Here is a 70,730-nt window from a genome sequence, read left to right as displayed (position 1 = left end):
CTTGCATATATACTACAATTGTCATCAATAGGGTTTAATTTGTGTATCAAATTAATTTTCACATCACCAAGCATGATGAGTCGCTGAGAAGTGATTTTCTAAAGGACCTTTCAAATGCAAGGTTTGCATTCCACTCCTGTATCAGAGGACAAATACTGCAAGAGAAGATACCAAACCTGGATAGGGAAAATACCACTTCTAAGGGGAACAAATAAAGCAAGCGAAAATGATACATTGAAGCATGTAAAGACAAGCACAACAAAACACGAACTGATTCATCCCCGATAGAGCCAAAGATCACTTGTCATGTGGAGCTACTCATAGTTTCATTTCATTTAAGGACAAGTTCCAAGGATCTTGAAGAAATCACAAGTCCGATTCAAGATCAAGTGTCTACCACCCTTGAATCAAATTCCACTCCAGATAAAAGAAGTAAATTCAGACCTTTGGTGCAAGTCTAGCAGAAAGTCCTACAACCCAGTTCAAGAAAAAGCCTGTGGAAAGTTAACAACAAGTAAAGCATCTCATTCGGCAACTCTCCCCGTTAAGAGACTAAAGCAGAATGATCAATGATCAACCTAAAGAATTTGAAATTAGGGGGAGCATCCAAAACAGATCAAGATTGTAACAAGTCAATTGAAGACTCGTGGCCATCCAATGGGGAGTGTTATAATTCACAGGCCATTCATTGTGGATGTCCACCTATCCCACTACCAATCCACTGTTCATCCCACCATAACTTCGTCTAAAGCTTTGTCTATAAAATGGATGAGAAGAAGGAGAACAAATATACACATATAGACATACGACTAAAAAGAAAGAAAAGAAAGAAGGAAGAAGAAAAGAAGAAAAGAGAAGCCACAAGGCTCACAGCGGAGAGAAGAAGAAAAAAGGAGATAATAAAGAGAGTTATCTTTGTAATCATATTACTTTAGATTATAAATGAAAGCATCACTGCTGCTTCGAGGACGTACTCCAGTCACACTGACTGTAGAGGAACCTCGTAAATTTTGTGTCTTGTTTATTTATTCCACTGCACACACCGTCGATTTTACAACAATTTGGTTATATAACTATTATCATTATTATTGACAAAAAATCTGATAGCCATGTAAACAGCCTCTGAACTCCAACTTGCTAACCTTGGATTGAGATACTTTTTCTTGAAAGTTGTTCGTTCGCCCAGTACCCTATCACACATCAAAATTTCAGAAAATTACAACGGTGCAATCATTGCATATGTTTGAAACATCAACCCAGTTTCCAATTTCGCAGAAAACTGAATAGCCATCTTATGAGTACCCAAACTTTATTTTCGCTAGCTCAGATTGAAACTGTTTCTTCAGGAAAGTTGTTCGGTATACTCTTATCCATATCATACTAAAATTTGAGTTAAATCTAATGGTTTAATCTTTTCATAGGTTGCAGATACTACTCTTGAATCCAAAACTTATGGGAACCTTTTTGACTTTTTCGAAACTCACCGGAAAAGGAACACCAATTGGGACTTATTGTTACTATTACTTCCTAAGTAACTAAAATGACTTAGAACAGTGAAATGAAATTAAAATAAAAAGGATGAAACAAAAGAAAGTGGCAGACAAAGAAAAAGAAAAAAAAATGAGATGGAAACTTAATCATTGCCTTTTCTGTTTTGGCATATTTATGTGTATGGTGCTGGTTTAAAGCCCTATCACAAGTTCTATTTATTTAAAGCAATTTATTTACAGTGAGTGGAGTTATTATCCTTTGCTTTAAGATTTGATATTTATGTGAATGGTGCTTAATCAAAGCCTTTGTCACAAGCTTTATTTACTTAAAAGCAATTTATTTACCATGGCTGGAATAACCGCATATTGCTTTAATTTATTTAGTGTACTACATTTTATGATGAGTATATAAAAGGACCCGAAGTTCCTTGATCAGATTAGAACCTGAAGTTTCTTGATCCTTATCATATAAAATGATTGGACCTGAAGTTCCACCACTAAAAAAAGATCGGACCCAAAGTTCCTCGATCAAATCAAAACCTAAAGTTTTTTAATCAATTGAGAGAGCAGCAGTTCCTCAATTAAATTAAAATGACAGTCATAAGTGCCTCAGTCCACAAATTATTAAATGAAGGCCAAAAGTTCCTTGATTCATGTAAATGAGGACCATAAGTTCCTTAATCCATGTATAGATTAAGTACGGGTATGAATTCCAGAAATATGAACCTAAAGGTTCTAATTATGTTAATTTTGAGATTAAAGTTCGAGTACATATGAATAATGTTTTGACCTGAAGTTCAAAATATAAATAATGTTAAGAACTTGAAGTTCTAACATTTTGTGTAGACATATGTTATATGTGGTATGAGTTAATTATCGCAATTTCCATCATATTTGAATTTCTTCCTCTTGGGAATAAGAAAATGGTGACCTTAGTAAAACTCGATTATGTGACCATCGACATCTTACAAGTTTATGCAACTCTTTATTCTCGTGCTTGAACCCTCTAATTTCCTGTCTAAGACTTACCACCTCAGCCATTAATGTTTCGACTTGGCGAGTTCGAGCAAGTAGACATTGGCCTATGTTGGATACAGAACCCACACATTGAACACTAAAAACCAAAGTGTCTTGAACAACCAATTCATCAGACCTCTTTAAAAGTATTCTATTATCTCTGGTAGTGAGATGGTTCCTAACTACTACTGTAGCCATTATATCATCACTCATCACAGAATCTCCAACTGTAAGAGGGCCATTAGAAGATAAAAATGATGAGCGCCATATATTATCCTAACGCGGCTCATGTGCATCTCCCCCGAGACTCAAATCTAAACAAATGTTGGATAGGCAAGCCATTTTCTGAAATAATGAAAGAAAAGGGTTAGATAGAGTGAAATCTCATAAATACCACAAAGCCAATTTTCACAAGCGGGCAATCTTCAAAGCATGCATTTTGGATACCTCTATAAAAGGAGAGGTAACACAGCTGCTTGTCAAAATATCTCTGACAACTTAAAACGCGTAAAGTTCACTATTCCAACAACACCACTGTTACCAACAAGCGTGGGTGACAATGCCACATCCGCACCACTACCTGCTATAGGAAAATCCCTATATATGTCGACCTTCGTGGCAACGCATACCTCCAAAATGCCTAGCTCATCTTCCCCGTCGAGAATGCATCTGCAACCAAACTCATTTTCTCAGCAAGAAATATTTTTGATCGAGAAGCTTTACATCAACATCAAATCCTTCTACTGTCTTTCTTCAAGAGCAAAAGTATCTCATATCATCAGGGTCGAGAGCAAAAGTATCTCATATCATGCTATTTCCCTATATTTTCGTTTGCCCTTGCTCTTATCTACAAGGTAAAGAGAAAGAAAGCGATCAGTTGGAACCTGAAATCAAACTTCCGGTCAGGAACCGACTGCCTGGGACCTTTCCTGATTGCTTACCTTGCATTGCTATCGAGTAGTCATATTCCACTATTGTTGGAGCTGGATCTCAAGTCACCAACACCAGAGAATAATTGGTACATTATTGGCTCTTTACACTAAAGTTGCCAAGCATGGACGAGTCACCAAGAAGTGATAGACCAGCCAAGGGCAAAGGTTGCACACCACTTCTATTGGGCAAGAGACTGAAGCAAAATAATCAATGATGAGCCCATATAAGTCCAAAGGGAGAAAATTGGTGGCTGATTAAGTGAATGGAAAATGAAAAGTTCAATGATGGGAATCATATTCATAACCCCAACAAACACTACCAATTTATATAATTCACATGATGTACAAAACGATAATAAAAATTACTAGTTAATTACAAGTTACAGAGATGCCGCATGGATTGAAGTCTCAGTTAGACTATCCATAGACTTGACATTAATGAACTGTTGCATGCCCGAAGCATGATAGTCGCCACATGGATTCACGTTCCAAAAAGGATAATCCCTGGACATGGTAATTTTAATATATTTTATGCCTGAAGCATGATTGATGTGTAGGTTCCAATGATTCAACTCCCCAGAAGTGAAAATTAAAAATCCAAACTCTATAACGCTCTAAAGGAGGTTATGATCCAAATTCTCAAACAATTCATCTAATAAGAGATGAATGTCTTAGAAGAGACAATGTAAAGCCCCTGAAGAGGCAAGGATATCCAAAGTAATAAAATACTTATAAATATGCATACGCATGCACATGAGAATTATGGATCACGAATTGACGATTACCAATGTTAATTTTGGTTTTCAGTAGCTACTAAATTCATCAATGAGCTGTGTTGATATTGAATCATGTTCTTTTGTTCGTCGACAAAAAGAAAAATTATTGGCAAAAAATGGAGAAAGGCAATTCCATTACAAGTAGAAAAATGGACCTATAGTACAAATTGCCAAATGATGTTGAACCCAAAAGATTACATGTGGGCATTTGTAATACAGTGAAATACACTCACATGATATGATACAAGGTTTCCAATTGAAACCTAAAATTGTAATACACTCCTGGAAACATGATTTCTCATTGTGAAGCTTGTTCATTTCAGTGGAGAATTATACATGCCCGAAGCATATCTCCACAAGTAAATCCCTCAAGTATACATGGAAGCAAGTTGCTCTGTATAAATTCCAAAGGTGAATGTGTCATGAATTGTAGAAAATCCCTGAAGGATTCAAATTGCTTGAAGAAAACCCTAGAAGGGTAAAGCATAAATTATGTACTCAATACCAATAAATGGTATAAATTGTCTTAGTGAGTACTATCATTATGATATTGTTGCAACATACTAAATCTCTTGCAAGAGTTGATATTAAATTGGGACTCCTGAAGAGTCTAGAAATATTATAAAATGTTGAAGGGAATATTGTCTTGAGCTACAGATCGAATAATACGCCAGCACAAATCTTATCCAAAATGTTTATGGTATTAAAAACCATATGGATTGAAGATTATGATTTGAATACTCAAATGATTAACCAATAGATGCTAAGAAATTTCATTCATCCTCGTGAGGGAAATGATGAATTGGTATTTGGTCTAGGAGTACCATATCTTAGTGAGGTATTTGCCTTACTATATTTAGTACAATACACTAAGTCACATATTACATTTCATGTGAAACACAATGCCAACATATGGTATTAGAATGAAGTAAAGTTTATCTTTTGATAACTCCAGGAAATTATAGACATGTGCTCATTCTATTCCAAAGAACTCAATAATAACCATGGTCTTATTAGGCAAGAACAAATCTGAATATCTTTCTAGCCTGCATACAAATCGCTCTCAGAAATGATTTGTATTTACATATGGAAATAAATTGATCCTACAACGATCAAAGAAGCAACATTCATTGCAAAATCTTCATATCTTTCAGAAATACAGGAGTTTGGTTAAGCATGTGGTCATTAAAATTTAGAGCGCATGTGAAACACCTTCAGAAGCAAACACTCCAACTATCATGAATGGTATCAGATTACATTAACATAGTAGTCAGTCAGATTAAAGAATTCGAAATTAAGGGGAGATACTCATCAAGGGGAGCATCCAAAACAGATCAAAATTTTAACGAGGCAACCGAAATTGACATATGGCTATCCAAGGGGGAGTGTTGTTACTATTCATCCAAAGAAATATAAGATGGGTTATCATTCATATGAAGAAAGTTTGTAAAGCAAATAGTGTTGATGCAGTAATCTTTTGCCTATAAATTGAGAGCATGTGGACGAAGAAAGAAAGGGAGAAAGAAAAGAAGAGAGAGGAGAAGAAGAAGAGAAAAAAGAGAGATACAGAATAAAATACCAGTGAGCTGGGTTAGAGAGAAGAAAGAAAATAGTGAGAGTTATCTTTGTACTCCTATTATTTCACATAATAAAAGAAAGTACTATTGCTGCCCCGAGGACGTAAGCACACTTACCAAACCTTGTAAATATTATGTCTTATTTACCTTATGTTCCACTGCACACATACCGTCGATTTTACAACAAAAAAACCATTCTATTATATTGTGTTTTCAAAATTTTCTTTAATCCCCTCATTGACTCTTTTCAAAACTAATTATTATTACCAAAAAAAAAAAAAAAAAAAAAAAAAAAAAAAAAAAAGAACACTATGAAGAAATCTAGTGGAGAAATGATACGACACATTAATAGACATGACATTTTTGTGCACGAACTTTAACATTCATTTATGTAATTTTTTGTTGAAATTAAAGTTTGTTTGGTTTAGGAAGAATACATAAATGGATGTTAAAGTTGGTGCACAAAAATGTCATGTCTATTAATATCATGCAATAATAATTGAATGTATATAGAACCAAATTTAGTTTAGTTGGTTAGAGCAATAAACTCTTTTTTTGCATTTAGTTCAAATTTGTCTCTTTCTTAGTTTAAATTAGGGTTTGGCTTAATTGTAGCAATAGTTCTTGAACTTTATCATAGTTTAAGTTTAAGCTATGAACTCTCATATTAGTTTTTTTAGTCTTTGACTATAAGCATGTGTTGTGTAAGATCCCACATCGTCCAGGGTGAGGATCCTATAAGCCTTATATGCATATTCCCATCTCTACCTAGCACGAGGCCTTTTGGGAGCTCACTGGCTTCGGGTTCCTTCGGAACTCCGAAGTTAAGCGAGTTCGCGCGAGAGCAATCCCAAGATGGGTGACCCATTGGAAAGTTCTCGTGTGACTTTCCAGAAACAAAACCGTGAGGGTGTGGTCGAGGCCTAAAGCGGACAATATCGTGCTACGATGGAGTCAAGCCCGGGATGTGGTGGGGGCCCGGGCTGGGATGTGATAATTTGGAATCAGAGCCAATCCTTGGCCTAAAGTGTGCCGACGAAGACATCGGGCCTCTAAGGGGGGGTGGATTGTAAGATCCCACATCGCCCAGGGGTGTGGATCATGTAAGCCTTATATGTGTTCTCATCTCTACATAGCACAAGGCCTTTTAGGAGCTCACTGGTTTCGAGTTCCATCGAAACTCCAAAGTTAAGCGAGTTCGCACAAGAGGAATCCCAGGATGGGTGACCCACTGGGAAGTTCTCGTATGAGTTTCCAGAAACAAAACTATGAGGGCATGGTCGGGGCCCAAAGCGGACAATATCGTGCTACAGTGGAGTCGAGCCCTGGATGTGGTGGGGGCCCGGGCCGGGATGTGACATGTTTCACCATTGGTTCTTGAACTTTACCCATAGTTTAAGTTTAGTCTCTGAACTCTCATATTAGTTTCTTTGGTTCTCGAACTTAACAATTGTTGCACCAGAGGCCATTATCACTAACGTTATCTTTTTCTTTTTTTTTTATGTTAAATCTAGGAGTATATTAAGAACTTCAACTTAACACTTCAAAAAACAATAGAAGAAGCTAAAAAACAAATGAAATTATATAAATTAATATCTAAAACTTAAGTCAAAATGTATTTTGAATTATAAAAATACGAAATGAAAATGGTTGGACTCAAGGTTCTAAAAGACGCTAGGCGCTAATCAGGCGACGGGTTGGGGCCTAGCGCCTAGGCAGCTAAGCAAGGTTTAGGTGGGCGCCTAGGGAGACTAGGCGGATTTAATTAAAAATTATTATATTTTGTGTAAATAAGTATCTGTTTATACTTAAAATATATATGATTCCATCATAAACTACAAAATAAAAGATATATATATATATATATATAGAGAGAGAGAGAGAGAGAGAGAGAGAGAGAGAGAGAGAGAAAGGTAATGTAAGAATTTTAAGTACATAATTTGAATAAAAAAAAAAAGAAGAAGACAATAATATATAATATATTTGTTTAATAGTGAAGTTGGTAACTTTTTTTTAATATAATTAATAAGCTCAGGAAATCACAAGGCCTTGGAAATAGATAATAATATATAATATATTTGTTTAATAATGATGGAAATCTATCTGATAGAGGGGAGTCATTATTATCGTTTCTGGGAGTGGCTTTTGAAGCCTTGGAAATTGGCAAGGCCTTGGAAATAGATAATAATATATAATATATTTGTTTAATAATGGTGGAAGTCCATCTGACAGAGGGGAGTCATCATTTTCTTCCCCGTGAGTGGTTGAAGCCTTGGAAATTGACAAGGTCTTTATTTCGGGGTTTCTCGTTTCCTCTCCCTTCCATTCTTGTTCGATTGCTCCGCTTGATTTCCCATCTTCTCCGCCTAATTTCCATTTTCTTTCTTTGTATAATTTTCCAAAAAACTAATCATGAGTCTTGTCAAATTCCTCAAGCACAGCGAAGAAATCTTCTTCGGCGAAGAAATCTGAAGCTTCCAGGTCAAAGTTCTTGTTTTTTTCCTGCAATTGCACTGTTATTCTGATTCCTTCTACATATCTCTCTCACACTTACTCTTCCCTCACGCTCTCTTGGTTGCTCTTTTCAAATTTTATGTCATCACCTTCGCGGTGTAGTGAAACGGTGAAAGTATAATATTTTAATAGAACCACCGCGGAGGCTGCTTAGCTCGGCACCTAGGCCCCCTAGCCCGCCTAGTCTGCTGCCTAGCACCGCCTAATACCCTTGCTAATTTACTGAACGTTTTTGAAATAATCGCGGCGGCCGCCTAGACTATGTTTTAGAACACTAGTTGGACTTTAGTAACTTGTGAATATTAAGCAATGCGACTTCAAAGTTGGTAGGAAATCAAACTGTGGCTGGACTTAAACAACTAACCAAAAAAAAAAATCCTAAGTTTTCAATTTTCTTACACCAAAAAAAAAAAAAGATTTTTTAGGGGTTTTTTTTTTTCCTTCTCATTTCTATTTTAAATTCATTTTTAGTGATGTGAGATGAATTTCTAATATACCCCTAAATTTAATGAAAAAAATAGATTGCGTTATTGAGAATCAATAGTACAACACATTGTTAAATTCGAGGACTAAAGAAAGTAATACTAGAATTCAAGGACTAAATTAAACTAGAAATAATTCTCATGGATTATTGTTACAACTAAGCCTTAGGGTTTCTACCACGAATGATCCCTGAATTTGGACCTTCTAATCAAAATGGCTCTTGGAATACAAGTGGGTCTCATCTATCCAATCATATAATGACATGTGGATTAAATATATTTAAAAAACAAAAAAAAAAGAGCATCGTCATCTTTATTGAGAGAGGATCCTCTTTATAAGGATCCCTAGGATCTTCCAATCACATTTGTTTATTGTAATCGTACGACCAGTTTTCGTCAGGTACTATTTATATTCAATTTTAAATTAAAAAATTTACAATAATTTCTGACCGTACGATGTACGATGAATGTAACATCCCACATCGCCTAGGGGAGTGGATCCTGTAAGCCTTATATGTATATTCTCATCTCTACCTAGCACGAGGCCTTTTGGGAGCTCACCGGCTTCGGGTTCCATCGGAACTCCGAAGTTAAGCAAGTAGTGCGCGAGAGCAATCCCATGATGGGTGACCCACTGGGAAGTTCTCGTGTGAGTTCCCAGAAACAAAACCGTAAGGGCGTGGTCAGGGCCAAAAGCAGACAATATCGTGCTATGGTGGAGTCGAGCCTGGGATGTGGTGAAGCCCGGGCCGAGATGTGACAATTCGGTATCAGAGCCTAACCCTGGCCATGGTGTGCCAACGAGGACGTCAGGCCCCTAAGGGGGGTGGATTGTAACATCCCACATCGCCCAGGGGAGTGGATCATGTAAGCCTTATATGTATATTCCCATCTCTACCTAGCACGAGGCATTTTGGGAGCTCACTGGCTTCGGGTTCCATCAAAACTCCGAAGTTAAGCGAGTAGCGTGCGCTAGAGCAATCCCATGATGGATGACCCACTGAGAAATTCTCGTGTGAGTTCCTAGAAACAAAACCATGAGGGCATAGTCGGAGCCCAAAGCGGACAATATCGTGCTACAGTGAAGTCGAGCCCGGGATGAATTGTAACATCCCACATCGCCCAAGGGAGTGGATCATGTAAGCCTTATATGTATATTCTCATCTCTACCTAGCACAAGGCTTTCTGGGAGCTCGCTGGCTTCGGGTTCCATCAGAACTTCGAAGTTAAGCGAGTAGTGCGCGAGAGCAATCCCATGATGGGTGACCCACTGGGAAGTTCTCATGTGAGTTCCCAGAAACAAAACCGTGAGGGCGTGGTCGGGGCCCAAGCGGACAATATCGTGCTACGGTGGAGTCGAGCCCGAGCCGAGATGTGACAATGAACGGGTGTGATTTGAGCATCCGACGAGGATCCTCACTCTTGTATTATGCTTCTCTAGTTTTGAATGTATCCGTGAAGACGAAGACTAATGTGTGCGTTTTTGTCTTTTCTTTTGTAGTTATTTATTTATTTAACTTTGTCAGTTTTAGTTTTTATATCTTAAAAAAAAAAAAAAAAAAAAAAAGACTTTTTATAATTAATTTACGTGACGTTGTATAATTCGATATGTGGGAGTTACTTGTATGTCACATTAGCACTCTAACAGAAAATTTGACGAAAAGCTAACAGAATGATCAAATTGATTTGCAAGACCCATTTCAGGAACCAAATTGATTAATTTTCTATTTTAGAGACCATTTTTATTTTATTTTATTTTATTTTTTATCAAATAGAGGCCATTTTGATTGGAATGTCTAATTTCAGAAACCAACTATAATAAAAAGATAATACTTTGATACTCACTAGTGAGTTTTTTATGTACTCACTTTTTTATTTGGTCCAATATAAAAATATCACGTGTTTCTTGTTTTTAAAATCCAAGAAAAATTAAATAACATATATATATATTTTTTAAACAATAAACATGTGTTATAATATCATTGAACAAAATAAAAAAAAAATGTGTACTCAAGTATTACCCGTGATAGAAATCCTTTAAATTATATTAATAAAAATATCGCTCAAATAAAAATCAATCTTAGTTTCTTATAAAGAGTTTGACCTGTTATGTGGAAAATAAGAAAAGGCAATGCTATGCCAACTTTCATTTTGTCATCAACACTTCTTGTACATGTATTTTAAAATAGTAAAACTATTATATTTAGTGTACAATGATAAATTGCAAGTGTGAATTGAAATTACGAAAAAGAATATCTGAATAGATATCTCTAATTTCTTCCGTGAGACGAATGCAGTGCCATCAATTCATTCATCATACATGTATATTTGTCAGTGGTATACTCATGTTACTTTTATTAATAACACCATGTACGTTAGTAATCATTACGATTGTGAAATCACTTATTGTAATTTTTGAGAGAAACTCTCATCACTAATTCATTACGCGGCAAACCCATATTAAACGGGAGAGTGAACAAGCAGTGATTGGTCGAGTGTCGCCGCTAAAACTATGAATTAGCTTGCATGAATCTCTCCTAATTTTCATCTAAGGCGTCCTTGCTTTTTGGTGGGAATGATTGGACCTATAGTTTTTCCTCACATTTTAAATTGCCGCCACATATTTTGGGAATATTGGGCCGGACAGACAACACCCTTTTGTCTCTTTTTTCCATCTTTCAATTTCAAAAGCTCAACTTTTGCTGAAAGAAGCCGAAATCTATGATTGTTTTTCATTATTTGCCCCTCGGATACATAGAGAAGAAGAAACACACTGCGTACAGTACACTCTCCGGGATGAACACTTATGACCCGTTTACTAATCCGTAATCAGATTGAGAGGAATCGAATTGAGAATGAATTAGAATGAGGTTTTTTTTTTTTATAATCAAAGTCAGATTGTTGTTTAAGTTGTTTACTAAAATTTTCGACAAGTAAAACATTCATTCTAAATATGCAAAAATTAAAATTTCGGAGGTATATAACTAAAAATGAAGAGCCGTTCGACTTATAAAATAACCAAAATTGACTAACGATTCTACCTTTTAGAAACCTTTCGCTAGGGTAACACAATGCCAACACAAAATGAGGATAGGATGAATTTGCAAATCAATAACACAAACCACTTAGGCGATGAAGGACAAAACTAATCAACCTCCATACCAGAGATGGCTTCATCTAAAATCGCCTGAAGCTCCCTCGCTCTTTGTCTAGTCAGTGCAACACAGTCCTGCAACCACAGAGAGTATTCCTTGTAAGAATCTGGATTATGGCTTAACAGGTATTTCTGACAGGCCATCTCTTATTAAACTTAATCGTGGTTAATTATTACTCCGCTACACTAACATCTTTCTGCATATTCACAAACTGGTGCAAATATGTGAAGAAATAAATTATAATTCACCAAGATAGTTTTCAGGACAAGGAATCAAGTTTCAGAACTGCTAACATTTTGATTAAGTTGCAAACCATTTGAAAAGTAGAACCTTTTTCCCTCGAAGTTCCAGTTTTCAGAGGTTACAAAGTTTCACAATATTGGCTCAAACAGCAAAAAGGGTGAAATTTTGATGACAAAATCAGTTTAACAAACTTGGATGTAACATGAACATGACAATCCATTCACATATACTTTTTCTCTACTTTCAGCTATCACTGTTGAGCAGATAGAATGCAGTAACAGATTTTGAATTGTAATTGTAACCTCCTACAAAGTTTGAATTGTGGGGTAGCATCAAAATAATAACTTTAGGGTCAACACTAAGTAACTAACCTGGATAGCTGAGGTATAGGCAAGAACTGGTCCACCGGGCTTGTAAAGAGACACAAGTTGACCGGATGAATCCAAAACCACAGTTACAAGAGTTTCCATGATGGACTCTTCCTCTGCTGTAGGGTCAGCCAAGATGTATTTCTTATGAAGTATGCACGTCAATGAAAATGGAATACTGCTTAGTGTGAGTTTCCTCTTCCCGTTATTGACTGCCTCCTTCCCACCTTGCTCCTCAGACATAACTACTACTTTTCCTTCATCATTCATCGAAACTACCGGAATCTGCACTGCAAGGCATGGAAGTAATAAGACAAAGATGCTGCAGCACAACACAATTTCAGCGTTGAAATTATAATTCTAAGCACAACACCCACAGCAGAAATGACTGCACTCTAATCCTATGCTAAAATTTTATGCATTTGTATTTTGCTCAACTAAATGATTTTACGAAGACTGGAATCCCATCATTTCATCCCATCCCAATTGCATCACTCAGCAATGTCACCTCTTTGCTCATTTGTACTTCCATTTGAATAATTTCCTTTCCTAAAATCCCCCAAACTTAAACTTCTGTGTTGAGAATACCGAAAGGGTAGCCATCCTTTTGACAGCAGTATAAATGTCAAAATGAAATTGCATGGTAAGGAAAATCCAACCAAACTATGGGTACAGTTTCAAATAAAACTTGAATTAAATATAGGATACCACAAGATGTCTACAAGTTGGATTCATCTGCCCTACAAATCAATTGTAGTTTTATATATTAATGGAGAAACAACATAAGCTTCACCAGAATTTGGTTAATTTCCAGCTTTTTTAATATAAATCTTTTCCTTCTTTCTTCCATGCATACATTTTCATACATTTAGTCGGGTACAATAGTACACAATTTGAATAATATACTTGCTCTAGAGTGCATATCTGGAGTAGGTCGGGCAACTAAGTGATCCCATATGCTGTTTTCTGTAGCCAGCACATTACACGGATTGTACAGGATACCAAATGATGAGATGGTTGTAACACTTACAGTGAGAAAAGGCAGCAACTGCTGACAGCAAAGCTGCATCGAAAAGAGCACCATCAGCATCCAAACAATATATGTCCTGCATGAGACAAATCAGACATCACTTCATAATATATATATATATATATATATATATATATATATATATCCTACAATGACACTTAAAAAAAAAAAAAAAAAAAAAAAAAAGCCATAGTAATTGACGACTATGATTTTCCAGGTTTCAAAGCAAATACCAAGTAGGCCATCCAAGCAGCTTTTCCACTGATTAAGGATAGCTCCTTCAAATTAATCAAGCCAGAACTGCAACAAACGAAGACAACTGGTAAATTCCCAAACTGAAAATATCAAATGAAGCATCAGATATTTTAACTGTAAATAGGATACTGATACCAGCATAAAATGTTCTGAATTCAAGCACAAAAATCAATTCAACTAAAGCCAGTATAGACAAGTTGATTTCAACATCCAATATTCCTTTTTAAATTGTTATTTGGGATCCTCAACAGTAGAACTACTTTCGTAAGGTAACAATCGCTTAGTACTCTATAAGATTATGGCCTCAGGTGAATTCATTAAGTACTCAAGTAATGGACACTAAGAGATGAGACTTGGTTGAACTGATAAAATAGAAGCACTCCTACAAGCAATAGGAATTGACACACAAGTAAACCACCTCTTATATTAATATGAACAGACCATTCAAAAGAAAACTGATATCACTGAGAAGTTCAACTAAAGAAACTTTAGGTAGAACTGAGAAATGATAAACAACTAGACTGACCATTCACTTGCCTTAAAATAGTGTCAGATAGCTGCTTCGACACAACCGGTGCTGCATCAGCAGGCCTGCCAGGCCTAACAGTTGGAGAACAAATTGGAGGCATGTGGAAATCAATTGCTGAAAATAGAAAAGTTTTTAAGTGTGGACAATCTGTTAACTAGAAGAGAACAAAATCACATAAAGTTCAAAGAAGAGAAGAAATACAAATTAGCAAGTTGTGCACACTAACCTATGCAGCCTTCATCTGGTGACTCTGTTGGAGGGGTCATGACCTCCATTTTTATTGCAGCCAGCATTGTCTGAATCCAAAAATCCTCATCAGTCACATGACTGTATATTTCATTTAAATATCGAAAACAAACACACATAGTTAGATAGTGATAAGCAATTACAGTTGAACCAATCTTTACTAATGCTGACCCATCAGCGGATGCAACTGCACCTACATTAAAACGGGAAAGGGTTCAGTTTACATGGCTAAATAAACTTGAGGGTTGCATAAACCAAGTTAAAACAAAATATGAAATAGAGAATCCATGATATTGATTCTAATGCACGCTTTAGCTAACCAAGGGCTGAAGAAGTCTCTCTAGCTTCGGTTAGTGACCTGCCGTCAGGGCGTGTAGATTTAACAAAATGGCTCTCATAAAACTGAAGAGGAAATAGACGTCTGAAAGCATCCCCGTCCATTTCGGACAGCAAATCCCCAGAACCATCTGGAAGCCCCATTGTCTCTTCTTCGTCTAGTTTCCTAACTATGCTCCTTGCCTTACAAAAGCAAAAGATGCATACTTTCAGCATAAAACCAAAATAAGAATTCAACCACAAAGATAAAAAGAACAAACATTCATTGAGTTTTCGATACAAAGCTCCAACAGATTATCCATACAAACTTCTGTTTCCATATTCGAGAGACACCCATATTAACATTAACAAACACAGTAAAATCAAGAATGTTTATTAAAACAGTGAACTTTAGCAGTATTGAAGATTGGAAGGGGAAATGAAGAAACCCCGTTTTCGAATTTCACAAAAACGAACAAAACCCAGTAATGAAAAACCATTTGCAAGCTTCCTTCTCGAAAATAATACCTGACCCAGACACGAACAGGAAGCCCCTGCTTACTATGAATGCAGCACCAACATGGGTTGTTTCAAAATTCAAATAACACACACAGCCCCTTGTTGTTTGTACCTTTCCAGTTTCCAGTAGAAAGACTATATAAATAATATATATATATATATGAAAATTTGATTCCAGAAAATCCAGAATCCCAAAAGCGTTTCCTTTTCTAGCATCCCACGAAAAAATGAAACTAAAATCCCAAGAAAAACAACAGAAATAAAAGATTGAATGTGGTGCAATAGAGAGTTTGCATGTGTTTCTATGATCGAATTGAAGTGTTAGGCATTCAAGAGAGAGAGAGAGAGAGAGTGATCATACCTGGGTGAAGCTTCGTAGTTCAGAGAGAGAGGCTGTGGAGTGGACGGGTCAAATAAATGGGTTAGGTTTGGTGTAAGTCTACCCGTTTGAAGTTCGGTTACGGGCATACATAACCCGTACCCGCCACGACCCGCTACTTTTGTTGTTTTTAGGGTTTCAATGATGATTTTGGTGTAAATTACATTTTTGCATCTCTATAGTTTACAATATGTTACAATTTGGCCCAATTCTTTCAGTAAGTTTCAAATTGTTAAATGATTGCCCTTTCATCTGCCCAACTACCAAGTTAATTGTTATTTATTCATGTTACTCTATGAGCCTGTTTTTTTTTTTGCTTAATTCTCTTTCTATATCTAGATTATTAACCTATACAATTAAGGATTTAGGTTTTTTTTTTGTCAACCACTAAATTTTGTTAGATTAGTCACCGATAGAGTTTGAACTCACGTCAACATGTAATGGCTCAACATCTTTCCATTGTTGCGATAAAGGGCCACTTGCGGAAAAATGATATAGGTTAAGTTTACTAAAACTCTTAAGTTGTCATGTGCTTAGGTAATTGAAACAACAAAAAATCATAAGATCATATGACAATACCGAAAAAAGAGCAACCATTTACATGTAAGCAAAAATAATTACCACTTGATCATAATACTGGTGGCCATTAAAATCGTTTGTTTAACTTCTTTTTATGCACTTGCAATAGCCTTGAAACACTAATTTCTTTTCATTTCAGTGGGCTTTGGATAAGGATCTAGTTTCAAAAAGCTAATGTATTTATCCAACAGGATCCTCTCCGAATTTTTTTGGTGAGGATCCTGAGGATTCGTAAAGTTTATCCTATATTATGCGATCAATTTTTATTAGGTACTATTTGTATTTAAATTTAAATAAAAATATTTAAAATAATTTCTGACCGCATGATGTACAATGAACGAATATAATTCACATATTCCCAGAATACTCACAAAGAAAATCCAGATTCGTATTTTATTACCCCCAAAAAATTATTCATTTATCTCAATATCTATATATTTTTTTAAATTATCCCAAGATCTTATTCACTTACTCCTAGAATTGACCAAACGCAACAAAATTAAGGATGTAGAAGGAAAGTAAGCCTGTTTGGTACTTAAGCTCAATTTTTCTCACAATAAAACTTTTAGGGAGTGAGAAAAGAGCATGGAGTTAAATGTTAATCAAATTTGATTCTTTGAACGGTATAAAATGTAATTTACTTATTGTTATTTTCTTAAGCGATACCAAAGAGAGATAAGAGAAAATGCAGTTTATTTCAATTGTTATTTTCTTGAGCGATACTCGAATGAGCTTACATGATCACCTATACCTGAAACAAAATACATCTCTTTCTATATCTAGATTGTTAATAATTTTGCATTTATCAATTTATTGTTCATTGTTATGACTCCAGGCAAATAAAAATGAGACAAGTACGTGCGAATACGGGTGGGTAAAAAATCCTGAAAATTGAAAAAAAATCAAACCGAACACCGAATCGACATCCAAAAAAATAAAACCAAACTAAGGGGTGTATTCAATTGGGAATTTGAGAGATTTTAATAAATTTATAAATCCATGGATTTTATAGAGTTTAACTGATTTGTAGAAATTCTATGTAAAATTTTGATTTAATTCCCTCGACTCATAGGGAGAAGTGAGATTTGTGGATGCTTAAAATACACTACAAAATCTCTCAAATTCTCTCAAATTCCTTAACTTTTCCAAATTCTTTAAAATCTAATTCTAATTGAATACACCTAGAATGTTATAAACTTCTTTAAAATTCTAATTAAATACCTCCAGATTTATAAGGATTTTAGTAAACTATCTTTAAATTTTGATTGAATACACATTGAATTTTAGAGAATCACTTAAAATCCTGATTGAATACTCCTAGATTCATTAAAAAAAATTAAAATCTCCCAAAATCTCAATTGAATACACCCCTTAAGAAAGCCAAACCGAAATTAATTGGTTCAGTTTCGATTTTGATGATCCCGAAACCGATCAAAACCCAAACCAATCCAGTATATTATATATTAATTACGAAAACGAATGAACATGCTAAACCAAGCCGTGAACCTAGGAAATTAACTTGACACATATTCTTCCTTGGCCATTTTCTTTTAGTGTAGCCACTTCCAAATGGTGATGAATATTTATGTTCATTTGAGAAATCTCGTAATTTTATTCTTCTTTGTTAGTTATTCTTATTAGCCAAAGTGAATTTTATCCTCCAAAAACAATTGGAAATCTTCAAAACTTTGTTCGAGTCTAAACCATTTAAGCTCAAGCATGACTGTCCATTTCAAATTAAAACCTCCACATAAAGGGGTTGATTTTGCGTTGTCTACGACTAAAAAAAACCGAAACCGGACCTAAAAAACCAAATCAAAATTAAATCGAATTGAACAAAAACCAAAATATTTAAAACGAATCGAACCGAACTGAAAATTCGATTTGATTTCGGTTTTGGCAAAAAAAATCGACCCAATTGGAACTGAACACACCCCTACGTGCGAATGTAAGAAAAATAAAGTTAGGGTAAATTACATTTTCATACATCAGGTTTGGGATCTATTTCAATTTCTTACAACATCTTCAAAACATTTCACTTTCATACCTTAAGTACTATTTTATTTCAAAATAATACATCCGTTACATTTTCCATCCATTGATCCGTTAAGTGCTGACGTGGCTGTCACATATATGCCACGTGGTTGCTAAATGTCTGCCACGTGGCAAAAAAAAATTTAATTTAATTTTTTAAAAAAACCTGAATTTTCTCAACACACAAAAAAATAAAAGAAACCCATCCCATCTCCCCGCAACCACCTCCCACACCTCTAAACCTACAACAACAACAACAACAAGAAGGAAGGAAGGAAAAAAAAAAAAAAAAAAAACCTTGAAACCCATCCATCCTATCTCCCCGCAACCACCCTCCACATCCCTAAACCTGCAACAACAACAAGGAAGGAAAAACAAAAAAACAAAAAAAAAAGCAGCCCAAACCCAGTCGAAGAAAAAGAAGAAGTTGCTGGCGCTCGACCGACCTACCTTTCCCCCTCCCCTCGCAGCGACCCAGCTGCCTTCCTCCCCACCACACCCCCTCCCCTTGCAACGACCCAGCTGCCTTCCTCCCCACCACATCCCCCCCCCCCCCCCCCCGGCGCGACTGCAAACCAACCGCCTTCGCTCTGTTGGAGTTGAAATTGAAATCCATTTCTCACTCTCTTCTCTCTGTCTCACTCCCCCTTCTTTGTCTTTGGTGGGTTTTGGGTGGCATTCGAACAGAGATGAAGGGTGGGGGTTTCTTGGATGGACGAAAGAGGAGGAGGGATGAACTCGGTTTGGGCATTTTTTTTTTTTCCCTTCTCCTCCTCCTCCTCCTCCTACTTCTTCTTGTTGTTGTTGCAGGTTTAGGGATGTGGGGGGTGGTTGCGAGGAGATGGGATGGTTTCATTTTTTTTTTTTTTTTGTGTTGAGAAAATTTGGGTTTTTTAAAATAAATAAATAAAAAATTTTTTTTTTGCCACGTGGCATATATGTGGCAGCCACGTCAGCACTTAACGGATCAATAGATGGAAAATGTAATGGATGTATTATTTTGAAATAAAATAGTACTTAAGGTATGAAAGTGAAATATTTTGAAGATATTGTAAGGAATTGAAATAAACCCCAAACCTGATGTATGAAAATGTAATTTACTCATAAAGTTAATGTTACTTTACAGTTATACTGATAGAGGGACTTTTAGGGTAAGAATCCGTAACTTAAGGTACTAAACTGCCAATATATAAAATAGAGTGACAATTATGCTACTGAGTCTAAACTAGAGGGTCTCAAGTGTAATTAACTCTCCAAAATCTTTAAACCCTACTAAGCTCTCGAGCTCGGCTCAGGCAGAGAGAGAGAGAGAGTGAGTGAGAGAACATGGCGTGCAGTGCTTCAGGTTGCGAATCAAATTGCTACAAAACCCAACAAGAAGAAGATGAAGATGTCAAAGACAACAACAATTACAAATCAATTTCTACAAACACTAGAAACAACAACAGCAACAGTAATTTGTGCCTCAAGTGCAAGGCCAATCAACCCATCTCTTCCAACACCGACGGCGGCGGCGACGATGCGCGCTTCTGTGCCGATTGCTTCCGCGGCAATCTCTTCGGGAATTTCAGGTTCGCTGTCACCTCCAACGCCATGATTTCTCCTACTGACAATGTCCTCGTTGCCTTCTCCGGTGGCCCTTCTTCCAGGTCCTTCTCTTTCTCTATCTGGATCAATCTTAAACGTTCATCGATTCTGTTTTAATCGTATTTTTGCTTCGTGTAGTAAGAAAATCGACTAATTTGATCAATATAGGGATACCATTATGCGAAAGGAGTGGAATTTTATGTGCGTGTTATGAATTTTGTGCGTGAGATGATTTCGAAAAAATGAATCTTTTAAGAATTTGAAAGATATATTTTTCGTTACGGGTTTATTGAAATTTGGTATATTTTGGGTTCCAGGGTTGCTTTGCAGTTTGTACATGAGATGCATAATAAGGCACAGAAGAATTTCGATGCAAGTAGGGATAGATCGTTGCCAGTTTTTGGGGTTGGAGTTGCATTTGTTGATGAGAGTTCTGTTTATTCTGTTCCGTCTGGTGAAGTAGAAAACGCAATTGAAGATATTAGATTGATCGTGAAAGACCTAGCTCCACCAACAAAAGAACTGCATGTTGTACCAATTGAAAGTGTATACTCTTCAGATTCTGGTGATGGAAGGGGTAGATTAAATCAGTTGTTAGAAGCTGTTCCAGATGCTACTGGGAAAGAAGATCTTTTGCTTCACATGCGGATGTTGGCATTGCAAAAGGTTGTGAATTTTATATAAAATTCAGTTGAAAAATACAGTGAAGGGCATCATATTGAATTCATGCTGAATGTTTTGTTTTGTTTTGAAGGTTGCCTCTGAAAAGGGCTACAACAGACTTGTGCTCGGATCATGCATATCGAGGATCGCTTGCCATGTTATTACAGCCACTGTCAAGGTTTGCTTTTTATGCCTTAAGTTGGATGCGCATTTCCTCCGAAAATAAAATTTCCTATAGGAATTCATGATACTTATAATAAATCTTGTGGATTATATAATTTATATATGCATTGCCCTTCAACACATTTTATTTGAGAATTTGTTCTGTCCCCGTCAAAAATAACAATAACTGGTAATCCCGTTCATAGATCAATGAAATATACTGGTCAATGTAGTGCTTCATGCAATTGCTTTGCATATATTTTGATACGTTGAGAATATTTTTTCTGTTCTGGTGTTGAAGCTATAATTTTTAGCGTTCCAAATATATATTAATTTGCTATTTCTTATTCATTCAAACAATATTTATACAAGCCACCTGACCTGGTTATCCATTCGTTTAATTTTATTTAATTGGAAAAATATAGTTAATTTTAATACAGTTTTTAATTAAGCTGAAATGGTAATAAATTTTATTGCATTAAACAAAAAAAAAAAATTACAGATGAAGTGGGCAAGATGGCCACAACTAACCTAACAAGACATCGTCTCGGAGACTCGGATAATAGATTATGTTGTGTGACATTTAGTAAATTTATTCCTGTATGCAAACGGTGTTCATAGTTTAAACTTTTGTAATTCCATTTGACTCAGCTTTTTGTCTGACTAAAGTAGGAAGGTTGATGATTTTTGGAATGAAAGACCGTTTATATCAATGCTATATATTAGTTTTTGTTGAAGTGTTATGCCGAAACTTCGAAGGTATTTTGATCTTACTTATATTTTCTTTCAACAGGGCCAAGGATATTCTTTACCAGCTGATATACAATATGTTGATGCAAGGTGGGAGATCCCAGTGTTACTTCCTCTTCGTGATTGTCTTGCACGAGAGCTGACCATGCTTTGCCATCTTGATGGGTTTGTAATTTATGCAACTGTATAACTTATGTTAGAATTTTGTTATCCTTACTGAATTATGTGTCTGATCTCTCACCTTGGCAGGGCAGTCTAAAAACTGTGGAGTTGATGAGAAGTCCTAGTACTGGAATAAACGGCTTGGTCTCATCATTCGTGACACTTTTGCAGGTACAAATGGCACTGTTTTTCTCATCATTTATGTGTGATCAAAGATATTTATTAAAGAATGGCTTTGGCATGAAATTTTAGAAAGAACAACTTCACTGGTAGAGTTTAGCATGCACTTGTAGAGCAATTATTGTTTTTGTTCAACAATTTTGGGCGGGTACACAATTAAGCAAGGGTTAATCATTGTTTAGTAAGAAAGATTTGTAAACGGTATCTCCAGTTCCCCTGGAAAAGTTGATAAGGTTCGTTTTAAAGGCTAAATAGTGAAACATTTCTTTTTTCAGTTACTAAAGTGACACTTTTCAAAACATGTTTTTTGTAGAAATATCTTACTGCAAGACATACATACTCTTATTCCACAAGTAATCATCTTTGGTTCTGAACTAGCTGTTATACCTTGATGTTTGGTTCAAACATATCTTAATGGGCAAGTCTGATTGACTTTTGTTATCCAGGAAGAAAATCCTTCTCGAGAGTGCACAATTGTGAGAACTGCTGGAAAGCTTATCCCATTTCATTTTAACGGAATTCAAGAGATAAATGACTCTAAGGTTTCTTTGGAAACTCGAAGGCGTCTGAAGAGATATAACCTTAAACCTAATGAATCTTTTTCCTCAGAGTCATTCTGCTTTATCTGCAATAGCCCACTCAGCCGATCTGACTTGCTAAGTTTGAAGAATTTTGAGGACCATAAAACAAGTTGTGTCTGCTGTTTAAGCTGCCAGTTTCAGATACTTCCTGAAGACCCCTCATCAATAAATCAATTTTTTACTCTTTTTCCTCAGCAGCTGGCTGCTCGAGCAAAGCATGACAATCTTGACCATTACAGTGTCCTCAGGTGAGAATAGTATAATAAATCATTTGATGCTTTGCTGATGGCTTGAATCAATTTCCATTATTTCGTAGAAGCCATGACGATACTGGGTTTAATGCACATGCATGTAATGAGTTAAGTTCGAAAAGAAGAAAACTACTACAAAATGAACTTAAAATTAATCATTCTTTGTCATCTTATACCACAAATCTTCAAACAGAAATCTCAAGATTATCAGAAAACTTATGGGGTTGGCATTCTCAAGAGGGGGTAATCTAGACACTGTCTAGCGCTGAATGGCTGCATATTTCTGTGCTGCGATCATGTACAAAACATTTGATCAGCTTCAGTTGGTCTTTTATGGTGGCATGAGTTACCTTATACCGTTGTGTAGTTGAAGAGAAATACGTCGAAATGAAAGGGCTACTGTCATTTTTAATTCAGCCATTGCGTTTTCTTTCAGGGAACAAATACAAGATTGCTTGCTCTCAGAAGGTGAAGATGAGACTTGAGCCGACTCGCTCATGCCTGGGATCCATTTTTTTTAAAGGTGGTGAAAGATTTGGTTCGTCAGATTGTTTCTAAAGGATAGTGGACTTGTGATGCGAACAACAATCACAGAACTGCAGGTATCAATTGATGGTGTTTGGTTGACATCCGGGGCTGTTCTAACTGTCCAACAGGCCAATAATTTATGTTTGTCTTGATGGCGTGCATCATAGGTTTGAAATTCGAGCTTGGTTCAGTGAGATTGTATCGGGTTTGCGAAATCTTCAGTTGTTTTTTTATTGATAACTAAAAACTGGGAATGGCATAGGCCTGTTTCATCAACACTGTACGAGAAACACTCAATTCTCTGATATTTTGGCATTAGAAGATTGACTAAATTTTGTGCCATTCAACAGATTTTCCAAATTTATTTACACAATTTGAGATTTGAGACCCAAAAAGAAAAAGTAGATAAATCTACTAGTTTGTTACGATAATTGGGAGGAATTTTTGGTATGATCCCAAACCTAGCCCTAACTACGGCAATGGTTCTAGATGGGAGACAAGTAAAAGAGAAATCATTTGACTCTTTTTACTGGCCGTTAGATTAAATAAATCAAATAGTAAAAAGAGAGAGCATAAAGAGAAAATGACGGTATCATTTTCCAAGCGGAAAACAAGTTCCTCTTTGTGTTGGTATGAACAAAGCCTTGTTTTTATTGTCCTTATGACTTCATTCCCGAACCCAACACCCATGGTAGAAAAAATTCTAAGGTTGGTCATCCCGCACCTATGGTTGGAAAAATGATTAGGTTGGGATAATTAGGCAACGTGATTGATTCATCGATTGACATAAGACACATTACGTGGTGTCAGAGGGGTTGGGTGGGGCCAAAATACTGAGAGGTAAGAGTGGGAAGGGTGTTATGTTTCTGAAGCCGAACGCTTGATTTGATAAAACAATATTGGGTGGGGCCAAAATACTGAGAGGTAAGAGTGGGAAGGGTGTTATGTTTCTGAAGCCGAACGCGTGATTTGATAAAACAATATTCGTACAAAACTCAGTAAGGTTTTTAGTTAAAATGGTATGTGAGATTGACATAATTTATCATTTTAATCTTTGATATTGAAAATCGATAGATTGATCTCTGAGTTTGTCTACCGTAAATCAATTCCATATTTCCATTAAAATCTGTCAATATCCTCGTTAAGTGGGAAGGCAGATTCTCTGCCCTCCCACTTCCTGTGCTCTTTTATTTGTGTGGTCACGGTTAAGCCATGTAAATATTTTATATTACTATTCTTTTTTGTCTTATTATCTCTATAAAAAAATATAAAATGTTGACGTGACTTAACCGTGACCACACGAAATATTAGGGCACGGGAAATGAGAGGGCAGAGAATCTACCTTTGTTTAGTGGAGGGTTTTTTTTTTTTTTTTTTTTTTGACAAAAATACTTGGAATTGAATCCGCTCCGGAACTTAGCGTCCGGAGTCTAAGGATCAATCCTAATTGATGTGTAAAAAAAATTAGAATTGTTGATTTGTATATGGTAAATTAAAAAAATAAATTAATAAAAATCGTTAAATTCAATTTGTGCGGTTCAAATTAATTGACGTGTAAACTTAAACGCTAAGGTTTGGATCGAATCAAATTCCAAAATACTTTACCCACTAGGCTTTCTTTATAGTTGTTGACTTTATAAAAGCATATTAGAGTTAGATCTACCTTTTATCTGAGAACCGGAATCATCACAGAGAGTGAAGACTAGAAAAATCTGAATTATCTTCAGCTCACCTCATCAAGCAGAAGAAGATGGCTGAGCTTGGATTTCCGTTAGCAGCCATACTCATTGAAAAGCCTCGGCTCGTTTGATTCAGAGGAGATTTGCTTGATGTGGGGGGTTAAAGCGGATTTGCAAAAGCTTGGGTGCACCATGTCCGCTATTAGAGACTGCTCTTTTATGACGAAGAGAAGCAAGCCTGTGATAAGGAGCTACTCAGTTGGCTACGACAACTTCAAGATGTGCTTAGATGTGCTTAGGATTTGTTGGAGGAGTTAGAGTGCGAAGATTTACAAAGGCAATGTGGTTCGTGATAGTGGCGCAACTAGAAAGGTAAGCCGTTTCTTTTCCCGTTCTAATTCTGTTGCAATACAATTGTGTGGATCATGGAATCAAGCAGATAAGGGACAGATTATGTGAAAAAAAAAAAAAAAAAAAAAAATAGAAGAAGATAAGAACTTTGCTGATTTCTGTGTGTTCCAACGATGCCTACGACTGAAGAAACTGAAATATTTCGTGTTAGTCGCCAAAATCTGTTCCTACCTTGTTGCCCTCTGTCGACAAATTTGGTAACGCGCTCCATTTGATACGATCTGCATTCCACACAACAAGGACAAGCATAAATTTCATATCCTTTAAAGCATCTCGTAGTTGTTCTTGCATTTGATCCAGATACAACCCTTCAGTGATCTTTGTACCCAATGCAGAACAAATGATCTCTTTTGCCAATCTAGTAGTATCAAAAGTCCACTGACATATGCTGCCGCATCCTTAACTCAAAATTCCTTACGACTCTCTCATCGTTGACACCAAATTGGCAAGTGTGGTGTTCCCTAAACCTTCGAATCCCACTATTCGAATAACATATACATTCTCATTATCCCCACCTTGATGATCATCGCTTGGTACCATTTGAAGGTCAACTGTATTTTTCTGTTTCTCATCACCAAGATGACGGTGATGATGAACAGTGCAAAGATCAGCAAAGCTCACATAATCTCTCCTTGATTTCATGACCTACTCTCATGCGAAATGCAACTAGATTAGAACAGGAAAAGAAACGGCGTACCTTTCTGGTTGTGCTACTACCACGAACCATTTGCCTTTGTAAAGCTTCGCACTACCAACAAATCCTCAGCATTAAGAACCACATCTTGAAGTTGTCGTAGCCAACTGTGAAGCTCCTTGTTACGTGCTTGCTTCTCTTCGGCATCCAAGAGAACGTCTTTGATGGTGGACATGGTGCGCGCAAGCTTCGCAAAGCTTCTTCTGTTGCTGTGGAGTCCATAAAGATTTCATGATCTCGTTGCTTTAGCGCCAATCTCCCTTCAGAACAAAATATTGGAAAATGGATTTAACTCGAATGAGAGATGACTTGGGGAAAACCGAGGTAAGTTGTTCTCTAAAATACTGAAGGTATGTTTAATGAGATTGATGACAGGAAGATCACCAACATAGGAAGTGTGACTGATAAAGCATAAGCCTCCTCACTCGTCTTACTATTCTTTAGGTCCCTTAGATGAAGCCATATATTCCTCATCCAAAACCTCTGCTTCTTTGTTTTAGGATTGCCATGACTTGGAATAAAGAATATAAATCCGCGGAACTCCCATTGTTCCGTTTTTATCTGATCAAGTGAGTAACTCCAATCTAATTTGCTCTGCAGTGAACTCGGATAAGATTGATATGAAAATGAGCCCATATGTGAGTCAGAAAGTTTGTTCGAGCATATTTTTGAGAGAATCATTGTCAGATATGCTGGTGGTCAGTTGTTATAAGTTCCTGTTTATAAGGAAAGATAATAATTGTTCTGTTATAAATTCCGTTATGATCTAGTGCAGTCACTAAGAATTATTATCTCCTCTCTTACTCTGCCTTTTTAAGTAGCTAAACAGTTTTGCGCTGCAGGGCTGGTATTGAACTTGTAAAGCTATCTGTATGCACGTAAAAAAATTCACTGACAGAAGCTGCAGTATTTTTATATGTACCAGATGCATCTTGCATGAGGCGCTGCCACTTAATAGTTTCGTGGTTCAACCAACCAAGACGCAGGAAAATCAACAAGTGATTTTGCTGACAGTTTACATCGGACCAGCGAACTCACACATGAACAAACTCAGAACAATTAAGCAAGGGTTGATCATTGTTAAGTAAGAAAGATTTGTAAAAGGTATCTCCAATTCCCTTGGAAAAGTGGATAAGGTTGGTTTTAAAGGCTAAATCGTGAAACTTTTCTTTTTTTCGATTTCAAAATAATGACAATTTTCAAAACATGTTTTTTGTAGAAATATCTTACTGCAAGACATACTCTTATTTCGCATTCTCGCAAGGGGGTAATCTAGACAGAGTCTACCGCTGAATGGTTCCATATTTCTGTGCTGCGATCATGTACAAAACATTTGGTCGGCTTCGGCTTCGGCTTCTGTTGGTCTTTAATGGTGGCATGAGCTGCCTGTATCGTTGTGTAGCTGAAGATAAATAAAATCAAAACTAGAAGTCTACAGTCATGTTTAATTCAGCCATTATGTTTTCTTTCAGGGAACAAGTACAAGATTGCTTGCTCTCAGAAGTTGAAGATGAAACTTGAGCCGACTCGCCCATGCCTGGGATCTTTTCTTCTATAAAGGTGGTGAAAGATTTGGTTGGTCAGATTGTTTCTAAAGGATAGTGGACTTCTGATGCCAACAGCAATCACAGAACTGCAGGTATCAATTGAAGGTGTGTGGTTGACATCTGAGGCTGTTCTAACCGTCCAACAAGGCCTATACTCAATATTTATCTTGATGGCGTGTATCATAGGCTTGAAATTCGAGCTTGGTTCAGTGAGATTGTATCGGGATTGCGAATCATAGGCCTGTTTCATCAATACTGTACAAGAAACACTCAATACTCTGATTTTTTTGGCAGCGCATGCATTACAAGAAGATTGAGCAACTTGTGTGCATTCACCAGATTTTCTAAAATTATTTATACAATTTGAGACTTGGGACCAAAAACAAAATAAATAAATCTACTAGTTTGGTATGACAATTGGTTAGGGATTTTAGTATGGTAACAGCGCCTGACCTAGCCCCAACTACCAGGATGGTGCCATAGAAGAGAGAAGTGGAAAGGGAAAGCATTCCCCAATTTTTCTTTCTCTAGTCGTTGGATTAATAAATCAAATGGCAAACAAAATGAAGAGTGCTAAAAGAGAAGGACAGTACATAATCATTTTCCAAGCGGAAACGACTCACTCTTTGCGTTGGTAGGAGAAATTCGTAGGTTGGTCATCCCACACCCATGGTAGGAGAAATTCTTAGGCTAGGATGACCAGACCACGACTGACCAACGTAAGACACATCGGGTGGTGTCAGATGGGGTGGGTGGGGCCAAAACGCTAGGAGGTGAGAGTAGGGGAGGTTGTTTTGTGTCTTACGCCAGACGGCTATGTGATTTGATAAAACAGTACAAAACTTAGTAGGGTTTTTAGTTAAAATGATATTTGAAATTGGTATAATTCTTTATTTTGATCCCTGACATTGAAAATCAATAAAAATGGTCATTGAATTTGTCTGCAGTAAATTAGTTTTGTCCTTCCATGAACAACTTGTCAATAACGTAAGTGTAGGGTTTGTTTTACAAAATTACTTGGCCACTAGGCTTTCTTTATAGTTGTTGACTATTTAAAAGCATATTAAGAGTTTGATCATATCTTTAACTAAGGACCAGATTCATTAGAAGAAGCAGAAGAAGATAGCTGAGTTTGCATTTCCGTTGGCAGCCAAACTCATTGAAAAGCTCGGCTCCATTGCCTCAGAGATGTGCTTGGTGGTGGGGGTGGGGGTGGGGGTTTAAACTTTAAAGCAGATTTGCAAAAGCTTGGGCGCACCATGTCCACCATCAAAGACTGCTCTTTGATGACGAAGAGGAGCCAAGTACGTATGAGAAGCTATGCAGTTGGCTACGGCAACTTGAAGATGTGCTAAGGATTTGTTGGAGGAGTTTGAGTGCAAAGCTTTACAAATGGTTGGTGAGAGTGGCCCAACTAGAAAGGTACGCCGTTTCGTTTCCTGTTCTTATCCATTTGCATTCCAATTGAGAGCGGGTCATGGAATCAAGGAGACAAGGGAGTGATTATGTGAGCTTAAAGATGATGTTACTGAATTGGCAAAAGATATTCTCAGTTGGGCACTAGGTAGAGAGATTTGTGAAGGGTTATCTCTGGATCAATTGCAAGAAAAACTACCAGACGCTTAACAATCGACCGCCAACATATTTCAGAGAGAATCATTGTTAGATACGCTGGCGGTCGATTGTTATAAAATCCCTTGTGAACTAGAGCAGTCACTAAGAATTATTCTCTCTTACTCTGCCTTTGTAAGTGGCTATACAGTTTGTGCTGCAGTGCTGGTATTGAACTTGCAAAGCTAGCATGCACATCAAAAGCTCTAGTAACAGAAGCTGCAGTATTTGTATACGTACCAGATGCATCATCCATGAGGCACTGCCACTTTATGGTTCCGTCGTTCAACCAAACAAGACGTAGGAAAATCAACAAGTGATTTACTGACAGTTTACATCGGACCAGCAAGCTAACACATGAACAAACTCAGAACAAGATAGAACGAAGGCTGTCCGCTAATCAAATTTAATGCGTAAATATTAGACCCGTCTCATAACAAAATAAAATAAAAATCTTACTAAACAATAATCAACTTCCTGCCTGAAGACTTGCACAGAACTTTGGTACTTGTCATTCAAGTTAAAGATGCAATGCTCTATACAGTCTTTAAGGCGAAATCCAATTCTCAGAAGCATCGAAGAGAAAGGAAAATGCAGCTGGAATGAACTAATCCCAAATGCGATGCAGTAACTCACTCAGTCGGAAGCCAGAAAATAAAGGCTTTACATATACCAGCTGATGAGAATTACCATACATTAAGGAATCTGGGAAAAGAACTCCTCCAGCTGATTTTCTGTTACGACCACACCAAGCTTTTCAGTAAAAACTGCATTGGTCACGTCAACTCCTGTTCTTGTCACCGCATCTGTAGCACGGATCTGAAAGTAACCATCCAGGTTGTGTACAGTCCCATCTGCACAAGTTTACAAAACCCAGGAAAAAATAAATCCAATTCTGTTGTGCATTACTCATCACCTGATGCAGGACAATATGAAGGGATGTAGAAATAGAAGAGATCCGGACTCACTCCGGCCTTTGGCATCACACCAAAGGTGTATTGGAATCACTCCAACAAAGAAACTAGAAAAATTCCGGCATCACAACGGCCTTTAGCTTCACACCGAAGGTGCCTAGGAATCACTACAAGGTTGCTGTGCTTCACACACAAGCAGGAAACCCAGAACTTTTTTTACTAACAATCTTATTTTTAAAAGCTTACAAAGTAGCCCCCTTTATAGGCTAATTGGTACATGAATGTAAAGATCCGCAGTAATATCCTTAGGAATTCTAAAGACTAATTTATGACACCTGATACATTACAATTAACTTGCAGACTACACTGCATTTATTACAAAGGAAAGTAGAAAGACTAATATATTGAATTTTCACTTGGACACTCCATCACCACCTCGCTTGGCAAATAGCTTTTAGAAGTTCAATGCCAGAACAAAATAATTACGCTACTAAGAAAGGGAAAGTAAAAGAGGACATTATAGTTCTTAGTTGACTGCTCTAGCTCATTAGGATTTATATAAAACTATTCTCCGTCTCTATAAACAGAAGATATAACAATCGACCATAAGAAGCTTGATTTCAGCTACTTTCTAGATATCAAACAAATTTCTTAACTCACATATGTGGCTCAATTTTCAATCTTATCTGACATTACTACAAGAGCAAAATTAGATTGGATTCCCTCTCTTGACCGCATAACGAAACAAAGGGAGTTCCAAGAAATGACAATCCTAAAATCAAGAATCAGATAATGGTTCTCAAGTGACTGATGTAGCTCATTAGGGAATATAAATATATATATATATATATATATATATAATTATTCTCTTTTATTATTAACAGAACTTATAACAATCGCCACAAGAAGCATGATTTTGGCATGAACCTGAACTCGGCAAGTTATGCACCTTCCATCTACTTATTACTAGTAGGAATCAATAGTGGCTATTGAATCACATAAGTTTCAATCTTATCTGACATTACTATAAAAACAAATTAGATTGGAGTTGCTTGATCGCAAGAAAAAGAAAAAAAAGGGAGTTCCACACATTTTAATTTTTCCAAGAAGTGACAATTCAAAACGATTGCACCGTCATCAAACCATATAAAAGCATCAGAGGAATTTAGCACTTACCCTGCGCAACAATAGGCTGATACAGAGGAGGTTGACGAAGCCAATTTCCATTAGAATCTTTCATGTGTCTTCTATCAGAAGCAAAGAAACGAAGGAATATTGGGGCATGCACAATCCGGAAACACCTGCATCACGTTAACCGCAAAGATATCAATATAAATAGAGGGTAACAAACTTATAAGATATATGGTATGTTATGTTGCAATAACCTCACAACATAACATCCCAAGTATCATTAGAACATTTGCCTATAAATGCAAAACAGACAAGTGATGAAGTACCTTCGCAATTCAGCAAAGGTCTGAAATGAGGGGCAGAACGTTTCCAAGACATAGGTTGCTAAAGGACAAGGAAATGCAAGACTCGAATCCAAATCCCACACTAAATGAGTTGCGGGTGTGTCACCACTGCCTTTTTTCTGCACGCAAATGACATGATAATCCCACAGAACAACCCCATCCGCTCGATTGCTGGCCTTCTGGCGCCACAACGGGATCTGCACCATTTTATTTACACCAGAACAAACGCTAAGTTGTTAAAAACAAGACAAATAAGACACAAATTTTAAGACAAACGGCGAGTGGGGTAACATGGGAACACAAAATACATGCCTGTTTCTTGTCATTGGAAATGAAAACGACGAAAAGATCAGAACCCTGTGCATCTGCGATGCCCTTTTTGCACAGCTCCTTGCAAAGCAAGTACACATTCTCCTCACTACACGGACAAAGTGTACAAAAAGGGTGATTAATTTGATTAGCAATTGAACAACAGCACAGAACAAAAGCCGAAAACCAAAAACAGAAAACGCGGGTTAGGCCAGTTCGCGGGGGCAGTGTTCCCACCACTTGCATCCAAGTTCGAATAAAAAAAGGCCTAGTTGATTGGTTGATTGGTTTTACTGACGTACCAGTAAAATGGGGTGTGATGGAACTGAGAGATGTCGCAGGAGCTCTCGCTTTCTTCCAACTTTGACGTCGTCATCTCACTCTCTCTCCCTCTCCCTCCGGGGCCTCTCTCCCTCTCCCAGTGGAATTGAATCTCACTTCCAAATTTAGTACCCAGCGCCCCCAACGACGCGTCGTTTCTAAACGCACCAACGACGCCTTCCTTGCTCTAAGCCTCTACCTAGGGCATAAAAACGAATCGGTGCCGTTGGTCTCCGCACAGCATCTTAACCAGCGAGCTTCATAGATGGAATCAGAAGACCTCAACAACCTTGACATATCCTCCGACAGCGCCGCCGCCCAAGCCGATCCGACGCCGCGTGGGCCCAGGCCCATATGCAGCAACTGCACCCGACCCGGCCCAGTATGCCTCTGCCAATCTCTCCCGGCCCAGCCCATCCAAACCCAAACCCATGTCATAATCCTCCACCATCCCCACGAAGCCAATCACAAGCTTTCCACAACCCCAATCCTCACCAAATGCCTCTCCAACGCCACCGCCATCATCGGCCGCAAGCTCCGGCCAGGCCTCTCGCCGCTCCTGGACCAATCCCCTCCCGCCATATACCTCTTCCCGCCCACCAAATCCTCGCCCGCCGTCACCCTATCGGACCTCGCCGCCTCCCCTCTCCCTCGCGTTCTCGTCGCGTTCGACGCCACGTGGAAGCACGCGCGGGAGATGGTGAAAGCGAGCGAGGAGTTTTTGTCGGCGTTCGCGACGAGGGTTTGTTTGGATGTGGACGAAAGCGCGTGCGGTGGGAGCATTTACGACTCGGAGTTGGTTCTGAGGAAGGAGCCGTTCGGCGGGTGCGTGAGTACGTTGGAGGCTGTGGCCAGAGCTCTGGGTGCGCTTGAGCCCAACGGGGTGGAGATTGAGGCCCAGCTTATTGGGGTTTTGAGGGACATGGTGGGTTTGCAGGCGGGCTATCTTAATAAGCCCATAAAGCCCAGGCCCAAGTTGTTGAAGAAAGGCAAGGAAAAACAAAGGCTCAGGATTGAGAGTGAGAGTGAGGGTGAGAGTGAGAATTCTACACCGTCGGGTCACGGTCGAACTTAGGACCGCACTCGATTGGCGAATTGCCCCTTCAAGTTGGATATGACATTGGATATTGTTTTTAGTGAATTGCCTTTTGTTCTTTATTTCTGGCTTTTGTATTTCCTTATTTCATTTGTTTGTTTTGTCCACTCACAACCAAAACCCTAAGGCTGCGTTTGGTACGCGAAAGTAAACTTATTGGAAATCATTTTCCACCGCTTTCTCGAGTAGGAGGGAAACGCAAAATTTCTATCCCGTGTTTGGTAAGAATAAGAAAGCAGGTTTGAAATATCATTTTTCCGGATGTAATGGAAATTTAAATTGTTACGGAAGACAAATTTGTCATAAAAAAAGACAGCAGTCCATGCATCTTTTGGTTTCCTGTGAGGAAGAGGGATTCACTTTCCCCTATTTTCCCGTGACACTGGAAATTATTTCCCAACCTTGGACTTATTCCACATGAAAAGTCAACCATTTTCATTCCCAAGCTCTGTTCCTAGCGTATCAAACGTAGCCTCAAAGGAAATATACTCTACTTCTTCAAACAATTCCATAAAATGGTTAAGGCTGTCGGTTCGCTCTTTTGTACTCAATTTTGAATTTTATTTTGCTAGAAATTATAAATTATATTAGTGTAGAACATCTGCTTCTCATACAAATAAAGATTTACAATATAAATACATTAGAGGTCGTATTCAACTTTTTAATGTAGTGTCCAACAGTGCACCGACCAGACCGTCATGATGTAATACCTCGGAACAATATCCTCTTCATTTGCTTTATCATCATGTGTACAACTGTCATGGCATTGTAACTTACAAAATGGAAAATATGAAGAAATACTTAATATTTTAGTAAATTAGTCAAAGTATATTGTATTTTTCTATCATTATAATATAAACGATAATTGGATAGTCTTGGGGCTTAGACTCTTCCTATAGCGTTTCGTATATAGAAAAAAAAAAAAAAATTATATCCGAGACGCAATGAGTAAAAAGAAAAATCTTATGCACATGAAAAACTCAAAAATCTACTACTTGCAAAGTAAATTGCATTTTTAAATAATAAAAATGACCTAGTCGTAATGACGAGATTTGTATCTCACATTTTTTTTTTTAAACAAATGATATTATCTACCCTGAGGAGGAGGGGGTAACCTTAGCCTGATAATGGGCTAGCAATAATTGGATTCAAATTCACCTTTGGCTAAAATCTCTCAGTTTTAAATAAAGAAAAATACCAATTTAATATCACTAGACCGCGGTTCTAAGTTACTATTGATTGATATATATATATATATATATATATATATATATATATATATATATATAATTTTTTGAACAAACGATAATATCTACACTAAATGGAGGGGTAGACTTAATCTTACAATAGACTAGTAGTAATGTGATTCAAATTCGTCATTGGCTAGAGCGTAGTACTAAATAACAAATTGTTTTTTTGCGTCCTTTTTGTGGGGGATGGTCCATAAACTTTGTTATAGTGGCAATGTGTTGTGAACACAACCTTCTAATTCTATGCAGTTTGTAAATTTCTACATTGAGACCTCCCACGTGGAGGAAGAAATGGATGTGGACCAATGATTCAAGGAAGACTGATCCAAATGTGCATATAGGCACCACATGGCACGTGATATGTTCACCTTTGTGCACTCCCAGTTAAAAGCTCTCGCACTATTGTGTAAAAGAACTGCTTTTTCTGATGTTCTTCCGATTAGTTGGTTTAGCGGCTTTTCGTTTCAAATTTGTTTCCAACTTGTAGAGATATAATCACGATATATTTGTGATGAGATTGATATTAAATTGTGTTTCATTGTAGCTTGTTATAAAAATTTATATACAAGTTTCACCTTCTTTTTCTTCCCTCCTACCCCCATTGGCTTAAATGCTATATAATTCATTTGGTCTTTTAGTTATTGTGTTTCGGTTAAGCTAATATCGTGTATTCTGTTGAATCAACATTAAAAAGACACTTAAAAGACAAAATGGGGTAAGCATTTCGGCTAATTTATTCTGTGTATTTTCAAATTTCGCTTATTTGGTTACTTTGCTTTTAATTCGGGTTGATTTGACGAAAAAAAAAAATTGTAGTTCGGGTTGAAAATGATTTTTTTTTCTTCTTCTAAGTTTTGGCACAACAACCCAAAATGTTGGAGAGTTCGTACCAAATATAGAAGGGTTAAAAAGGATTTTAGTTAGAGCGACTTCACTTTTCTCATACTCTAGACTAGCATACTCTAGTCTAGCTTGTTAAGAGCATTTTCAAGAGAAACTCTAAATTTTTGTTAAACTAGCAAGTGAACAGTGTGAAAAACTATTTTAGTTACTCAGTTTAATTTTTTTATCTCCAACAACTCTCTATTTTGACAAACTTTGAATATTTTATTATTAACGATTCAAACTCAACCCACTCATTTTCTAAAACAATATTTTATCTCTTCCTTTTCTTTTTGCTCAATGGTCCATCAAGAATTTTATTATTTTTCCAATATTTAGCTGATGAACAGTTGCTCTGTAAATTTCAAGAGTGATTGTTCATTTTTCTATAATACAGACTCTTTTATACAGTTTGTTGGCGATTTTTTTATTTTTTATTTTTTTATTTTTTTATATTTGACTCTTTAAAATAGAGTTTTGATTGTATTACAGCAGCCCCAAATATTAAGTCAAGTGACCAATTTTCGTAAGTTATCACTATTAATGCACATTGTAGAACTTTAACCCCTAAAAAAGAATATTAAAATTTCCGAAATGGTTTGTTTAAAAATTATTTGAAAACCAAACCAAAGCTAGGGTTGAAAAAACCTAGCCGTATAGAGCAAAACTCAAAGAAAAATTCTCTGCTGCCGGAGCCTACTTTGACTTTGAAATCAACGACAATGTTCTCGAAATCATTCTTGTTCTCTTCTCTCTCCTTTTCTGTTTACTTTCTTTGGTGTAGAATTGTCGCAGTGATAAAAGACGGATTTTGGGCTAAAAGCCTAAAATAGTCCTTGAGATTGACACAATTTCTCACTTTGGTCTAAGATTTAAAATCAATAAAAATAGTCCATTATATTATCCACGATCAACCATTTTGGTCCTTATGCGAAAAATCTTCAATATAATTGAAGAAACCACCAGAGGGGTTGATTGAAAAATATTCTCAATTTAATGGAGATTTTTCACGGAATGACCAAAATGATTGACATGAACAATCTCAATGACCACTTCCATCAATTGTAAATATCAGGTGTGAAGCCAAAAATAATCACAAGGCGACACGTGGATCTTTGGGTTAAAAGGACAAAATTATCCTCGAGGCATACCAGGATGCCTACGCGCGAGCAGCGGGCAATCAACCCTCAACCAAGTCAAAAATGCCCAAAATAGGTAATAATTCAAAACCTATTTCATCCATCTTCTCCACAAGGTAAACCCCAAAACATTCCTTTTAAATTATGTTAATTAGCTAATTAATAGATTTATTACCTAATTAATCTATTAATGGCTAATTAAACTACCAATTAACTACAAAATACACTCAAAAACACCACAAAGGGTTGGCCACCTTCTCCTCCCATGCCCTATATATAATACCCTATTTTCTCTAAAAACCTAGGTCTTGACTCTTGCTAAACACTCAAAAATTCCCTAAACATTTTTCTCTCAAAATTCTAACGTTGGCATCAGAGGTTCCAAGATCAAGGAGGAAGAAATTTGCATCCACAAATTGTTGCTTTCATTGAGAGTTGAGTCCCACACTCGTAGAAGACTCTCGCATCCAAGGTTTTTCTATTTTTCTTGTCCATTTGTAGATTTTTCGTATGTTTTTATTATTAGAATTTTTTATTTGCAAAAATTCTTTGATAAAACGTAAAAGAGAAGTACAATGGCTAAATGTGACAATAAGGGGAGTGGCACCACCACCATAAGTTCTTTTTCAAAGAACTTTACCAAAGGTGATATTTGTTTTGTAGGTGCAATTTTGTCCAAGATCAAGGAGGAAGAAATTTGCATCCACACTAGGGATCAAAGTGAAAAGTTATATCAATCTTAAAGACTATTTTAGCTAAAAGCCACAAAAGAATCACCATATAGATGAAAGATATATTTTTTTAGCATTGAAAGTCAAATAATACTAAGGTCTTAGGTCCCGTTTTATGATATATTAGTCTATTGCCACACACTAATGCGTGTGACAATTTACTTTTTTTTGTTGTTTAATCTTAATTATTTTTTCAATGTTTTATATACGTGGGGTTGTTTTCTTTTGCTGTGCTACAACAAAAACACTTATTCTGACCTAAATTTTGAAAAAGAAAAAAAGTTATTTTTGTGTTTACCAAACATATTTTTCACTCTATGATTTTACATAGCTGCTTTTTTTTTTTTTTTTGTAAATTCGAGCAATCTCAAGCCCATACTAAGTGGATTCTCAATGTTCTCTAAAAAAGAACTTGGTTTTTTTATTAGCATGCTTCTATTAAAAGGGCTTCCGGAAAAAAAAAAATATATATATATATATGTATATCTGAACTGAAAAACATTTACAGCATAAACCTTTCAAATAGGCTTTAAATTATGGAATGAGGATCCTCTTCGGATCCTCTTTGTGAGGCTTTCGGAATCCTCTAATCGCATATGTTCATCATATATCGTGCGATCATAAATTATTGTAAATCTTTTTATTTAAAATTAAATATAAACAGTACTTGACGAAAACTGGCTGCACATTGTACGATAAACATATATGATTGAAGGATCTCTAGAATCCTCATAAAAAGAATCCGAAAATGTTCCTCATTCTAAATTGTGTACTAACCTATCCAAAGAAATGTAACTTGGAATTCTTCAATAATTAAAAAGAACTGTTTGAACATTCTCAAAGTCCTAGTACCGCAACTATAGCACGAGCCTCCTTTGAAATTGTTGAGTGGACCCACCCCTTTAATAAACCAAAACCTGTTGCATGAACAGATAAATTAGCTTTTGGTATGAAAATGTAGCACCTAAGCAAAGTCATGTCAATTAACACTTCGGATGACACATATCACACACATTGTGTGGAATTTGGATTTAGAAGATTATGAACAAACTTTGTTTAGTCTCTTTATTAGTCCTACATTAAACCCTACCAATTTCTTTTAAATAGGGTTAAATTCACTAAATACCAAAATATCATTGGAGTCTTCACCTACTCTCTTTTGTCGGAATTAAATTTCACCACCACCACCGTGGATGGATGAGTGCAAGAAGGACTATCTATAAAAGAGACAAACAACTAAGAATTTCTAGGTACCGGTGTTGCACCGGCCAAAGTATTTTCAACGATTAAGTCAGTAAAAGATCTTACAACTTAAGCATTGGGCTAGAGAGCGAGTGTGCAAAATATTATAATACTTTTGATGAACCCTAGTTATGTGTATTTATACTAGTTGAGAGAGAATCATTTTATGATAATGAATATGTATAAAGCTGGTAGAATCCTAAACGATATATAGCATAAGATATCATTTCCTTGTATGAGTGTGATTACTTAAGCCAATCCTTAAATTATAGGAACCTCCATTCTAGAGTCCATGGTGTGATGGCAATGTTGGTCCGTTTATGTAACCCAACCTAATCAGAGATGACTAGCCCATGTGGAGGTGCTCATATTTCGATTTATCTTACTCCGGCTAAGAAAAATTTCATGGTTCTAGATCGCTCTCTCTCTCTCTCTCTCTCTCTCTCTCGTAAAACGATATATTTATACAAAGGAGCATAGTATTGATCTAGACCATCAAATAGGCTAGTTATAATAATTGATATCGAACTCACTATCAACAAGAGTTCAACTTAAATTTTGATCAACAAAAGGCATGATTATGGTTTCTATTTATGTTGTTGCCAAAATCCTCTTGCCTTCAGTTTTTGTTCCGTATTTGTCTTTGCATTCAATGATCAGCCAAATGAAAATTAAAAATATGAAAAGCAGGAAAGCCACAATGGACTATATAGTTTTCTTTGGAAAACGGCGCCACCACTTGATTTATGCTATCAAATATCAAGCCGAAGTGTTATATTACTTGATGAATTTGTGAATTTGTATTTAGGGAATTGAAAATTCATTCATATTTTAAGAGAGGCCAATTGGGCTTTTAGAGTTGGATTGCAGTTCTACAGACCAACAAGCGGAGGAGGAACAAGAAAGAAAGAAAATGACTTACTCTCAAAAGTTTCACACGTAGACAACAATGTGATAAAGATGGACGGAATATTTGATGAAAAATTAAAAAACACAACGGTAGGGGAGAATTTGGCTAGTAATACAAGTGGATGGGGGTAATTGGCTAAAATAAAAATTCAAAGATGAAAATGACACTACCTTACAAGTTCGGAAAGCAAATCGACAAATATCTTATATTGTTAATTCAAGAACAAGAAATTGCAGCAATGTGTGATGATGTTGACTAAAAGATAAATGATCTTACATTTAGGAGAACTTTTTAGTATGATGGTCACACCACCATGTGTTCGTACTAATTCATGTATGATAATATTATAATACGTAGTTGACGTGATTGAATGTATTGTATTAATACAATCTATTTTTTTTATGGTATATTATTTGGAAAAATAACTAAAGAAAATAAAACGTGAACTATGCTTAAAGTTAACACGTATTTTCTAGTGTAGAAATCTTATCATTGTCATGTTAGGTAAAAACTTTGCGTATATGTAGATAGAGAATCGGTACAAAAAGAATGGTAGTTCAAAAAACTCTAGCTTCTAAGCAAAATCTTGTATTGACTTTTGTGGAACTCTTTTGAATATGCAATATACGTGATTGAATTAAATTATACCCACACAACACAAATGATCATAATGGCTCATAAAAAAATTTCCACATCCAATCCATGACTAAAATAAGTTTTTTTAGTTTTACTTTTTTTAATGTAGAAGGAAAAATAGCCTCCCACCAATTTATCATTACAAAGTTTTGCTAATCTCTATCAAGAAATAACAATCTAGTCAGGTGACTCTTCAAACCAAACCATTTAGCGATACAACGATATCCTAAATCGAGCAAGTTTTTTTAGATAAAAACTAAATTGAGTTTAAAAAGGAATTTACTAGAACACAATAAAAGACAATAATTATATTCAGACACAAACCATGATACACTTGCTAACATATTCTTTCATATACCATTATATGCTAGACCTATATGTATTAGTAAATGTCAATCTTGTGTGTCTAAGTAACATTACGAAATTTTTATAAAACTATAATTACTCAATAAAAATGTAGACATGGTGTAGCTAATATTGTTTATGAATGCGATTGCGTAAATCTAGAAGTAGATTCCAATACGATTTAGGAGATCTATTTCCTTTAGGACTTCTATTACTTGTGAGGCAAGTAAACCTACCTAATTAGTATAAATAAAGGCATAAAGCCACAAGGAAGTGTGTGCAATGCATAACCACCAAGCTCTCTATTGTTTCTCTCTGTTGTCATCCATCTTCTACCTTTACTCTCTGAATTTTCGTTCAACACATTATCAGCACGAAGTGTATCTTTGAAGGAAGTATCGAGTCAAGAACATTATTGTAGCAATCGCAATCCAAGCATCTTTTATACTTAATCTTTTCTAAAGTTTTTTAAGCCTTTATGCATGTTAATCATCACATAAAGCATGAACTCCAGTTTTGAATTATATATCTTGATATGTTTGTGATGGATTATTGTGATTTGAAATTTGATTGCTTAAATTGTATATATGTGTGGAAAAAAAAAAAGGAATTAAAAAACCCTAACCCATGTGAGCCACGACTTCGAGTTGCGTTGCGTGCTTGAGCTTAGCCCAAACTAAACGATGACATTTTGTTCGTCTTCTTCCTCATGTCGAGGCTAGATGCCATCTCCAATTTCTGTTGAGACATCGTACCAGAGGTGTTGGGTGGTTGGGAGCTCAAGATTCCATTGAATCTCTTTCATAGCAATCTTGTGCAAAACACCTTCTCTACATTTCTTGCCGAAAATATTGTTTTACAATAACAATATTAGGCACAAAACTTTCAAAAGTTTTCAAATTTGACATATGTCTTGCTAATAGTTGAAAATAACCAACTTCTGATGGAAAACCATCAGTCCCACCCAACTAGCTCAAACGCTGCTCCTTTGCATGAAGCAAATGCAAGTGTGCATCAAGGACCAAAATGCTGAAATAGGCATAAAGGATGCGATAAAGGTGCTTCACCCAAATCTGCAAATAGGGGAGACAAACTTGAAGGCCAAGCAAAGAGTGTGAAATGCAATTCTAAGCGTGACTCTTTGTCTCTTAAGGCTCAAGACCTTAAGAATAATGGTAAAGTAAAGGAGTTGACTACCAAGCGAGTTAAGAGAGTTCTTTTTTTTTTTCTTCCCAAACATTGATATGTGCTACTGTTGTGGCTTTAGTAAACAACAGTTCAAAGTTTTCAAGGCCTTAATGCATGTTGTGAAGGAATACCACACTAAAAGGCAAGCTAGAAGGCCAATTTCGCTCGAGAGACAAATTTCGCCCAAGTTGAGAATCCTAAAGTTACAACGTTGGTGATTTCTTATTTCCATGAGGCTAGTGCACCTATGGAGGATTAGATTTTGACATAAGGCCAATATTGGCTGAAATTTAACGATGTTTTTTTTGTCTAAGCTTGTGAAAATTTTTGTTTCCGGTTTCTAAGTTTTGTGTTGATTGATGCATCGATATGTTGGTCACATGTTTTTCTATGTCCACACACAATGTTGCTTTTGCAAAACTCCTGGAGCAAATTATTAAGATGAGGGTTCACCTCCCATTAAGTCAATTCAAATGGATAATGCCGGAGAGTCTACGTAAAAGACTTTTGACAACTATTGCATGTCTTAGGGTGTTGGATTTGAATATCATGTTCCTCATGTTCACATCCAAAATGGTCTTGCAGAAGCGTTCCTAAACTTCCTTCAATTAATCGTTAGGACATTAGTCATGCCAACCAAGCCTTTGATTTCTGCATGGGGCATGCATATTTACATGCAGCAATGCTTGTCCGCCTGCCTCATCACCACCTAACCCTCCTTATCGCTCTAGTTGGTTATTGGATATGAGCCTTAAGTTCACACTTACATGTGTTTGGGTGTGCCATTTATGTGTCAATACCACCGTCATAACATACCAAAATAAGTCCGCAAAGGAGGTTGTCAATATGTCAGTTATGATTCACCTTTGATTATTTGGTACTTAGAGCCTTTGATAGGCTTACTGCTAGATTTGTGGATAGTTACTTTAATGAGACAATTTTTTTGCAGTTAAAAGGAGAAAAGAACGTCAACTTTCATGATAAACATAGCAGATTAGCATGGTTGGTAGCCATTATGCCTCAACTTGATTCCTGTACTCCGCAGTGTGACATTAAAGTGCAACGTATTCTAGATCTTCAGAGCTTAAACTTAAAGCATGCCAGATGTTTTTTTTGTTCTAGCAAGAGTGACGAGGTCACATATACCACTTGTAAACGTGTCAGTAAGGATTGAAGTGCTAACATGGCATCAAGGCAATGTCCTAGAACAACGTGCTCCAACCACCTTTACACCACAGGGTTGGCCCGAATTATCTTTTATATATATTATTGCAACCTTTCTTAGTGATAAATTAATCGATATACTATGTAGTGGAATGCTTTTTATCCCTAATTGTTATGGAGAACAAATGGCGAAATATAATTGATTCCTCTATTTAAGTGGTTTTCACTTCTCCTTATTCATGTTCCTAACTCTTCCCCGGATAGTTCCCAATGTTTGGCATTTTCCATACTTCGTGGGTGCAACATCAATAGATTTTTTGATCACATGTAATGATCGTGCTAACACATTTACAGCTAGCCAATCAACTGCCCCAACTTAGAAGTGAGGTAGACCAGTGGGTTTGAAGTAATATGGCATAGCCCAATCCTAGTTGAATCGTTATCTCTTTTACTCCAACGCATATGGTTATTATAGACTACGGTTCGGGAAGAGACATAACCCCCTCTCAAGAATTAAGATATTTTGGTCAATTATGCTTATTTAGATGCACTTTGTACTAATAATAAAATGATCATTGACTATGCATTTGCGTATATTGTAGCTATTGAAATTATGCAAAGCAACGATATCAAACCACGTTCCATACACGAATGTCAGCGTAGAACAGATTGGCTAGAATGGAAAGAAATAATCTATGTTAAATTTGATTATTTAGCAAAGAGAAAGGTGTTTGGTGTTTTACAATCCACACCTCCAAACATGAAACCGGTTGGTTATAAGTGATTTTCATAAGGAAGGGTAATGCGAAGAATGAAGTAGTGCGATACAAGGAATGCCTTGGGGCGCAAGACTTCTCTCAACGCCCTGAAATTGACTACGAGGAGACGTATTCTCCCGTAATTCTCCCATAATGTGCAAGGATATGCAAAATGAAAGAGTTTTTGTTTTCAAGGTTGTGAAGCCTTTCTCAAAAGTTTAAACCTTGCCAATAGAACTCAAAGCTTGCATGTTATTCCTTTTACAAAATCCTCAATTTTCATCGATCATCGTGAGGAAATTGTGTTGGAACTTTGGCTTAATCTATTGCCTTCAAGATTTATGTTGATGATGTGTTCAGTAAGTTTTTCCACGTCAGAACTCTCTTCCATATAAACTAAGTGTAGAAAAACCAAACATTAAAAACCATTCAAATTATGAGAAGTTTACCAAAATAATTATGAAAAGAAATAAAACAATAGTACTATACCATATAAAAATATATTACCTCATTTTCCAAATAGCCAATCTCGTGTGCACAACAAAGTTTGAACTGTTTATGGTAACAATGAACTATGATACTAATCTAGTACTCTACCCCAATACTAAATGCAGATTCTGATGCAACAGTTGAAATTGGAATTGTGAACACATTTCATGCTAACTGAGAAAGTATCGAATAATGAAAATGCTCCATTTGCCACCAAGAAAGAATATCTATGTCTACTTTTCTATCTATTCTTTTATCCTCCAAATATTTTTGCAATTCATTTTTTTTCAATCGAACTTGAACCATCGTAATTATTATCAAAATCCTACATCATAAAAAATAAAAATGAAAACGTAATAAGAATCATGCATCATGTCAATTTCAAATATAATATCAACACTTTTTATAGTACTACTACTACAAATATATAAAGTAAATAATAACAAACTTAGGTTACCTCAGAGAGAACATCTCCAGATTCTGTTTGATGAATAGGCACTGAATTCACTGGAGTATTTGAATTTTCAAGATGCAAAAGTTTTTCCAAGTACACACCAAAAAGAACATTCAATTTGTCATTAACCTTTGTAAATTTGACCGAATTCACACCAGGAAGCTTTGTGTAAGCCCAATCCACAAAATGCAATTTATAACGAGGGTCTAAGATGATTGCAATTACCAAAATCAAACTGTTCTCTGACCAATACTTCTCAAACTTCATGTACATGTAAGTCCTCATCTTATTCATGAAACTTTCAGAGTCATCCATGGCTGCCTTAATTTGAAGTTCGATTACGAACACCTTAGGGAAGAACAAATTTGATGTGGGGTACCTTGTCCTAGAGAATAAGTACGTAACCTCGTAAAAGTACCCCAAAAACTTGGAAATCTTCATTATTTTATCCCACTGTTCAGAAGAATGACAACTAATAAAATTGGAATCACTCAACCCTAAATGAATCAAAGCATATTGATAGAAAATTGCACTATCTAGCATAATATAGATTGAGTTCCATCTAGTAGGGACATCTTGTCTCAAACCTCTCGTACTATCCAATATCCCTAATGTCTAACACATTCATAAAACTTTAGTTTCCTAGCTCAAAGCCCTTTATATATTTGATGCATTCACAAATCTTTATCACCGAAGAATCAATTTATTTAAGTCCATCTTGGACTATCAAATTCAAAACATAAGCACAACAACACACATGAAAGAAGTCACCATTCATTACGAGAAGACTTCTAAGATTCAATTGATTGTTCAAAATGCTAACAAAAGAAATATTTGAAGAAACATTATCCAAAGTAATAGAAAATAACTTCTTCTCAATCCCCCACTCAGTCACCAATGCATTAATTTTCTCAGATAATACAATACCAATATGCGGAGGAGGCACGTGACAAAAACTTATAATTCTTTTATGCAATTTTCAATCTTTGTCTACAAAGTGAGCAGTAAGAGCAAGATACCCATTAGTGCATTGCGAGGTCCAATAGTCTGATGTCAAACAAATTCTACCTTCAACTGAGCCTAACAAGTTATGAAGCCTTTGTTTTTCATTTTTGAACATCCTCAACACACGTGCTTTAATTGTATTTCTACACGATAACTTAATATTATGAGATATATATATATATATATGAGAAATTAGGTTCACATCCTTCCTTTTGCTACTCCTTTGATTAAAACCTTATTCATTTTCATTTTTTGATCAAGGTCCTTGATATTAATAGCATTATTAATTATTTCAACAATTAAATATTTTTTATTTCAAAATATATTCATTTAATGCTAAAAATGTTACAATTAGTATATTTATATTTATGGTTAAAATTTTTATCATATATTTTTAGTTTTAGTTTGTACCCAATTTTAATTTGCAACCTTGTTTTAATTTGTACCAATTTTCTTTTCAGTTTTAATTTGTACCCATATATTAATTTCTTTTTGAAGTTTTATTTGTATTTGTACCCATATTTTTTTTATTTATTTGTACCCATTTTGCAAAATGTACCATGCTAATTATATTTACCATTCATGTATTTTTTTTTCAAAATTTTAATCTTAAAATGTACTCATTCTTAAATATACCAATTTGTTATATGTAAAATGTACCCTTATATATATATATATAATCTATTCAATTTTTTTAATCCATTTTTAAACTTATATGGGTACATTCTTTTTTCTTTGATTTGAAAATATATCCATGTTAAGTTTAATCGAAGAAATTTACTAATTTTATTAAGCCTAATATCTTTTTTTTATTCTTTATTTTTTTTTTTTTGTGATTTTGAAGAATGTACCCATGTTTTGATACAATAATTTTGTTATTAATTTTGATGAATGTACCAATGTTTATATATATAGACACACACACACACACAATAGTATATTTATATTTTAATATTTTTAATCCCATAAATTATGTTTTTTATTTAAAATCTCATTAATATAAACAACTATAAATTTCAATTTTTAATTTAAAAAATATAGTAACGTACATATAAATAAATTATCACATTAATTTCAGGGACTTGGATCAAAAATTGAACATCAACAAGGTTTCAATCAAAGAATATTCATAGTTAGGGATCGCATCCAAAGTCTCTCATATATATATATATATATATATATATATATATGTAAACAAAGCCCTAATACCCCCATATTCAGAAAAACTAAAAGGAAGATTATGCTTGATGATGACCTCTACCAATAAGCCATGGAATACCACATGATCAAAGTTATGGGAACAAAATTCAGACACTAACAATAATCCATCTGTCGGTCCAGGGGATGTTATCAAATGTCTATTCATATTACTTGTCCCATGATGACTATCATCTATTACTAATTTCTTACAATCTTTACATTGAGCACGACTTTTACCATCTTCAAAAATAGTAGTCAATTTGTTGAAAGTTTTCTAAACAGGAGACCTGAGTGTTCGCTTACCAAATTTGATCACTCTAGCCTTTTTCTTTGCTAGACTTATATTTGTATCGTCTATATTTTCACTTCCATGATCAGGTTGTATTCCTATTGTAACTTCCACTAACCCTTCATCATTAAGGTTCATAAAATCTTGATCTACAACATCCATTGCTTCAAGAAAGAAAAAAAAAACTGTAAAATCTTGCTCATACCAATTTCATACCATATCCATTTCAAATTCACATATCCATATCGATTCAAATTCACATACATATTTCAATTTCAATTTTGCATATCCAATTCAATTTCACCTATCTATATCCATTTCAAATTCATATATCCACAAATCACAATCCAATTCAAATTTACTTTCAAATTCACAATCCAATTAAAAATACCTTGCACTTGCAGGTTCCAGCCTTGCTTATTTGCTTTGCTTGTTCCACATCTCCAAATCTGGAAAACAAATATAGACCCCACTTATTAACTTCAAGTAAATAGACCCCAAATGAAACATAGATACAAATGAACTCGCAACGTTCACAATAAAAAATAAAAAATAAAAAAAGGACCTGCCTGCTAATTGCCAATACTTGGGACAAATAATTAAGACATTGCATCTACTATAGCAAAACAAAAATAGGTGGGGCGTCACTACTCTATCGTTGCCTACCTCACAGGCTAACTGAATTCTAACCTCCCCAGTCCCCTGATAACATATCCTCAATATATATATATATATATATATATATATATATATATATATATATATATATATATATATGACATTAAGTAATGAATCTCACCTTACGGCTTATAATACAACTAAATGGCATGACATAATAAAGTTAATTTACATAACTACATCTATACTTTCAAATTCCAATACTTGATTCTATTTATGCCTCGTCCTTTTGTGATTTTCAAGCTTGCAAAGCCAACGCGAAGCACGCTTGCTCAATCATTGGGTTTTTTGAATGTTTGCAAACATGCCCCAACCCAAAAACTCCAAAATCTCCAAAATCAAAAAACCCAAGAAACCCTAAACCCAGAGAATCCCTAGCCATTAGTTTTAATTTTAACGTAAACCCTAAATCACTAGTTTTTGAAAAAAAAACACAGAATACCCAAAAATACAAAATTCATACCTTTAGCGTGTGCTTGCCTGTGTGTGGTTTTCTTGTGGTTGCCGGAGTCGAGTTGAAGGAAGTGAATGGAGGAGGATGTGAGAGAGATGTGGATTAAGGAGACAGCGCGGGAGTAAGTCTGGACTGGAGAGATCAGAGTGAATAAGAAAGAAGAGAAGGATAACGTCCAACCTAATCCACAATGGATAGCTGAGATTAAATCTTAGCCGATCGAATGGTCACCAATTTTTTAAATTAAATTTAATATATATATATATAATTATTATAGTTTTTAGGGTTATAAAATTGTTAAATTAATATATATATATATATATATATAATTATAGTATTTTTTAGGGTTATAAAATTAATATTTTGCTTATCATGTATCGTGTTATCCATGTGTATACTCGAACCAACCCGTTATCTTAACATGTGCTTATTGAGTTACCCGATAATGAATCGGGGGGTTATCGGGTTGTATCAGGAATTGTCAGGCATAGGCTTGCAAGTTTAGTAGTTTTCGAAAGACTTGACATGCAATTAATGTGTGTATATGAGGATCTTGATACGAAAAATCTACGTGAAAGTTTCCTAATGGGCTTACATTCATTGGTCAAATAGTTCTAAACCAAGGAACCCCTCTCTATTCGATTGAGGCATTCGCTACATATTGAAGCAATTTAGATGGATGTTATATAATTGTCTAAGCAAGTATTTGACTAGTCAGGACCCTTGCATGTCCATTAAGAAGTTTAGTTCTGGATTCATGATTGTTGTAGTCTATGTCGATGACAAAAATCTCATTGGGACTCCTGAGGAGCTTAAGAAATTATAGCATACCTCAAATTGGAATTTGAGATGAAGGATCTTGGGAAAATTTGATATTGGCTTGGTCTTGAGATCAAACCTTGTTCTGACGATATTCTGGTATACCAATAAAAAATCGTACATCTATTTCGTTGTGAATCTTTTAGCAAGATACAAACATGCGCCTATACACAAACACTGAAATGTGTTACGGACATTATATGTTACTTAAAGGTAAAATGGATTTGGGCTTGTTTTATCCCTATTCATCTTCATGCGTGGCCATCGCCCCTCTCGGTCCTTAAGTTGATCCTTGCCTTTTTTGTTATGCTAATACTGGGTACTTACCCGACTTGCATTGAACATGATCCCAAATGAGTTATGTCTTTACCGTTGGTGGACCGCAATATCTTAGAGGTCTACAAAGCAAACCCTAGTTGCTATGGGTTCAAACCATGTTAAGATGCTCATTCTTTATGAGGTTGCTCATAAGTGTACGTGGTTGAGAGCCGTTGTCGAGCATATTTGAAGCACACATGAATTGTCGTCTATCATTGACGTACCAACAATGATCTTTGAAGATAATTCTGCATGTATAAACCAGATTCGAAAAGGATACATTAAAGGAGATCATACCAAGCACATTGCGTCGTAGTTCTTCTTCTCTCTTCAACATCAAAAGCATCAGAATATTGAAATCACCGAATTCATTCCCAAAATAACCTCAGTGATCTCTTCACCAAGTTATTGTCGAAGTATACTTTTTTGTAGCTTATTCGAGGAATTAGAATGCCTAAATTGTTTGATTTACACTACTTGTAGTATAGTTAAAGAGTTTTATCGATCTGAGAGGGAGTATCTAATAGATACCAAGTTAACCTTAATGTACTATGTTTCGTTTAGTTCATGAATTTTGCTAACCTAGCAAGGTTTTGACGAGGCACCTATTTTAGGTTGGTCATACCTTGATGTGAACATTAATTGCTGCTTGATTAAACATCGACTTTGCATTTCTCACCTTTCCTCCGAGACTTTGAGTTATGTCTTGCATTTGGTTTTACCATTGTCAGATTTTTGTGAGCTTATGTTTCCTTGTATGAAACCTTAATTTAGATTTGCATGTGTAACTACCTATGCCGTTTGAAGACTCCAAAAAATGATTGGTGAAGACTTGATGTGGCTAATTCTTAAGTTTTTTACACTCAAGGGGGAGTGTTGTAATTAATATTGTTTAGGAATGTGATTGTGTAAATCTAAAAATATATTCTAATAAGATATAGGAGATTTATTTCCTTTATGACTTGAATCACTTGTGAGGCAAGTATAGCCCCCTAGTTAGTATAACTAAAGGAATAAGGCCTCAAAGAAGCGTGTGCAATTCACAACAATTGAGCTCTCTATTCTCTCTCTTATTGCCCGCCCCTAGCTTTACTCTCTGAATTTTCCTTCAACAATATATATATATATTTGGGATTTTATTTTTCCCTGCATTTTGCTTTGGTACAAAGAAATCGGTTTATATATATATTTGGGATTTTATTTTTCCCTGCATTTTGCTTTGGTACAAAGAAATCAGTAAAAACCATAGAATTTTCCGTTCAACATGTAAAAAAGTAGACAAAATTTCTACGTAGAAAAGGAAAGGTTGGGAAAAAGGTGTAATGCTATAAATCCAAGGCAAAAAGAATAAAAAAAAAAAAGATTAAAATATTATAATAAAAAAATAAAATAAAATAAAATAAGAAAGAGAAAAAATAAGTCCAAATTGGAAAGTAAGCCAAATAATCAGAAATTCGAAATAAGCAAAGAGGATAGCCAACATGGCCGGTGCCACCGTCACCGGATCTTTGCCTTAATTAACGACCTGCCTGTCAAAACCATAAACTCTCTCTCTCTCTCTCTCTACTTTCTCTCTCTAACCTCTCTATCATTCCGCTTCCGTTTTGCGTCGTTTCATTTCTGTTGCTCTCTTCTTCCTCCTCTCACCATTTCATCACCAAAATTCATATATATTTCCATTAACTCTCTCTCTCTCTCTCTCTCTCTCTCTCTGTGAAACTCTGCTTTCTCTCTTTTTCTCTCTCTATCTATCTGAAATTACAAATCTCAAAGGCTTCACGAAAAAGTTAGAGAGAGAAGCGCACACCCGCAGCAATAATTCACTTTTCTTTCCAACTATCTTCTTCTTTCTCTCTTTATTGCCAGCTCTTGCAGCTCGTCCCTCCCATAACCCTTTTTCCCATCTCTCTCTCTCTGTCTGTATTATCTCTCACCCCCACCACCCTCCATCATTACAATTACACACAGAGATCCTATTTCTGGTAAGTCAATTCTCTCTCTGATCGATCTCATACTCTTTTCAGCTCCATCAATACCCATTTTTCTGTATGTTATCTCGATCTCTTTGTTTTCAGAGCTATTCCATTTTTGCTCTGATCGTTATTTTGTTTGCAATTCTCGTTTTTAGTTATCTGGGTTTTTATGGGTTTGTATCAAATTTAATAGGCTCTGGTTGTTTTTAGTTTTGTTTGTGTTTTTGGATAAAGTTGAATACTTGATCTGATGGGGTATGTTGGTTTTGCCTCCTTATTGCTTGGTAGTTGTTTGATCTTCTATGCTTGTTGATATTGTTTGATCTGACCTTTTCTTTTCATAACCTTATCTTGATTTGAGTTTATCTAAAGCTCGAATCGACTGAGTTGAAATGATTGAGTGAGTGATTGAACAGATGACTAGAAGATCTTAATATTATCTGGGTTCTGTTATGAATGCCTTTTGATGAAATATTATCTGGGTTCTTTCATTTGGTAAAACCGTTGCGTGTCCGTGCGCGTGTGTGCGAGTCCACTCTAATCTCACTACATTTTGCTGTTGAATAATCAGGCATGTTCCCGGTAAGTCTTATAACTTTGGATTTGATAGTAATCAAGTATCCAAGTCCTATTGCCTTTTCTGTGGTCATGTTGATCACAAGTCATATTTCAGTTCTTGGGTAGTTTTTCACTTGTTTGAATACTGGAAGGGACGTTTAAATTTGCCAAGATATTCTCAGTTTGCTTCTTTTCAGTTGGATTCAGGAATGTTATGGTCCAGAGGAAAGCTGTGCTGGAGGATTATTCGCATTAAGTGGGTTCAGTAATTAATTGCAGTGTTTGAGTCTGCAGTCCTACACACCTAACAGATGTTTCATGGATGGATTCTATACAGCCTGTTTGGAAGTATCAAATATTTGTTACTGAAGTAAAAAATAAGATGAGTTGGATGACTGTTCTTGGCTGAGAAGTTACCGATGATGATTCTTCAGCCTTAATGCGTACTTGAAGCCAGTGGTTTAAATAGCTTGTGATCCAAGTTGAATGGACAGTAGTAAAGATATAAAATTTAATATTACCCAATATATAATATATGTGAACATAAAGTTATATTAGACCAATAGGATCAGCTTTGAGGCCAAACTTGTTTTCCAGAAATTTTTTGCCATAAGTATATTCTTATGGATTGATCACTCATCTATGATTAAGTTAAGTCACGATGATCTAAGTGTGAACTTCAAGGGAAGGACCGTATATCACCACTAGTTTATATAACTGTACAAAGATAATCTAAGCAACATCTATGTAGAAATTTATAAACTAGTAGTGTCAGGGACTAGTTTTAGGTACAGAAGCGGCTCCACTGTAACACCAGCGAGTAGTATTAAAGATGAAAAATCTTAGGACAGTTTGTTAATTGGCTGAAGTATATTTCCCTTTTGATGCATATTTTCTACTGACATCTGCATGCTCACATGTAAAGAAGGAGAAAAAAGGTGATAAGCTTCTAAAGATGTGGTCTGGGTAGCCAGCAGGGTGGAATTTAGGTCATTGTATCGCTATGAATGGAGGCTTACCTAAAGAAAGCCTACTAGGATGAAGCTTGAAGAGGAGGAACATAAACTGAGAAGAGGTTTTCTAAGTTCTCTGGAACCATATATGGACCAAATTCTAGCTATATGAAAAGCAAGAGGTGGAAGCAATGATGCACTTATGAGAGTTAGATACCTACTAATTTTATCGTGAACTACCTCTGGATGTATCTCAGTCAAGAAATTAGTCCAGGGAAGGGGAGTCCGTGAAAGTAATGTAGTCTGGGAAATGCCTTTTGGAATATCTCACTTGAGAATCAGTCCAGTGAAGAGAGTTTATAAATGTTTTGCCAACATGATTTGTGTTTCCTAGCTGAATATATCAAGTGGGGTAAGTTGAGAATCAGATCCAAGGTTCAATGGCCAACACATAAGCTAGAACCTGACGTAAATGGACTGAGACATACCAACCAAGTTAGACAACTAAAATGTAAATACAGTGCATCAGCGCTTGACCTTCATTCTCATGCATGAGTTAACTTACACATGTTGGTGTTATGTCTTATTTGGCAAGCACTTTTACCTGTTTGATTTGAAGTTCGTTGTATACGAAAATCAATAACCGGTTAGTGTAGCTTTATGGAGATATATAGTGATCCCAGATGTAAGTGCCCACAAGATGTAAGTGCTCACAATTTAAACATCATGAGAAGAGATCTTATTGTAACAACTCATATTGTCGTAGTGCTAAGATTTACTGTAGCATCTCTATTGAATTTCTATGTTGATTATCAACACTGACATTTGTACATAAGAATTGTTGAAGCAGATCTATTACTTTTGACATAAGTTATCTCTATAGTGTTTTTGAAAATGATGTAGTATTCATTTTGGCTTGGTAACAAATCTCCATTTGTTGATTTGTCTTTGTTTTTTATTTTCCTTGCAGTGAAATCTTGTGGAATTTATAGAGACGCAGGATTCAAAGTAATTCTGCCTTACTGAAAGAAGCATTCTTAAGGGATTTCAGGCAATGTCTAGCTCTACAAAAGCTTTGGATCCGGCTTTTCAGGGAGCAGGTCAAAGATTGTATCCTTTTACCAGAGATGGTGACTCAATAAAAATGGAGTCTGCAAAATATTACTTTTAAAAACTATAACAAAGGACAGGAACAATCTTACTATCTTGCATCCACTGAAATAAAAAAATAAAAAAAATGAAGTAAAAGCGACTTAAAACAAAATTACGGCCCAGGATAGTTGGAATAGAGGCTAGGGTTCATGTGGCCGAACCTAAAGAGTTGAGTGAAGGTTTTGTTGTTATAGACAAAAATGTAAATTAGGTTATACTTTGTGTCAATTTTGGGAATATACAAGTCTTTCTGGTTATCTTTTAAATATGTTAATCATGTTGTGTTTCCACATTTGAGGTCGTGAAGCTTAACATGTTATAGAGGGACTGAAATTTGGCGAATTGAGGACTTCCAACCAGTTCCTTTGCCAAAATCTGAACATGGAAAATTCTATATGGGGGATTCTTATATTGTCTTGCAGGTTTGTCTATTTATTTACTCTCTTTTTTTCTTTTCGAAGCCTTTACTATTTATGCTTTTTTCCTCACAAGATTGCTTAAAAAAAAACGAAATTTGTCAGTAATTTTCTTCCAAGAAATGCAAAAGTTCAATTTTTCTTTTTTGGGTGATCCTTAAGTTGATGTCATTCTTCTTGAATAACTTTTTGATGTTCTCCCTCTATCAGCTGTTACGTTCGGGTTTAAAAGGTTTAATAAAAAAATGGTGGAGGTTTGCACTGATTAATAAATTTAGCACTCAAAATGGTGCACACTATTACCATGGCTCTCTATCAAATCTTTTTTTATGCCTTTCCCTTTCTTTGCATGTTCCACCTTAAGAAAGGGGAAGTCAGGGATTCTGTTGGACATATCATACTTTGGAATAAAAAGGCTTACCTTCAAGGAGGCTTTTTTCTTTCATATAACTCATGCACTTCTCTGACTGTTTGTAGACAACACAAAACAAAGGGGGCGCTTATCTCTATGACATACACTTCTGGATTGGGAAAGATACAAGTCAGGTGTGTATGTTCAAAGTTTGAACTTGCCTTGAATTTCCTCTGATGTTATATGTAGAAGTAAGAGAAAAATGGTTTATGTAGTGACTTTTTATTGTAGGATGAAGCTGGGACAGCAGCTATTAAGACTGTTGAGCTAGATGCAGTTCTTGGAGGACGTGCAGTGCAACATCGTGAAATTCAAGGCCATGAATCTGACAAATTTTTGTCATACTTCAAACCTTGTATTATACCATTGGAGGGGGGTGTTGCTTCTGGATTTAAAAAGGTTGAGGAAGATGAATTTGAAACTCGGTTGTATATCTGCAAAGGAAAACGAGTTGTCAGAATGAAGCAGGTATCCTGTTCTTCTGACGCGAGGGTTTAGAGTTTTTCTTTTTCTTTTGGTCTGGAGAGTTAGAGTTCAATTAAGTTTCCTAAATGTGATTCTGATAGAGTTTAAAGGGAATTGCACCCTGTATTCTGATTTTGTAGGTTCCTTTTGCGCGTTCCTCTCTGAATCACGATGATGTGTTCATCCTGGACACTGAAAACAAGATCTTTCAGTTCAACGGAGCAAATTCTAATATCCAGGAGAGGGCGAAGGCTTTGGAAGTAATCCAGTTTTTGAAGGAAAAGTATCATCATGGAACCTGTGATGTTGCAATAGTTGGTAAGTGCATATACGGTGTGACAATGTATATTATATGCAAGCCCACCGAACTTTTATCATGTTTCCATTTTCTCTGGTACTCAAAATACCCGCATTATCCAACCAGAATTGTTACCTTACATGTTTGCTATCTGTGTTGTCCATTCTTGCTCATTACTTATTTCATTTGTCAAAAATGGTGTGCATTATGGCAGATGATGGGAAGCTAGATACAGAGTCCGATTCTGGTGAGTTTTGGGTCCTAATGGGTGGATTTGCTCCAATTGGAAAGAAGGTAATCACTGAAGATGATGTGGTTCCAGAAGCTACTCCTGCTATACTGTACAGGTATTCTCATATTCTGTTATTGTCTTTGTCTAAAACTCTTGATTTTTAGTAAATAGTGAACTCTCTCTCTCTCTCTCTCTCTCTCTCTCTCTCTCTTGCTCCCTCCCTCCACACACACACACACGTATGGTCGTATGCTTTTCATGTGTGTGCATCTGCATGTATTAGGTGGCCTAGTAAGCACATGCTCCAGACACTTGATTCTGTGTCAGTGTCTGTCTGTGTGCTGGAAACAAAATATCTACTTATTGTTAATCTCTGGTATAATCCTCATAAGGTTCTAACTTAAACTTACTGGTTTTTGAAGCATAACCGAGGGTGAAGTGAAGACTGTAGAAGGTGAACTATCCAAATCCTTGCTTGAAAACAACAAATGCTACTTACTGGACTGCGGTTCAGAGGTGTTTGTTTGGGTTGGCCGGGTGACACAAGTGGAGGACAGAAAATCTGCTAGCCAAGCAGCTGAGGTAGTGACCTGCACTTTTTTATCCATGCTGGCAAGCAGATAGATTTATGAGTGACTTACATAAATGTAACTCTGAATTTTGTCACCAGGAGTTTCTTGCTACTCAGAATAGACCAAAGTCAACACGAATAACCCGGGTTATTCAAGGTTATGAAACACATTCATTCAAGTCCAACTTCGATTCTTGGCCTTCAGGATCAGCAACTTCTGGAACTGAGGAGGGAAGAGGAAAAGTAGCAGGTAATTATCAACTCCTGAGTTGTAAAGTGTACTGTAATACTTTCTGCTTGGCTTTATCTAATATTGTATCTTCACGGTCTGCTAGCTTTGCTGAAGCAACAAGGTGTTGGTTTAAAGGGTGTTGCAAAAGGTGCTCCCGTAAATGAGGAGGTCCCACCTTTGCTAGAAGGAGGTGGAAAGATGGAGGTCTAGTTGATAATGATATATGTTAATCATGCTTCTAGTAATGACTTAATTAATTAGGCTTCCTTGTTGATATCTTTTGGAATATTGGGTATTCTGTTTTCTTTTTTTCAGGTATGGTGTATCAATGGTGGTGCCAAGACTCCTTTACCTAAGGAGGATATTGGTAAATTTTACAGTGGAGATTGCTATATCATTCTCTATACTTACCACTCTGGTGATAGAAAAGAAGATTACTTTTTGTGCTGTTGGTTTGGAAAGGATAGTATTGAGGTAATTCACTTTGTTCCGGGTTAGGATTCAAATAATTGAAAGAATCACTTTACTTTCTGTCAGAATTCTTGTATATAAACTATAAAGAAAGGGACCTGCACTTCAACCTCTTACTTACATACATTGTGCTTTTAATTGGGGTTGGGGGTGGGTGAGGGTTGTGGAAAAAAATGTTGTGTCTTTGATGTCTTTCGGTGTTTTGGTTAGAGTTGAATGTCATTTCTTGAAGATAGGAGGAACGCTTGATTTTGTTGTGGAGAGGGTGCGGTTTTTGGCTTCTTTGTGGGCTCCAATAGCTGCAGAATCTGGAGATATTCCTTTCTTTGAGCTATAGTTGGATACTTGGATGATTATTGTACTGGTTAAGTTTGCTTTGACCTGAAGTAGGAACAATAGGTTGGTAGTATCGGACATTTTGGTGGTTATTCCTGGTCTTCTTGTTTCAGTGTACTTCATGTCCACTTCTTGATTTTTTGAGTAAATAAATAAAAAAACGAAGTTTCATTCACATAGGAAAGAGACAGCTTATTGTCTAAGCGTGGTTTGCATTATCTGGAAGGGTTTTCGGTGCACTAAACATGTTGTTTGGTCTGGGTCTTTGTTTGTTCTCCTCTTTGTTCAAGCTATTATTAAACCTAGTGATTGACTAACATAGGATATCAGAAGAAAGAGTCATGTTCTTATCTTCATTCTAATGATTTTTCATTTATTTTTTTACCTTTTTGGTGATAGCTTGTCTAATATTTCGTGAAAGCATCCTTCTACATTTTGTTTCTGCACCATATTAGAAAACCTTGTTGCAATTGTAAGAGGACTGCTAAAGAATTTCCATTATATAACCCATTTTAGGAGGACCAGAAAACTGCTTCTCATTTGGCCAGCACAATGTCCAACTCGCTGAAGGGAAGACCAGTGCAGGTATCATATTATCTTTAGTCAATGTTGGAGAATGTGTCTTACGGACCTATATATAATAGGGGCCTTTTGCAGGGTCACATATTTCAAGGTAAAGAGCCACCACAGTTAGTAGCACTTTTTCAGCCTATGGTGGTCCTGAAGGTATTGTTCAGTTTGGTGACTTTAGTCTGGTGCAAAGACCTCTCCATATTAGTTTCATTTGAGGGTTTATTGTTATCATTTTAATTTGATTGATTTCCTCTTCAGGGTGGCTTGAGCTCTGGTTATAAGAAATCGGTTGAGGAGAAAGGTCTGACGGATGAAACTTATACCACAGATTGTGTGGCACTCTTTCGGTTATCTGGAACTTATGTTCATAACAGTAAAGCAGTGCAAGTTGATGCGGTAGGAGCCAATTCATATGTTGTAATCACGTATCCTACATGACAATATATGCTCACGTATTTTGGGAGACTGACCTTAGAAAGCGATAAGCACTCCGTCTCCGATATTACTTATAGCTAATTCCTTGCTGGATGGGTACGATGACCATGGAGGACCCAATGCCAAAAAATGTAGTGAATCCCAGACGTCGTACATAGTAAAACTTTAAAAGTCAGAAAAACAGAAAAGGAATCAAAGATTACCCCTGAATTCCTCGTATTGGAGACTTATCTGTTCCCTAGTAGTATGCATCTTTAAGATTACCACTGAATGCTTTTCACACCGGATTTTTTAGCATGCTGTAGTTGGCCGGTATAGAGAATAATGTGGTATATGAAATGTTGGATGTGATTTATTGAGGGGAAGATGAAATAGAGTTATCTGTGTTTTCTTCATATATGTAGTAGGAAGATTCAAATAGAATTGCATACTTTCGAGAGAATGTTTTCTATGCTATGTTTAGATGTTAGACTTCTTGTTCACTGCTGGACATAATCTTTGTACTCTTTGGGCTTTTTAAATAGTCTTTTCTTTTATATTAAAACAGATTTCTTTGTTTAGGTGGCAACATCATTGAACTCTACCGAGTGTTTCATTCTGCAATCTGGGTCCTCGATGTTTGCCTGGAATGGAAATCAATGCACCGTTGAACAGCAACAGTTAGCAGCAAAACTTGCAGAATTTTTGAAGGTATACTCGTATTGAAGATTTCTATTCTCTCTGCCCTCTTACGTAACTTATTTGCCTTCAAACTTATCATAGATGCACCATCCAGAAGAGTCAATAAAACCAAGTATGCTTAGTAAATGTATTTCAGTCAGGCTTCAAGTAACAATGGTATACTGGGCTCTGGCATTGTTTCGACTTGATGATAAAAGAATAAGATGATTGTACACGTTAACTTGATTGGGCACGTACAATCGATGGACAGTGTTCAGTATTAGTGCTTAATGTAATTTAATAGTATTTATTATATCTTAGGCTTTCGATTTTCAGTATTGCCACCGATATAATGTTCATCTATTCGAGCCTTATATGCCTTGCTAATACAGCCAGGAGTTACCCTAAAACACGCTAAAGAGGGAACTGAGAGCTCATCCTTCTGGTTTGCTCTAGGAGGGAAACAAAGTTACACCAGCAATAAAGTTTCTCAGGAGATTGTCAGAGATCCCCACCTGTTCTCATTCTCGTTCAACAGAGGTAGAATTTTATGACATGAAATGATGTCTAAGTTGGAAATTTTATTTGTAAAGCTAGTTCCATTCTAACTGTGTCTTTTTTATTGTTCATTGATTCCCCAGGAAAGTTTCAGGTGAGTTATCTGGCCTTTTGAGTGTAATCGGTATTTGCTTCCATTTTTATGTGGGTGCTAGTGCTTCTAATCCCTGTCTTCATTTTTAATTCTGCAGGTGGAGGAAATTTACAACTTCACTCAGGATGATCTGTTGACAGAGGATATCCTTATACTTGACACACATGCCGAAGTGTTTGTTTGGGTTGGTCAATGTGTAGACTCGAAAGAAAAGCAAAATGCTTTTGAAATTGGCAAGGTATACCTTAAAATATTTGCATTTTTGTCATATGTTTCATTTGTTACATTTTTCATTCATATTTGTGCAGAAATACATAGTGCTGGCGGCATCTCTGGAGGGGTTGGCTCCTAATGTACCATTATACAAAGTTACTGAAGGAAATGAACCTCGCTTCTTTACAACATACTTTTCATGGGATCTTTCAAAAGCCACTGTATGTTCTAAAACAACAGACTCTTTCTCTCTCTCTCTCTCTCTCTCTCTCTCTCTCTCTCTTATTTAGATAAATTTTAAGGAATTCGTAGTCAAGCAAGGAATAATCAAAACACATTTAAGTTGAATGCAACAATTTTCTGGAATTTGGAATTTTTGGAGGGGTTTTTACTTTTCTATTTCATCTTTAACCCATTAATTGAAATAACTAGTCTTTTGAACTAGAATGAAATTAAGCGACGATAAATATATGTGCAGAATACTGTAAATGATAATGCTGTGCAAATGGCATAACAAATAGGGAAGTGGCATAACAAATAGGTAAGTGATAAACTGCCTAGGTGGGAAGAGAATTGGTTTAGGGATCATTACGTATAGAATATCATATACCAGTAGGGATTAAATATGCATAGAGGTCTATCTTCTCAAATAAAACAAAAGCCTAGAAGTCTAATTTGGTAATAACATACGAGTCGATCAACAATATTTTTCTGGGTAAATTATTACTGATTGATGATGTGCTTACATTCTCTCCCTCTTCAGTGTAATAACCATGTCAGAGATAATCATCTAAAATATGACTTTGTTTCTGCTACACTTGCTAGTGCATTTAAGATTCCGGACATTTCATTAAATAATTTTAGAGGCAGACCAAAACTTTTGTGATGAAAACATTATTTTGATAGGTAAAGTGTGAAGCTAAGTGGCATGACAGTGTCAAAAAACTTTGTAGATATCAACTGTTTTAATTGAAAGTACTTTATACGGATGCATTACAATATTCGGTTTAATATATATTTTTCTTACAGTATATCTACACTCAATGTAGGTTCAAGGAAACTCATTCCTCAAGAAGGTGTCAATACTCTTTGGAATTGGCCATGCTGTGGAGGTAAGCAATGTATATTATCAAACACGTTGCATCGTAATCTCCTCTTATACATGTGTGCGAAATGCTATATGATACATTCTGTCTAGTATATACAAGGGAACCATGATCATATCATGTCTTAAGATTCTCGTTATAAGTTAGTTACCGGAATAATGTTGTTCTTATAATAGTTCGAAATGATTGAACAACGTTAAGGGTTGAAATCTATCAAATTTTGTAAAAAAATTTAGCATTATCATTTATTATCCTTCTGTAATTCACGGAGAACGGATATCTGTTGCTGGATCAGGACAAGTCCACTGGGAACCAAGGAGGACCAAGGCAAAGAGCTGAAGCCTTAGCTGCTTTATCATCTGCATTCAATCCATCCTCCGGAAAGTCATCCCAAGCGGTAAATAAAATTTTTTGTACCAGCATCGTGTGCTTGTAGTAGATGCTATTGCCGTGTTGTCATGTCTTCACATGCGGTGTGCAGACAAGCAGAACTTTTAATTCATTCCATGAATGAATATTAGGAACCTTCATCCTAGTTAAGTATTTACAGAAAGTTGCATTAGAAAGTGTACATTCCCCATCTCATCCTCCCTTCCCACTCTATGCTCTTTTCATGTTATCATTCTTTTGTGGAATAATCAACTAAGGAAGTGGGTGTGCATACAAACATCCCTTAGGTTTTTCGAATGTTGCATTATGACAAGTTGAACCTGATATTAAGCTGTTACATGGAGCTTTTTTATTCGACCTTTATCCCTCTTTGCTTTAGGATATGCTAGATCTGAGATTAATCTGTAACATGGAGCTTTTTTATTTGATCTTTATCCGTCTTTGACTTAGTGTTGTTTCTTAGCACCTTTTAACCTTTCACTTCTCCTTTTTTTTAATGATCCATGATCAATAATATTTAGTCTGATACATGACGGTGTTGAACGGATTTTTCTGAGGCATTATATTCAATAATTCAACTGCCACGCAATCACAGGGCCAGGATAAGTCCGATGGATCGAGTGAAGGAGGACCAAGGCAAAGAGCAGAAGCTTTAGCTGCTTTATCTTCTGCATTTAATTCATCCCCTGGAAACAAACCTTCTCTTCCCAAGCCGTCTGCATCAGTTCAAGGAACACAAAGAGCTGCAGCAGTTGCTGCACTTTCAAATGTTCTTACAGCTGAAAAGAGTAAGTTAACACCAGATGCTTCTCCTGTGCAAAGTCCTCCTGTGCAAAGCCCTCCCTCAGAAACTAGTGCTTCTGGTAAGAAAGTAGAAATACTTATGATTATCCATTATATGCATGGTTAGCGAACGGATTTGATGTATTTGGGTCCTCAGGATTTGATGCAAAAAGTGAAACTGTATTTATTTATTTATTTTTTTTGAAACAGAGGGTCCTCAGGAACTTCCTGAAGTCAAGGAAACAGGTGAAGCTGCAGCTGCTTTCGAAAGCAGTGAGGATGATTCAAAACAAAAGACACTGCAGGACGAGAGTGAGAGTGAAGGTAGTCGCAGTACATTCAGTTATGACCAACTGAGGGCTAAATCTGACAATCCTGTAACCGGCATTGATTTTAAGAGAAGAGAGGTTGGTCTTGTGTGAATGTTGTCATTTTCATCAATATCTGCTTTGAAATCATAGTGACATATCGTCGGCTTGGTTTTTCAGACCTATCTCTCTGACGAGGAGTTTCAGACTATATTTGGGATGCCGAAAGATGCTTTCTATCAACTGCCAAAGTGGAAGCAAGACATGCAGAAGAGGAAAGCTGATTTATTCTAGAGGCCGAAGTCAATAGAACGAGTGCTTTTACTGTGTTTATTTGCATCCTGACTTGCAATTCATTCATTTTGATCAGTGTTTTTTCTGTGGTGCCTTGTTTTCTGTCGAGCATTTTGCTCTCGATGAACATAGCTCCGTGGTTAGTATCGGTATTGATTGAGATACTGCCTGAAGAGTGATTTTCTTCTCTCCTTTTTTCTCTTTTTCTGAACTGCTGCCGGCTCTTGTAGTTATCACGGATGGTAGTGTTCAAGCTCAGCACGCAGGTCAAATTCTTTTATTTGCTTCCACATGTATTTCAAATTTTTGGATTTTTTCGGTTCAATTTTCGGTTTGTAATATGTAATACATTTGTATTTTGTAATTGTGACCTATGTAAAAGGAATGGGAAATTGTTTGTGGTTTGCAATTTTTGGTTCATCTCTAATGCATCAGATTGTACAAACCGAATAATCCGTTAACCTCGGATTTATTTATCGTATTTACGAAAGTACTACAACTTAAACATTTGCCACACGAAATATGCATATCCAAGCATTATACTGGACCCGAGCTGCTCACAAGCTCCGAACACTCCGAACCATTCCGTTAAAGCGATTAACATTCATATCATCACGGAACAAGCAGTATCTTTCCGATATGCTTGCTACTTTCCATCAGCCGGTGAGCCTCTGCCGCTTCATATAACGGAAAATACTTGTAAACCACCGGTTTCACCTTGCCAGACGCGATTGCAGGCCACACATTGCTCTCCACCTCCCTAACAATCGCTGCTTTGTTTTCCGGACTTCTGTATCTCAAACCTGCTGCTTGGATGGTCAGGCGCTTTGAAAGTACAACACGAAGATCTAGCTCTGTTACAGCACCACCCATGGTCGCGATCACAAAAAGTCTCCCATCAAAGCTTAAACTGTCAAGGTTTCGACGGAAATAGTTTGCCCCAATGATATCCAGGATGACATCCACGCCTTTGCCACCTGTTTCTTCCTTCACCCGCGCAACAAAGTCCTCTGTCTTGTAATTGATACACACATCAGCTCCAAGATCCTTGCAAAAAACCAACTTTTCTTCACTTCCAGCTGTGATAAACACCTTTGCTCCCAGGTATTTAGCTATCTGAATTGCAAACGTACCAATTCCACTTGATCCGCCATGAACCAAAAATGTTTCACCAGCAGATAGCCGGCTCATCATAAAAACAGTTGACCAAACAGTGCACGAAACTTCAGGAAAACTAGCAGCATCCTTCAAAGAAACACCAGGTGGGGCAGGAAGTACTTGTCCAGCTGGAACAGCCACCTTCTCAGCATACCCTCCTCCAGTAAGAAGAGCACACACCTTATCACCGACCTGCCAGCGTGAGACGTGTTTCCCAACAGCCACTACGGTTCCAGAACATTCAAGACCCAGGTAAGGGCTGGAACCCGGGGGTGGTGGGTATAGGCCCTTCCTCTGAAGGATATCAGCTCGGTTCAGCGCTGTGGCCTCAACTTTTATTAGGACCTCATCGTCTTTGAACTCTGGGTCTTCAACTTCTTGTAGTTGGAGGACCTCCGGTCCACCTGGAGCGCTCACCACTATAGCCTTCATCGATGCTGGACTCTCTCCCTACCTTGGACTCGGGCTTCCACTGAAGAGGTCTGACAGAAGGAAGAAAATCTCAAGTGCATAGAAAAGCATTACAGGCTTATTAGATGGAAACGTAAAGTATATAAACGAAAACCATTGCACTCACATTGTCCAGTGTAATTCTATAACTTTGTTGAACAAGAAGACGATCCTATTCCTATCGACTGCAAACAGTCTTCCCAAATTCTTTCCTAATGCATCAAAAACCACCTCACTTCTCAAACTACATTACATGCTAAGAACTGCATGCAAGCTACCCCCTTGACGAAGAATTAGGGCCTGTTTGATAACAATTTTGCTTTTAGAGATAGAGGAAAAATATGTGGAAGAAAGGAGAAATGAAGAAAGGTGAAAGAATAATGGCGGAAGAAATGTGAAAGGAAGGAATGTATACGCAATGACAAGCAAAACGAAAACTAAAAACCGAAAATTGAAAACAAATAAGTTTAGGTTGTTTCACTTTCAAGTTTTTGTTTTTGTATAATCTCTCTCTTCCCCCTCACCACTTCCCATCATCCTTCTCCATTCCTCATTTTTCTCACAAACTTTCCTTCTATCTCTAGCACAAAAAAATAAAAAATAAAAACTAAAAACGAAATAGTTACAAACAGGCCTTAGTTTCTCAATTTCTTGAAATCAAACCTGGGCTCCAACTCCAAGATTGTAAAAAGGTGGTGCTATCCACCCACTTATTTTTACTTTTCACACACCCCTCTCAATTTCCGACTATGGGATCAATGGCCCAAAAATTAACAAGGCTGTGTGGGCGGTAAAAATGGGTGTGTGGATAGCACTACCCATTGTAAACCATATAATATTACAGCTTTATCATCCATGAGAACTGAGAGCCATCGACTCCACATTTTTAGTAATAATTCTATATGCTTCCTCTTAAATTTAAATTTCAGCTGAAACTGCTGAATTCCTAATTTGATAACCAATCCTCTCTATAAATTATTAATTTCGAAAACAAAAAAACTAGGATTAAATTTCACTTACTTTTGCTTGGTCAAAGTTTGAAACTTGAATTAAAATTTAATATAAACCCAATCTCTTATACACACACATACATATTATATGACAGACCCAAAAATAAATAAATAAACCAAATGTGAAATATTGCCACAGTGCCGCGATTATAAACAAGAAATTGGAAATTAGTTTAAAGAAAAATAAAATTGGAAACTGAGATTCTACAGAATAATTACCTTTGGCCCTCTCTGGAAGAAAAACAAAGCTGAAAGAAAAAACTGCCGAACTTTGGAAGGTGAGAGACTGCCACTGCGACTGTGAGAAAAATCAACCGACCGAGGTCACAGAAGAACCCAACAAAATAAGTACGCGGGTGGGCTATTCTTCTGCTAATGGGCTGCTGATGATTCTGAGCAATTCTTTTAGTGGGCCCGATTGGGAAGGTTGGGCAAACAAAAGCCCGGATTTGTTTGAGAGGCTTTTTTGGTGGGAAATTAGGCTTTCGAGTAAGCCCAATATCATTGTGTTGAAGTTGTAGGCCTCTTAGAAGGACTGATGAAGCCCATGTATTCGCACACTAACGGAAAGATTAAAACGTACATTACACACGTTTGCTTACTTTTACTTGTAGTAAAAGTTAATACATCAATTTCAACGAGAAACATGTCACTTAATCCTACAGTCTAATGATATTTTTTTTTAATTGTAAGTGAAAGGTCATAGGTTCGATTCTCGCCAAATGAGAATTTGAACCAAATTATTGCTAGCACACTATAAGGCTAAGCCTACCCCTCCCCTTGGTATAAATAATATCGTTTTTTTCCAAAAAAAAAAAAAAAAAAAAAAAAACCTCAAAACGAAACTTAAAACCAAACAAAAAAAAAAAAAAAAAAACCTAAAACCAAAAAAAGAAAAAAAAAAACCAATCCTAATAGGAAAAGCTTAATAGTACAAACATCAAAGCCGGAGAGGGCTAAGGCCTGCCCTTTTTCACTATTACTTGCTACAGAAAAATTGGACCTGAAAAGCCTTGAGTGAGCTATATTCGTTACGTTTCCAATTCACGTTAGAAATACATCTATAACTGTCATGTTGTTGTCACTTAGTATTACGGTTTATTAGTATTCTTTTCTTCACTTGTAAGTGAGATATTTTAAATTTGATTCTCATCAAAAATGAATTTGAACCACATTATTGCTAACCTATTGTGAGACTAACCCCATCTACAACCTCCTCCTCCTTAATGTAGATTATATTTTTTGTTCAAAAAAAAAAATCAAAAAAATTGCCACGTTGTCTATTTCTTGCACATGGAGCATTTTTACTAGATCTAATTTCATTTACGAAAGTCACTTAATATTACAGTCTGGTAGTATTCCTCTTTGCTTAGAAGTGAGAGGTCTTAGGTTCAAATTTCGTAGATGGCGAATTCGATACCAAGTTAGGCTGCTAATTGTGTAGCTTAGCTGAACTCTCCATTCCTTAGTGTAAAAATATCGATGTACTAAAAAAAAAAAATACTTCATTTACGAATTCGACTATTATGATTTTACGAGAAAAAAAACGTGGCTAAGTTTTGAGAATTTCATAATAAAGGCTCATAAATTCTTGATCACATGTTGACCTCAAAACTGATTCACAATATCTGAATATAACTAACGTCGATTGAATACACTTTTGTAGAGGCACATATCTAACCTGTAATTATTACGTGCCTAAGAGCTTTAGAAACTCGTCATTCCAGAACTTCGAACTTAAAATCTTTTATATACAAATAATACAAAATATTACTAGATCGCAGTACTGAATAATTTTATTTTTTCGTTGAGACAACACAATCATCGCTAGGCTTAAAAATTGAGCTTTAATTTGGGCCGTCCATAATTGTGTACCCCAGCATCCAGGAACCCACATCTAAAATCACAAAATTAACAAACACTTATCCAAAAGCACCCATAATATTTAACTTTTAACATAATTATTATTAGCTGTTTGAGTCATCATAATTTATACTGTAGCATGATGGCAACTTTTTTGGAGCTTTGTGGTTGATTGTTTGGTGGTCCATTTGATTTGCTATTTGCTAATACTAATCTTACTAATCTCCCTTCTCTTCTCTTGTTTTCGTTCAACATAATTTGCATTATTTTTAGTTTAAAAATCCTTTAATCACATCAACGTGTCTAATTCATGTCATTAATTCCGTGCAATCATTCTTCAACAAGACAAGGAAATGTTCTGCCATCACACTACCGCATCAAAATCCAACATGTGGTACGTTTGGACTTTGTCAATCAAAATTATTGATTGATTATATTTAAGTATATTTACATATGTAATTAATTATGGATTAACTACACATCATGCTAAGTATCTGATAAAAGATATGCACCAAATTTCGCATTGCATCGTATAGGACAAAATATTGCAATTTCAATCTCAAAATTTGTAATATTTTTTTCGATGTAACTCAACTCTTAGTTAGTCTGCTAAGCTTTACGTTTTTTTTTACTTTGTGATGCATGGAGACCCACTTTTTACATGAACAAAACTTTGCCCCTTGCATGACGTCATAAAAAAATCGTTAAAATGAACAAGTTCAAAGTTGTGTCACTGTACACATGTATGAGTTTGATCAAGTTGATTAAACTCATTATGCTTTTTAATATGCGCCAAAGTTTAAATCATTTTTCTCGTAGTTTTGACGAATTTTGTATAAATTATTTCAACATTTATTTAAAAAAAAAAAAGAACAAAGAGTCGTACTATCATACTAAAACAAATTACAAGTTTTTTAATATTTTATTTTCTTTATACAAGTGATCATTTAAACTACTTTAATTTTTAAAAATAAATTTTGTTGCAAGTATTAACCTTGCATCATATAAAGAAGGAACCTTGCATGTGAAACTCAACGACCCACACGTGCTCTACATCACCCAATTTATTTTTTCAAGTGTTAGGCTTAAATTGATCACACTTGAGAATGTGTGTTGAGAGTATTAATCTTACATCGGAGAAAGAAACGACCTTACGTATACTTACAAGTAGTTAAGTTACTCTTCATATCGTTAGTTAATTTATGGCGAAACTTCAATCGTTAATTTTACGGCGAAACTTCAACTTTTTCAGATTTGAACTTAGATAAAAAGAACAATCAAACTGTTTTTGATGAATTGACTTGATTCAGATATACAAACTTTTCTTTTAGTGGTAGGTGGATTATAGCGACAAGTTTCACAAGGACTACATTGCAACTTCACATGCAAGAGTGGGAGAAAAAATTCACCCAATTTGGCTCACAGTCACAAGTCACCCGTGGGAATATATACCCCAAATTCGTGGCCACCTCTGTTTCTTCTTCTACGGAAAGGGATCCTCTTCGGATTCATTTCCTCTAATCTTCAGCCTATTAAAAATTGATTTGACGACTATAAACAGAAAATCACTTTAAAAGTTAAAATAATTTTAATTGTTAAATCAAATTTTAATAGTTCGGAAAGAACTCATTTCCTTCTTCAACCTAGACTTGGACACTTTGCCCTCTCTCTCTCTCTCTCACATATGAGGCCACATTCATGCGCTGCCTGCCATGTAAGTCAAATCTCCATTAACTTGATGGTGCTACGTATATAATTAACACAAAGAATCTTTTATTTATTTAATTATTTCTCTTTCTTCTTTTTTTTATTCTTTTGTGATGTGAGCCAAAGTCACAAGAGACTGTTTGGCACCAGAAAAAAAGGCATGCATTTTATGGAAGACAAATGCCTTTATTTATTGTTGTTTGGTTGGTTGGGTCTTCTTTGTCCACTTATTATTGGACAATGATTGTTTGCCCTTCTATTTTTGATGTTCTCTCGTGCCTTCTTATTTTATATGGTCACTATTAAATCATGTCAACATTTTATATTGTTTTTTTATAAAGATAATAAGATAAAAATGAATAGTAATATAAAATGTTGACGTGGTTTAACTGTGATCACACAAACAGGAGGGTACGGGAGGGCAGACAATCTTTGTCCCTTATTATTTTCCTCACTAGGAGAAAATAAATGAAATTATATCCTAACAAATAGTCTTGTGGATTTTCCTTTCTACTTCTTCTGTATTATATTGAGCTTCTATCATAAATATCTCATTAACCAAAAACATAGAAATGAACTTATCACATTACCAATTTTTTTGTGTTTTCACTTAATTCTAATGATATTCTTTTTCACTTTTAACTAAGAGATCTTAACTCCAAGAAATGCAGAGATTAATATCAAATTATTATGATTGACTTATTTTGTGGTTGAACCTAAATCTCTCACATGTTACGATAAATATATCGTTATAACCTAAAAACAGTTTTCTTGTATGTTATTGGATTGAAACGCCAAGTAACATATAAACCAGTTTCATGTATGTTACTCTTATCTATTTAAGGCACAATATTGAAGATTTTTTATTTTTTTTTTGATCATTGTGTTTGGACCCGATCTTGCACGCACTCGACCCATATACTCTATGATGTTGGATGTGAGAAATATTAAGGATCATGATTGTTTTCTGGATAAAGGTTGAATCAGTCTAGGTTTAGAGTGTTGGTCGAAGATGGTGAGACTTGGTGGCGATAGTGTTTGGCGAAAATAATTCTGATTATATTCAAAGAATATGTCGAAGAATTGGAATATTAATAGAATTATACCATTCAGTATAATTCATCCTTATAGGTAAAAGTGGTTTTGCAATGTTGCATTTGCGAAACTCCTAGCACAAATTATTAAGCTTAGGGCTCACCATCCTGATTATCTGATCAAGTTGATTCAACTGGATAATGCTGGAGAGTTTACGTCACAAACCTTTGATGATTATTGCATGTCTGTTGGAATTGAAGTTGAACATCATGTACCCCATGTTCACACCCAAAACAGCCTGGCAGAAGCTTTCATAAAGCGCCTTCAAACGATAGCTCGAACTTTGGTTATGTGAACCAATTTGTCAGTATCTGCTTGGGGTCATGCAATATTGCACGCAGCTATGTTGGTCCGCCTAAGGCCGACCGCTACCAAACCTCATTCACCGTGTCGGGGACAAGCCCAACATGCTTCTAGCATGCGGGTTGCGTCGGGTTTGGACTACAGCTTCAAGCTCGTGTGGTAGCCATCCCATAGGGTACAACAAAATGTGGTTAGTCATATGGAAAGCCATAGACATATATCGTAGAACATTTGGGTTCTATATACATGTATTGGTTTAATTTATGCATGAAAGCTATAGGTTTCATGTGGTAAGTTTTGAATGAAAACTTCGGGTTTCAAAGGCACTAAATTCAAAACTACAGGTTCG

The 70,730-nt window shown here is 36.1% G+C and overlaps 6 protein-coding genes across 13 annotated transcripts; 3 read left to right on the top strand and 3 right to left on the bottom strand.

Annotated features, from left to right (window-relative positions):
* Positions 1-11,750: 11,750 nt before the first annotated feature.
* On the bottom strand, positions 11,751-15,909 carry LOC137745708 (3'-5'-exoribonuclease family protein). Of its 2 annotated transcripts, XM_088681291.1 has the most exons (10): positions 15,810-15,824; positions 15,458-15,560; positions 14,935-15,133; positions 14,758-14,807; positions 14,595-14,664; positions 14,377-14,482; positions 13,818-13,884; positions 13,585-13,660; positions 12,558-12,844; positions 11,751-12,017 (listed from the first exon to the last, which is right to left on the bottom strand). In XM_088681291.1, the coding sequence occupies exons 3-10, from the start codon at positions 15,092-15,094 to the stop codon at positions 11,934-11,936; spliced, it is 900 nt and encodes a 299-aa protein (XP_088537417.1). In that variant the 5' UTR covers positions 15,095-15,133; positions 15,458-15,560; positions 15,810-15,824; the 3' UTR covers positions 11,751-11,933. The 2 variants fall into 2 exon arrangements, with proteins under 2 accessions (XP_088537417.1, XP_068341806.1); XM_068485705.2 differs by lacking the exon at positions 15,458-15,560 and having other exon boundaries at positions 15,810-15,909.
* Positions 15,910-19,710: 3,801 nt separating this feature from the next.
* LOC137745090 (Adenine nucleotide alpha hydrolases-like superfamily protein) lies at positions 19,711-27,956 on the top strand. Of its 2 annotated transcripts, none has more exons than XM_088681106.1 (7): positions 19,711-20,089; positions 20,345-20,693; positions 20,782-20,868; positions 21,646-21,767; positions 21,857-21,935; positions 22,391-22,773; positions 27,561-27,956. In XM_088681106.1, the coding sequence occupies exons 1-7, from the start codon at positions 19,767-19,769 to the stop codon at positions 27,607-27,609; spliced, it is 1,392 nt and encodes a 463-aa protein (XP_088537232.1). In that variant the 5' UTR covers positions 19,711-19,766; the 3' UTR covers positions 27,610-27,956. The 2 variants fall into 2 exon arrangements, with proteins under 2 accessions (XP_088537232.1, XP_068341065.2); XM_068484964.2 differs by lacking the exon at positions 27,561-27,956 and adding an exon at positions 23,213-23,636.
* Positions 27,957-29,624: 1,668 nt separating this feature from the next.
* LOC137745211 (amino-terminal glutamine amidohydrolase) lies at positions 29,625-32,381 on the bottom strand. The gene is made up of 5 exons (XM_068485127.2): positions 32,247-32,381; positions 31,948-32,053; positions 31,618-31,832; positions 31,337-31,461; positions 29,625-30,100 (listed from the first exon to the last, which is right to left on the bottom strand). The coding sequence occupies exons 1-5, from the start codon at positions 32,318-32,320 to the stop codon at positions 29,943-29,945; spliced, it is 678 nt and encodes a 225-aa protein (XP_068341228.1). The 5' UTR covers positions 32,321-32,381; the 3' UTR covers positions 29,625-29,942.
* Positions 32,382-32,530: 149 nt separating this feature from the next.
* On the top strand, positions 32,531-33,423 carry LOC137745210 (DTW domain-containing protein). Its single transcript, XM_068485126.2, has one exon. It carries the CDS (start codon positions 32,531-32,533, stop codon positions 33,338-33,340), a length of 810 nt encoding a protein of 269 aa, XP_068341227.1. The 3' UTR covers positions 33,341-33,423.
* A 17,382-nt stretch (positions 33,424-50,805) lies between these two features.
* LOC137744016 (villin-3) lies at positions 50,806-63,204 on the top strand. 3 transcript variants are annotated; one of them, XM_068483873.2, is made up of 24 exons: positions 50,806-51,294; positions 53,767-53,906; positions 54,271-54,370; positions 54,842-54,910; positions 55,008-55,244; positions 55,382-55,559; positions 55,754-55,886; positions 56,194-56,353; positions 56,442-56,592; positions 56,678-56,778; positions 56,890-57,048; positions 57,898-57,966; positions 58,039-58,107; positions 58,213-58,350; positions 58,951-59,079; positions 59,442-59,589; positions 59,691-59,701; positions 59,799-59,939; positions 60,010-60,135; positions 60,964-61,026; positions 61,316-61,417; positions 62,006-62,273; positions 62,404-62,600; positions 62,682-63,204. In XM_068483873.2, exons 2-24 carry the CDS (start codon positions 53,851-53,853, stop codon positions 62,793-62,795), a joined length of 2,919 nt encoding a protein of 972 aa, XP_068339974.2. In that variant the 5' UTR covers positions 50,806-51,294; positions 53,767-53,850; the 3' UTR covers positions 62,796-63,204. The 3 variants fall into 3 exon arrangements, with proteins under 3 accessions (XP_068339974.2, XP_068339976.2, XP_068339975.2); XM_068483875.2 differs by having other exon boundaries at positions 50,860-53,307; XM_068483874.2 differs by lacking the exon at positions 50,806-51,294 and adding an exon at positions 51,337-51,358.
* Positions 63,205-63,231: 27 nt separating this feature from the next.
* On the bottom strand, positions 63,232-65,760 carry LOC137744018 (uncharacterized). Of its 4 annotated transcripts, none has more exons than XM_088681204.1 (2): positions 65,633-65,760; positions 63,232-64,425 (listed from the first exon to the last, which is right to left on the bottom strand). In XM_088681204.1, exon 2 carries the CDS (start codon positions 64,383-64,385, stop codon positions 63,408-63,410), a length of 978 nt encoding a protein of 325 aa, XP_088537330.1. In that variant the 5' UTR covers positions 64,386-64,425; positions 65,633-65,760; the 3' UTR covers positions 63,232-63,407. The 4 variants fall into 4 exon arrangements, with proteins under 4 accessions (XP_088537330.1, XP_068339977.2, XP_088537329.1 ...); XM_068483876.2 differs by having other exon boundaries at positions 63,232-64,435; positions 65,633-65,749; XM_088681203.1 differs by having other exon boundaries at positions 63,232-64,454; positions 65,633-65,715.
* Between the last annotated feature and the right edge of the window lie 4,970 nt (positions 65,761-70,730).

Source organism: Pyrus communis, chromosome 12, assembly GCF_041283825.1.
Source record: "Pyrus communis isolate YQ-2024b chromosome 12, ASM4128382v1, whole genome shotgun sequence".
Taxonomy (NCBI): Eukaryota; Viridiplantae; Streptophyta; class Magnoliopsida; order Rosales; family Rosaceae; genus Pyrus; species Pyrus communis.
Note: the sequence above shows the minus strand (reverse complement) of the source record. Positions and strands in the feature narration are given on the sequence as shown.

Coding starts and splice junctions, on each gene's coding strand:
- LOC137744018 (XM_088681204.1), bottom strand. CDS start 64,385: ATGAAGGCTATAGTGGTGAGCGCTCCAGGTGGACCGGAGGTCCTCCAA.
- LOC137745708 (XM_068485705.2), bottom strand. CDS start 15,094: ATGGGGCTTCCAGATGGTTCTGGGGATTTGCTGTCCGAAATGGACGGG. Junction 12,845..13,584: donor AGTTGCTGCCTTTTCTCACT/GTAAGTGTTACA, acceptor CATGCCTTGCAG/TGCAGATTCCGGTAGTTTCG. Junction 12,018..12,557: donor CCTATACCTCAGCTATCCAG/GTTAGTTACTTA, acceptor CTGTGGTTGCAG/GACTGTGTTGCACTGACTAG.
- LOC137745210 (XM_068485126.2), top strand. CDS start 32,531: ATGGAATCAGAAGACCTCAACAACCTTGACATATCCTCCGACAGCGCC.
- LOC137745090 (XM_088681106.1), top strand. CDS start 19,767: ATGGCGTGCAGTGCTTCAGGTTGCGAATCAAATTGCTACAAAACCCAA. Junction 20,090..20,344: donor TCCGGTGGCCCTTCTTCCAG/GTCCTTCTCTTT, acceptor TTTGGGTTCCAG/GGTTGCTTTGCAGTTTGTAC. Junction 21,936..22,390: donor CATTCGTGACACTTTTGCAG/GTACAAATGGCA, acceptor TTTGTTATCCAG/GAAGAAAATCCTTCTCGAGA.
- LOC137744016 (XM_068483873.2), top strand. CDS start 53,851: ATGTCTAGCTCTACAAAAGCTTTGGATCCGGCTTTTCAGGGAGCAGGT. Junction 54,911..55,007: donor TTGGGAAAGATACAAGTCAG/GTGTGTATGTTC, acceptor TTTTTATTGTAG/GATGAAGCTGGGACAGCAGC. Junction 57,967..58,038: donor TGAAGGGAAGACCAGTGCAG/GTATCATATTAT, acceptor GGCCTTTTGCAG/GGTCACATATTTCAAGGTAA.
- LOC137745211 (XM_068485127.2), bottom strand. CDS start 32,320: ATGACGACGTCAAAGTTGGAAGAAAGCGAGAGCTCCTGCGACATCTCT. Junction 31,462..31,617: donor ACCTTTGCTGAATTGCGAAG/GTACTTCATCAC, acceptor AACGTGATGCAG/GTGTTTCCGGATTGTGCATG. Junction 30,101..31,336: donor TCAGCCTATTGTTGCGCAGG/GTAAGTGCTAAA, acceptor AAACTTGTGCAG/ATGGGACTGTACACAACCTG.